Source organism: Lynx canadensis, chromosome C1 (genome assembly GCF_007474595.2).
Source record: "Lynx canadensis isolate LIC74 chromosome C1, mLynCan4.pri.v2, whole genome shotgun sequence".
Taxonomy (NCBI): domain Eukaryota; kingdom Metazoa; phylum Chordata; class Mammalia; order Carnivora; family Felidae; genus Lynx; species Lynx canadensis.
This window is the reverse complement of record NC_044310.1, coordinates 19,943,345-20,013,213: the sequence shown is the minus strand read 5'-3', so window position 1 is coordinate 20,013,213 and position 69,869 is coordinate 19,943,345. Positions and strand designations below refer to the sequence as shown.

Genomic DNA, 69,869 nt, shown 5'->3' with positions numbered 1-69,869 from the left:
TCTTCTAGGGAGAAAAATAAACACAGGAAGGGGAATAGGGACTGTGGGGGTGGTTGGCAATTTTAAATAGAATGGTGCCGGAGAGCCTCCAGAGAAGAGACCTTCAAATAGAGACCAGAAGGTGTGGTATGGGAGGAAGCCGTGAGGATATCTAAGGGAGGAGGGTCCGGGGCTGAGGAGAAAGCAAGTGCAAATGCCCTGGGGCAACATCGTGCCTGCTGTGGTTCAAGGAGCAGTAAAGAAACCAGAGAGGGGACTGGGGGGGCAGAGGTAGGGGCCGGATGGAGTAGGGCCGTCTAGACCACTGGGAAGCCCAAATGAGCGTCTAACATGTAGCGACAGAGGTACACGATAGGAGAAAAGCACAGACCCGCTCATTAGGCAACTCTAAACTTGTGTCTCATTACCCAGCCACACCTCCCGCAGTGCGCTATGAATTAATATTTTCTATAAATCCTGTAATTATCCTGTGAATAGCACAATTACATTGCATTGTATTTTGTGTGTTAAAAGCACTCATTTGTTAAATGTAAACATTTAAAGTATACCACGTATTATGCAGCTCTTCTTACTTTTTTATTTAATCAACTGGAAGCCTCAAATTGGAAACAGCAGGGGGGCTTTTCTTGACCCTCAAGAGTTCCCTGGAGGCAGGTCTGCTGCCTCACTCAGCCACACCCTCACCTACACGCGCTCATCATTCACCCGCAGTGCCCAGCCAGAACCCAGGGCTGGGAGACAGAGACCACCTCAGGGTGGCCTCAGACAGGTCCCTGCACTGGCTTCTACTACAGCTGCCCCAACTCGCCTAGCTCTTGACATTTTGCAGACAGCGTCCCTATCCTCATGGACCTTCACTACAAAATGGGCAGGGATTAGTGTGTCCATTTTACAGGCGGAAACACTGAGGCTCTGAGAAGTGCCTGCTCAAAGTGACTGAGGACAGAGCAGAGTCTGGAGGAGGCAAGGTGGGGATGGGGAAGGCTTGGAAGTTTAAAGGTGAGGAGAGGAGCAGAAGGGTGTCGCCGCTAACCCTCTGGTGGACCGGACCTCAGACAGACCTGGGTTTGAATCTTGAATCCCAGCCCCACCATTTATTTACCTTGGGTAAATTCCTTAAATTTCCCTGAGCCTCGGTTTCCAAATCTTTACAATGGGACTAATGATAGTACTCACCCCGAGACCTTGTTGTGCAGATTCAGTGAGGGAACATGGACGAAAAGGCTGTTATTACTGCTGTTTTCAATCATACCAAGTGCTGGGGTTTAGAGGCGGGGTGGGTGGGGAGTAGGGCTGCTCAGTCCATACCCCACCCAGCCGTAGCCACTTGCTGGTAGCCTCCTGCTGTGTTGCTTCCCCTGCCCGTGTGGACAACAGCCATTGTACAACAATCACAGTCCACCCTTTCCCATCACTCCTGCTTTGTAGTTTACAAAGTGCTTTCATCTGCTCATTCAACCTTTACTGAGTGCCTCCTGCATAAACCAGCCCAGGGCTGGCTCCTGGGTGTCTCCTGGTGAACGAGGCAGGCACGGTCCCAGAGAGCGGACATCAAGAAGCGGATCACACAAATGAACATATAGGTAGAAACTGGGTTAAGGGCTAGGTGAGAACAATATAGGCGGCCAGGAGAGAGAATTACAAGGGGCCCTGATTCAGTCTCAGCGAAGCTGCACAGCAGCGGCCAAGGATAGCGCTCGTCCCCGTTGCCTCAGGGGAGACCCTGAATTTCAGGACAGGGCAGGCACCTGCCCAAGGGCACCGGTGAGGTGGGGTGAAAGAATCAGCACATCCAGCTGACTCCTCCCACTCAAGCTGGCCCAGGGGAAGGAGAGCTCTGGAGTGAGGGCTGGGGGGGGGGGGGGGGGGGGAGGGGGTGGAGGGAGGGGGAGGGTCTGCCAGGACAGGGAGGAAACCTGTGTAGAGTCCTGTATTTTCTTCATACCTGCTTCACATCTCCTGAGGGGTGGGGGACTGACTCAGGCCCCTGGGGTCTGAAGGGCAGAGTATAATGTTCCCTGCCGTGGGCACCTGTGCCCACTCTTTGGGCAGAACTGTTCTGAGCTTGGGCTCCAGGGGCTGGGCTGTGAGGAGGGGGAGGGTCGCCCCCCAGGGTGGGGGGCTGTGCCAGGCCGGCTTAGCAGCACGCCCGCCTTGCCGGCAGAGCAGGCTTCGGGACTGTGCCTGCTCTGAGTTGAGTCCGTGGAGATACCAGTTGGTAATGACCCCAGAGCCACCAGCCTGGGGGCTCTGTTTCGCCACTTGCAAAGCCCTTGCACAGCTCCTATCTCCTTTGGTGCTCGCCAAAAACCTGGCGAGAGAGAAAAGGCACCGGGCACGGAGCCGAGAGACCAGGGTTCAAGTCCTAGCAAATGCCGTATCTTTATCATTAAGTCATTTAACAAACGTTCGCGAAGCATTTACACTGTATTGGATACAAGGCGAAGTGCAGTGCAAAACAGACCAGACAAGGTCCCTGTTCTCCTGGATTAAAAAAGATAGAAAGTAATCAAATAATCACATAAAAACCAGGGATTCGATGCACAGGCGTTGTCCTCTCTCCCTCATGTGAGGCAACCCACGGGCACTTCCTGTCAGCTCTCTAGGCCCAGCCCATGCCAGAACCATCTCTTATCAGGATTGCTGCCCTACCCTGCAAATGAGGCCTCCAGCTTCCAGACAGTGCCGGAAGCCTCCTGAATGCTCTCCTGAGCCTCCCATCAGCTTTTCACTTGAAATAAAATCCAAACTCCGTCCTGTCCCTTACAAGGCCCTGTGTGACCAGCATCCTGTTAACGTCTCCTGACTCGTCTCCTGTTGCTCTGGCCCTCGCTCTTTCCATTCTGGACATACTAGTCCCCTTGCTTCTCAAATCCATGGGCCTCAAGGCCCCTTGCCCTTGCTGTTCCCTCTGCCTGGAATGTTCCACACACAGACTTTTCTGTGGCTTCCTCTCTCACTTCATACAGCTCTCTGAACAGATAGCACATTCCTTCCTTCCATCCTTTGTCCTTCGCTTTCTTCCAGAATACAGATCAGCACCGCTTAAATGTTATGTATGTGTTATCACCAGTCTCTCCATCCAGAGCAGGCCTGGTACATGCGAGGCACCGAACAAAAGAGTGAACACAGAGGCACCCTGGTGACTCAGTCGGTTAAGCATCTGACTTCAGCTCAGGTCACGATCTCACAGTACGTGGGTTCGAGCCCTGCATCGGGCTCTATGCTGACAGCTCGGAGCCTGGAGCCTGCGTCGGATTCTGTGTCTCCCTCTCTCCGCCCCTCCCCCACTTGTGCTCTGTCTCTCTCTTGAAAATAAACATTAAAAAAAAAAAGTTTAAAAGAGTGAAGACAATTATGAAGTGGAGTAAGGGAATGAAAAATACAGGCAGTCTAACAGATGAGGGGACAGGAGGCCTCAACTCATTGCGGGCAGGGTATCAGAAATGGTTCCCTTAGGACCTGGGACAGCCCTTTAGAATTAATCCAAACTGAGGCAGGGTGGCCAAGCCTTTGAACCTCCCTGTTGACCAGTGGCAGGCTGTCCCTGGAGAAAGGGACCTTGTCCCTGACAGAAGGACATTTGGGCGGAAATCTGAAGTGTGGAACAGAGCACTCAGGCAGAGGGAACAGTCTATGTGAAAGCTGAGAGGCCACAGGGTCCCAACAATGGAGCAGCTGACCGGAGAGTGAGGGGGGGGGGATCAAGGGAGGTGAGTCAGGAGCTCAGTTTGTCCTAGAAATGACAAAGGGCAGCGGCAGGGAGGGAGCCCGAAGCCATGGAGTGGCTGGGTCAGCTTTGAGTCTCCTGGAGACCCTCTGACTGCCCTGTAGAGAGAAGCAGAGGCAAGAGAGGAGGGGGAACCACTTTGGACGCTTTGGTGATTCAGGCATGAGATGATGCTAGGCTTAGGTGGTGGCTCTGGGAATGGAGAGAAGAAGGACAGGAAGTCTGACCCCCCGGAGAATCTCCAGTGGGTCCCAGGCAGAGACCCACTTGCTCATGGCTGGATGGCTGTCTCAAGGTCACGTCTGGGCTCTGGTTCCTTGAAGCATTCTGGGGGAATGAGTGCCCAGGCCTGAAGGGGGTCTGGGTGGTGCCCCTGGCATCCATGAGCAGCAACCCCCCCAGAGGGGCTCTCCTGACCCCAGCTTAACTGTGCAAAGTCCAGACCTCTTACAAAGCTCTTTGCGATTTCCCATATTTGTTGGAACTTAAGGCAGGGGTTATGTACGTCCAGGAACCCACTTTGCTCAGCCCCAGCTCTGAGTGTTACTCAGCCTAGTACACAGAAAGCACTCACTAACAGCTAGATGGCCAGACTAGAATGTGAAGGGAGGAAAAAGGGGGCAAGTCTGGAGGGACTCCCAACTTTCTTTCTGGTTTGCGTCCTTGGCTTAGTTGGGGGCCAAACTGGGAAGGGAAGCTGTAGGATTGGGACATGCCGAGGCCATGGTGTGATTGAGATGCCCAAGCCCTGGGGTCTGGTGCCAACCCTTCGAGGAGCCCCACCATGATGGCATAAGAGGGAGAAGAGGCCACGGGGATTGCCGGGGGTGGGGGAGCCGGGACGGAATGGAGTCGCAGAATCGTGGGATCGGGCAATGCTGTCAGACACCAAGATCCTAGCAAAGGGGATAAGGACGGAGAAGGAGAGCCCCTCAGGAACATGGCAGGCCTGGGTGAAGCATGCATAAGCTTGGGAGGGGGGCTTGGTGAGGGACCTGAGGCTTGGTAAAAGCATGCAGTCTTGGAGGAAGAGGTGGAGAAAACAAGGCCGTATGGAGAGCAGCGAACGAGGAGGCCTGCCCCAGAGCTCTGCCCCCCTCAAGTGCCCAGAAGCTCCCAATTCCACTCTCAGAGCCCAGGGTCAAGACCCCTCCCTCCTCCACTGTGCCTCCTTGAGGTCCCCCTGACAAGTATCCCTTGGGTTGCTTCCTGGGAACTGTTGCCTCGGCCCAAATTCGGGTTGGACAACAGGAAGGACTTCCTGGCTGGGAGGGATGGGAGACCCTGGACAAGGTGAATGGGGGTATTTCTGTCCCCAAACGAGGCATCAGATGCAGTGACTTCTGGAGGTCCCTTTCTAATTGCTGGGCAAAAAAAAAAAAAAAAAAAAAAAAGGCAGAGTGTTTTACAACCTGGACGGGGCAGGAAAGGGAACTTTTTAGAACAGGGAAGAAGCACTTGCTGACAAAGAGCATCAGCATCAATAGCTCAGACTTAAGCTAGACTCCCTGCATTAAAATCCCAGCTCTGTCACTAACCAGCTGTGTAACCTTGGGTAACTACTTAACCTCTCTGTGCCTCAGTTTCATCTGTAAAATGGGAGCAAAAGTAGTACCCATCTCTTAGGGCTCTTATGAAGCTTGAATAAATCAACTGAAGGGGCACCTGGCTGGCTCAGTTGGTAGATCATGGGATCTCAGGGGTGTGAGTTCAAGCCCCACATTGGGCGTGGAACCTGCTTAAAAGAACAAAACAAATAAACTGAAATGTGTAAGGTGCTCAGAACAGTGCCCGGGACAAAATGAGCCTTATATCAACATTTTAAAAATGAAAGATACTGGTTACTTCCACTCGTGAGCCTCTTATAATTCCCATTTTCTAGATGAAGAAACGGAGCCCCAGAAAGGTGAAATCACTTGCCTAAGTTGATCTAGGCTGACTCTAGAGCACTCTTTTTTTTTTTTTAAAGATTTTAAGTATGCTCTACACCCAATATGGGGCTCGAACCCACCACCCCAAGATCAAGAGTTGCACACTCCAGTGATTAAGCCAGCCAGGTGCCTCTCTATCAGCCCTCTTAACTATTATACTGTGTTGCTTTTCTCTATGACAAAGGAAGGGGGGGTGGACGAGATGACCTCCTAGAGGCCTATCTTGGATGTTCACACCCATACTCACAGCCGCAGACCCCTCCTGTTTATAAACCAACCTCAGCCTCGTCAGAGCCTAGGAAGATTTTCCTAGTTACACAGGGTAACTAATAGCTCAGAGCTGCAACCATCTCATTAGGCAATTACCTCCCTGAGTGCCACGGCAAGGAAGTGACCTCACTGCTCCCTCGACACCACCCTGCCGCTGGGGATGGAGGTAATGAGGGTAATCACGGTAGTGGTGACAGTGACACTGATGGTGACGTGGTCAAGTGATGGAAAAGCTGATGGCTCAGATCCTGATGTTGGTGGAGGAGGCGACGGGGCTGGTAACTGACTTGATGGTGACTTGATGGATGGCTAAGGTGATGGCTAATGGTGGTGCTAGATCCCAGCATTGAGGGAGAGGTGACAGCAACAGTGGTGACTTATCAGGTAGACCTCAGGGCTGGGTTTCTCTCGGCCTTCATTTGACCCTCCGGATGGGGAGGTTGGAGAGCTTAACAACTGCATTTCCCTCCCTCCAGCATCTGCCTGTGGAACAAGCTCCACCAATTATTATCTTTTTGATATAATTTATTGTCAAGTTGGCTAACATACCGTGTGCACAGTGTGCCCTTGGTTTGGGGGGTAGATTCCCAGGACTCATCGCTTACACACAACACCCAGGGCTCATCCCAACAAGTGCCCTCCTCGGTGTCCATCACCCATTGCTCCCTCTCCCCCGCCTCCCCCGCCATCAACCCTCAGTTTACAAGCTCCACCAATTAGATTCAGTTGGGCAGGGTTTGGAAAGCTAAAGTGAGGCGCAGTCCTGTGTTTTCTCCTTTGTAAAATAGGACCAAAAATAAAACAGTGCCTGGCACATGATAAGCACCATGTGAGTGTTAGCTGTTATTGCTGGGGGGAGGGGAGGGTATTTGTATGTTGTTCTTGTTTCTTGCCACCTCTAGGCTGTTCCTGCCGGCCAGCAACGTCATGGGGTTCTTTTGCAGCAGCATTCCAGAATGGACACAAAGCCCAAGATCCAGGTCAGGTGAAGGGCGGGACCAAGGAAGTGCTAGCATTGGACAGACCAGGCCCCACTCCACGACACTCAGACCTGATTGTCACCATCAGACACCGCACTGACCACTGCTACCACTTTTCTGAGCGAGTTCTAAGCCCTCCTGTCTTTGTATCCCTCACTTGACATTCAAAGTCCTGGGCTGGAGCATCCACATGGCTGAGCCCAGGTTGTGTGTCCCCGTCCTACCTGCCAGGGGTGCGAGGAGGGGTCAGCAGTCCCCTTCAGCTTCAGTAGTGGGTGATGGGGCCTCCCCCAGTGGGGTCTTCCCCCGAATGGCAGGAGGGTTTGGAGGCAGGGAGGCCAAAAAAAACAAAGAAAGGCCACTCAAAGGAAGCCTAGTGCCTAGGCGGGAATAAAGAGGGAGGCGACTGGACCTTCAAACCTGACCAGACCCAAAGCCCCTGCGATCACCCACCAACTTCTGGCACCACCACAGGTTCCCCCTATGGGACACTGGCCCATCTTGTACACTCTGGTCAAATGCAGATGGAACGCTTTGCCCCTTCCCTTTACAGCCCAGCGCAGAGCAGAAGGCAGGCCTAGACATTCAAACAGGATATCAATGGCCTAGGGAGAATGAAAGGGAAAGGAACATGGACATCTATTCATTGATTCCATATCCATTTACTCGGCACCAACCAGGTACCAATATAGCAGAGGATGAGGTCCATGGCCCACGGGGCTTACAATCTAGCGGGGAAGAGAGTCAAACGGGTAACACATCCATAGATGAGGCAACTGCAGGGCCTGAAATGTGAGCGGGACGAAACAGAGAGAGGAGCTGGGGAGCCCTTCAGAGGGAGAGGTCAGGGGAGGCCTCTTCGAGCTGAGGCTGGAAGGATGAGCACCCAGATGCGCAGAGACGGGGGGCAGTTGTGGGCTCCAAGACGTAGGGGCGGGAGCAGGCTTCCAGAACAGAACGGGTGGCCGTGTAGCTGGAGTAAATGAGAAGCTGAGTGGGAGGCAGAAGTGAGGTAAAAGTCAGATAAAGAACTGGCCTTTCATTCCAGCCAATGGGAAGCCACTGGGGGCTGGTGTTTTGGTTTTTTGGGTTGGTGGGTTGTTTGTTTTCATATGAGGAGGGACTTGTCCTCAAGGATGAGTCAGGAAGAAAGAGGAGATGGGCACAGTCTAGGTAGGTGTACTGTAGAAGTAAGGTGAGGGCTTCCCCCATGCTGGGCTCCTGTTTCCTCAGTGACATGAGGCTTGGTCATCGCGGCACGAGGGGTGGGGGATAATGGCGGGACATGTGTCCATTAGGCCATGTCAGGCTTCCAGGGTCCAGGATGGAGCCATGATCTAGCCCTAAGGAAGCCAGGCTCTAACCAGCCCTCGTGCTCACCAACACCTAGCGGTTCCCTAGGGAGACGGAGGCACTTCCTTGACTGGCCCCTCCCCTGCCACCGAGAAGAGACCAATAGTAGCAACGGAAGCCTCAACCGTCACAATCAGATGTCACCTACAGCCACCATCATAACCACCGTCACCCTCACAATAGGGCACAAGGACAGGATAGGAAACCCTGCTCCTGGGAATGAACGGGACCCTGTAAGCTAGCTGCGGGGGACCTGGGGAAGACACGGTCCTGGGACAGAGCCAGTGGCGTGCGGGAGCTGGCTCCCCCTGGCTTGTGAGAGCTGAGTCTGTGAATCTCCTCCCAATTCTGCATGCAGTAACAGCAGGGGGAGGCTGAAATCAAGCACAGTGGGGGAGTTTTTGCAATTTTTCCCAGCTACCCAGTTCACCAACATACCTCTGGACAGAGCCCTGAAGACAGGGAGAGACCCCGACCCCACCACTTGCCCCTGTAAACTCCAGAGCCTGGAGCAGGGTCAGCAGAAGGAGGCAGCCAACCACGTCCACAGAGTCTGGAGGGTAGGCCGTCTGGTGGGGGGGGGGGGGGGATGTGGGTGGAGACAGGAGGTCATCTGCCCCCAAGATACATCTGATAGTGAACTGGGACCCTGCGTATTAGCTCAGGGACATCACCTTCACCGGAGCCTCTGCTCCAGCCCAGGAGCCCAGGAGTGGGCTCCCAGCCAGGCCGCCTGACTCACCATCTTGGAGTTGGAATCCTGGGCTGGGTCTGTCCTGGAAGGGCTGCTTCTCCCCGTCCCCTGATCTCAGGATGAGCCCTGACCCTGGTCACAAACTGGGCCTGAGCCCGGTGACAAAAGATCTCCACCCAGGCCCAGACAGAGCCCCACCCTGGTTCTGGGTTGGGCTCTGATAGGCCACAGAAAACACTCTCACCTCCATCTGCACACAGGCCCTGGCTCAGCCCTAGACTCACAGGCCCCTGCGCCCCAAGCGGAGCAGGCCTGGAGAGGGACTGGCTCAGCACCTCTGCAGTCCTCCTGCCTGGAAAAGCAAATGGTGGAAAACAAAACAAAATTAAAAGTCACCACCAGCTCCTCCTTGCTTTAGTGACACATCTCTGTCTTAGGAAATAAGGCCTAAAGGCAAAGTACATTTTCTAAGGCTAACCCCTCCCCACCTCTGCCAGGCTCCCTCTTCGATTTGGAGGATTCTTGCCCTAAACTGTTCCTCCCACTGTCCCCAGACACAGGCCTCCCTGTTGCCAGGAGGAGAGAGAGCTGTGAAAGTCCCAGGAACTTCATCTGAGAGCCTAGGGGATGGAGGCCAGGATCTTATCTGGCTTATGGACTTGGGCAAGACTCTTCTCTTCTCCACACCTCAGTTTTCCCATCTGTACAGTGGGAGATTTAGCCCTCCTGCTCTAATATCCAAAGTTAGGAAACCTGATGGAAATTCAGGGCCCCGTATTCAAGCATCGGAAAGGCTGTCTTTTCTGGGTAATTCAGATCCAGGGGACCCACGAGACCCAAGAAACTTTTCCTAAAACATGTATGGGCTACTGGGTCCAAGTACTGGCATATCCTCTTAGTTCTGGTACCCTGTACTAGTGACTTAGCTTCTCTGGCCATCTGTTTTCTCATCTGTCAAATGGCAATAACACCAAGTTTGTGAGGATCAAATGAGGTAGTGGCAAGAAAAGTGCTTTGTAAGCTGCAGGGTACAGTACTCCTGGGAGGGAGGGACAGTTATTATTGGTGTCGGTATGGGTTGATGTTTTGCCTTCCAGCAGAGCCCAGAAAGTGGACCAATCTGGCCTAGCTCTCAAGTGAGAGATCTCCTCAAAGTCTCTCCAGGACCCTCGACCCCAGCCCTGCCAAGAACCAGCTTGAGCCCAGCATAAGCCTGCTACCTGGCCTCCTTACCTCAGGACGGGACAAATCTTCCTCACTGGACCCCAAAGATTGCAGGCTTTAGAGCTGGACCAGCCTTGGGGATCCTCAGATCCCATCTCCTTATAGTGGCCCAGATAGGAAAGGGGCTTGCCCCAGGAGGCACACAGCATGTTAGTGGCAAAGCTGGGCCTCAGACGCAGCCCTCTCCTTCCTATGAGACTCTTTGCTCTAACTCTGGCCTCTAAAAACAGTGTCCCCCTGGAATCCTGACAGCACCAATGCCCCTGCAGCTGCCCCAAGTCAGCAGACCCTGGCCAGGCCGGAACTCTGGGAGAGAGGGGCTGTCCAAGGCATCCCTCCACAGGCTTCACGCTCTGATGGGCTCTCACCTCCTCCAGAAAGCCTTCCCTGACTGGCACCCAGAAAGGCTCAAAAGTGACTTTCCCCCCACACCTCCCCTTTGACAGAAAACCCCTTAAAGATGAAAGGCGTCTGCCTGCCCGTCTGCTAGCCCCTACATGGAGTTTCTTCAGGGTAGAAAACAGCTGAATTCTTCTGGGCTTCCCACCACAGGGGCCTAGCCCAAACTGAGGGCAAAGGGAATAAGAGGAGAAGAAAAGGGGAGGGGAAGGCAGGCTGGGCAAGTGATCACTGCCCTGGGAGTTTGAGACCCAAGCCATTGGCAGGGAAGAGGGTGAGGCTGCCAGGACTGGAGACCCGGAAGCCCCGCCTCCTTGGACTTCAATTCCCCGGGCCTCCCTCCCTCCCCCACGGTCCATTCCCCCAGGGCGGGCTCCTCCCGTGGGAACTGCTGTCTCGGCAGCGGCAGCGGCGCCCAGCCACGCGGCTGCCAGGAATGAGGCTGGGCAGCGGTCGGGGCGGGCCTGGACAGGGCTGCCCCTTGCTCGGGCCTGGGGACCGGGCAGCTCTGGGCCGAGGCGGGCAGGGAGGGCAGCTGCGTGGGCCCTGGGAGCTGGACGCGACCTTCTGCTGCCTGCAACAGTGGCCGGACAGCACCTGGGAGCTGGTTAGAGGTGTAGACTCCCAGGTCCTACCCCGGACCTGCTGATTCAGAATCTGCATTTTAACAAGAGCCCCAGGTGACTCCTAGGCACATCACAATTTGAGAAGTCCTGTTCTAACAAGAGTCCTCCTGCGTGCGTACAGGTTAAAGAAAAGGCGCCTACAAACTTCCAGTTATAAAATGAGTAAGTCACAGGGATGTAATGTACAGCATGGTGACTACAATTAATAACACCGATTGTATATTTAAGAGGTGCTGACAGAGTAGATCTTAAAAGTTCTCACCACAAAAAAACAAATTGTAACTATGTATGGTGACAGATGTTAACTTCTTGCGGTGATCACTTCACAGTATAAACAAATATCTAATCGTTATGTTGTACACCTGAAACGTATAATGTTATATCAGTTATATCTCAATTTCAAAAATTAAATCATGAAGAAAAGACATAGATTACCTTCCTTTTATTTCTTCTTTAAGTTTCAGATAGGATATTATCTTTTTCCCCCCAAATTAGGAATGTATAAGTAGGATTATATTACCTATGAATTGTATTCCATCACAGGAAAGAGGTATTGCAGAATATTTGTTATAAAATGGAGCGTGGGGGAGGGGAGTGCCTGGGTGGCTCAGTCAGTTAAGCATCCGACTTCGGCTTAGGTCATGATCTCATGGTTCGTGAGTTTGAGCCCCACGTCAGGCTCTGTGCTGGCAACTTAGAGCCTGGAGCCTACTTTGGATTCTGTGTCTCTGTCTCTCCCTGCCCTCCCCTGCTCGCTCGCTCTCTCTCTCTCTCTCTCTCTCAAAAATAAAGAAACGTTAAACATGTTTTTAAAAAAATGGAGCGTGGGGTCTGCTGGGGCTGGAAACCCACTGATGAGGACCCGCTCCTGTTTTCAGTCAGCAACCTCAGCCCTGAGGAGACAGAAATGGGGGTGAGCAGCCCTTGAACCTGAGAAGCTTCTACTCTAGCAGGGGTAGACTACTCTAGCAGACTCTAGCAGACTCATATCACCCACCACTTTCCTGAGCCTCAGTTTCCTCACTCATGGAATGGGCATAATTAATCATCAGTCATCACCACTTCTAACAGGCTCCACCAAGCTTGGGGACAGGGAGGAGCTTTGTGAGCAGCCTCAAACCTGAGGCAGTCGAGGTCCCAGAGTGCCCTGTTCACAGCTCAGCCTTCTGGTGCATCTTCCTGCCCTTCCAGTCCCCAGCCCTCCTGTTCTTCCCTCGAGCCTCGTCTTCATCTATGGTCTTACTCTTCTTCCTTCCTCCTTGATCCCCCCCCAAAAACACCTGTCTGAACCTTGCTCCCTTTAGCAAATTAGCACTGTTTCTGGAAGGAGCGAACATTCATTGAATGCCAAGTACACAGGCATCACTCGCACACGGGGTCTTTTATGCCAGCCCTGAGAGGTAGGTGATAATGCCCCCAATAAACAGATGAGGAAACTGAGGCTCAGAGAAGGGGAGTGATGTGCATCCAGAGCGTAGAGCCAAAAAGAGGCCCAGATGGAATAGGAACTCAAGCTTTGGGCTCCCACTACCGCAGGCTTCCTCAGCTGGAAAGCAGGAACCAATTTTCAGTGACCTTAGGGAGGACTAAATTTAAAGTCTCGCCTCAGGGATCTGGCTGTGGCCACACTGCACCACTCCCTGCAAGATCCGCTTCTAGAAGAGTGCTCCTTCCTCCTTTCTTCAAAGCATCCCTTCACTTATTCCATGAATATTTATTGAGCGCTGAATAACCGGCAACACGGTTCCAGGAGCTGGGGTACACAGAAAATAAAACTAGGCAAAATCTCTGCCCTCCTGGAGCTTCTGTTCTAACAGGGAAAAGGAAAACAAACAAACAAACAAACAAACAAACACATGCGCACACACATAGCCACCCACCTACCCCCCCTCCCCACACACACACAGCATGATGTGTAGATGGCGTTGGGTGCTATGGGAACCATAAAGAGGAGAGAAGAGGTCTCTGGGGTGGGAGATTGCCATGCTCATTGGTTAGTGAGCAAGGCCTCGGTGAGAAAAGAACCTGGAGGAATGAGGGAGAAGCCAGGTGGCTCTCAAGAATGAGTTGGGCAGGGGTGCCTGGGTGGCTCAGTCGGTTGAGCGTCCAACTTCGGCTCAGGTCATGATCTCGCAGTTCGTGGGTTCGGGCCCCACATCGGGCTCTGTCCTGAATGCTTGCTCAGAGCCTGGAGCCTGCTTCAGATTCTGTGTCTCCTTCTCTGTCTGCCCCTCCTCCGCTTGCACTCTGTCTCGCTGTGTCTCTCAAAAGTAAATACACGTAAAAAAATAAAAAAATAAAAAGAGTGAGTTGGGCAGATGGTAGAGCAATCGCAAAGGCCCTGGGGTGGGACAGGAGCATCCAGGAGGCCAGTGCACCTACAACAGAGGAGGGAGAGGAGAGGAGGAGACGAGGCGGTAGGTATCCTGGAGAGCCTTGTGATTCGAAGGACTTTGGCCTTCTTCCAAGTGAGATGGAGGTATTGCAATGGCGTGACCTGGCTTATGTTTTAAAAGGATCACCCAGGCTGCTGGATTGAAAATAGACTGTAAGAGACAAGTACAAAAGCAGGGGGCCAGTAGGGAGACTCCAATAATCCAGGAGAAGGGCGATGGTCACGAGGTGGCAGTAAGTGGCGGTTGGGGGTGGGATGGGGTCAGACTTTGTATTCAGAAGGCAAAGCCAACAGGACTTGCTGACACTTGATGTGGCACATGAGAGAAAAGGGAGCAAAAAAATCGCTTCGGATTTTCAGCCCAAGAACTAGAAGTTGCCATGTGCTGCGGGAGGAGCATTTCAGTTCGAGAATTCCGCTCTGGACGTGTGAAGTTTGAGAAGACAACAAACATACAAGAACAGACGGTTCCCAACTTAACGACGGGTTAAGTTACAATCTTTTGACTTTACAACGGTATGGAAGCGATATGCATTCTGTAGAAACGATACTTCAGATTTTGATTTTGGATCTCTCCCCAGGTTCGAGATATGGGGTTAGATCCTGGATCCTCTCGTGACGCTGGGCAGTGGCATTGGTGGCTCCCAGTCAGCCAACGATCACAAGGGTAAATAACTGATACATTGACAACCATCTCGCACCCGTACAACCATTCCGTCTGTCACTTCCAGTACAGCATTCAAAACGTTGCAGGAGATATTCAGCGCTTTATTACAAAATAGGCTTTGCGTGAGATGCTTTTGCCCAACTGTAGACCGATATAAGCATTCAAGTACGTTTAAGGTTGGCTCAGTTAAGCATCCGACTCTTGATTTCAGCTCAGGTCGTGAGGTCATGGTTCGTGACATGGAGCCCGGAGTCAGGCTCCTCACTGACAGTACGAAGCCTGCTTGGGATTCTCTCCCTCCCTCCCTTTCTGTGCCTCACCTGCTCATGCACTCTTTCTCAAAATAAATAAATAAACACTAGAAAAATAATTGCATAAGCCTGGAATTGGGAAGCGAGCTCAGGCCTGGAATACGTAAAGCTGGGGTTTGCCAGCACGTGGATAGCCTTTAAAGCTTGAAACTGACTGAAATCACCAAGGGAGTGAGTACAGACAGAGAAGACGCGAGGACTAGGGAGTGAGTCCTGGGCATGTCACTGCTTAGAGGTTGAGGGAATGAGGAGACAACAAACCAGCAGTCAATGAAATAAAAACGTCAGGGCGGTAGACTGTCTTAGATACCAAGTGAAGCAAGTATTTCAAGAAGGAAGGAGTGATCAGCCACAAGTAATTTGCAGGTCTAGTAACATACAAGGATTAAGAATTAACAATTAGAATGGGAGGAATTTTTCAAATCACATATATGCTAAGGGACTTATATCTAGAGAACTTTATATCTAGAGGACTTACATCTTTAGATATCAAGAACCCTTAAGAGTCAACAATGCTAAAAGTAATACAATTACAAAATGGGCAGAGGACTTGAGAGACGTTTCTCCGAAGACACAGACAGCCAATAAACACACGGAAAGATGTTCAGCACCATTAGAGATCAGAGAAATGAAAATCAAGACCATTCCAACACCACCTCATACCCACTAAGATGGAGATAGTAAACAAACAAAACAAGTGTTGGCGACGATGGGGAGAAATTGGAACCTTCGTACGCTGCTGGTGAGAACGTAAAATGGTGCAGCCACTGTGGGAAACAGTCTAGCATCTCCTCGAATGGTTAAACATCAACTTCCCTTATGACCAGCATTTCCACTCCCAGGAATATACCCAAGAGGAATGAAAACATATGTCCACACAAAACCTTGACAACACCAAGAATGAGCTCTAACTATAGACTTGGGATGATTGTGACATGTCAACATAAGCTCATCAACTGTCACAAATGTACTGCTATGGTGGGGGTGTTTATCATGGGGGAGATTGTGCGTGTGTGGGGGCAGAGAGCATATGGGAACTCTCTGTACCTTCCTCTTAATGTTGTTATGAATTGAAAGCTGCTCTAAAAAAAAAAATTTTTTTTTAAATAGGCTCCACGCTGGGCTTGGAGCCCAACAAGGGGCTTGAATTCAGAACTCTGCGATCAAGACCTGAGCTGAGATCAAGAGTTGGATGCTTAACTGACTGAGCCACCCAGGTGCCCCTAAAAATATTTTTAAAGAACTTGCACATGACTATTCATAACAGCCAAAAAGTGGAAACAACCCAAACATCTATCGACTGATGGACTGATAAATAAAATGTGGAATATCCATCTATCCACAGAATATCATTTGGCAATAAAGAAAAAGTGAAATACTAATGCTACAATATAGATGAACCTTGAAAACATTATGCTAAGTAAAAGAAACCAGTCACAAAAGACCACCATTTATCTGAATGTCCAGAAAGGGCCAATGTATACAGGGACACAAAGCCAGTCGGTGGTTGCCTATGGCTGTGAGCTGAGGGGGCTTGAGGGAAATGGGGGGTGACCTCTAGAGGGTACAGGGTTTCTTTCTGGAGTAATAAAAAAAGTTCTAAAATTGATCATGGTACTGGTTGAACAACTCTGAATGTACAAAAAACCACTACATTGTATGCTTTATATGGGTGAAGTGTATGCTATGCAAATTATACCTCAATAAAGCTATTACTTAAAGCAATTGATGATTGGACTCAGCAATGTGAAGGTCACAGGTGACCTTGACAAAACAGTTTCGGTGCCGTGGTGGGGACAAAGCCTGACTGAAGTGTGTTCAAGAAAGAACAGAATAACTGAAGACAGTGAGTACAGACATTTTCAAAGAGTTTGCTATATTGAGAAATGGAAGGGAGATGTGAGATCAAGAGAGGTGTGTTTTAATTTTGTTGGGTTTTTTTTTTAGATACAAGAAATTATGTTCTAACATTAATTGGAACGATGCAGTGGAGAAGGGGAAATGGCCAGAGTGAAGTCCTTGAGCAGGTGAGAGGCAGGGGTCCTGGGTATAAGTGGAGGGGTTGCCACAGAGAGGAGCAAGTGGGGTTCATCCGAAGCAGCAGGAGGGAGGCTAGAAATGAGGCACAGACCCAGTGATTGGGTAGGTGTTGAGAGTCTGCAGAAATTCTCCTTTGATTGCTTCTATTTTCTCAGTGATGTGGGAAGCAAGGTCTTCCGCCAAGAGGGGGCGGGGGAGGAGCTGTCCAGGACTGAGGGGAGGAAGAGAGTTAAGGAATTGTGTCTAGGACCGCAGGGGAGTGACAGCACCGGGCTCTCCTCTACGGGTAGGACAGCCACACAGTGCGCAGGGCCCCCTGGAGAGGCCCCCTGACGCTCAAGTGAGACCTGTCGGCAGAACTGTGTGTCTTTCTCCAGCTTCAGTCAACTGTGGGGTACAAACGTACAGCTGAATTAACCAGGGTGTGGTTTTGCCAGGTGAGCGCAGTTTAACAAGAGGGGAGCAAGGTGGGTGAGGGTGTGTGCAAGGAAGTAATTATAATGATGGTCTGTGGAATCAAAGCTGGTTAAGGAGGCTAGAAACAGTGGGGGAAAGGTGGGAGGATCAGTGGACTGAAGGGCCTGGTGAGTCAGGACCCAAGGCAAGGTACTGACAAGGTCCAGGAAAGTACTTTGGCCATGAGGGGCTGAGGCAGGATGGATGGCAAGAACCACAGAGGAGGGGAGGGGATTCTCCAGAGGCAAGGATTGTCCCTGTGTAATCGAACAAACCAAATCATCCTCAGAGGCAGGCCCAGGGTAGGGCCTGGGCGTGGGGTTCAGCCAGATCTGGGTGTGAAGCCTGTCCTTCCAACCATGGGGCCCTGCACAAATTAATTTGTTTCTCTGAGCCTCAGTTCCCTCTCATGCAAAGTGAGAGATCACTCCTTTGTCAAAAGATTATGTTCTGAAAATGGAATAAGAAACTGTATGGAAATTGCCTAGTGTGGTTCCAGGCACAGGGTGCTCAGTAATGTGGGCTGATCCCAGAATGCTCTTGTCTGGAGTTCCAGGGCAGAGGAGGGGCCAATGTGGAAGCCAACACTCTCCACAGGACCCCTTCTCCTTCCCACCACCTGAAATCGTAGGTGAATGGAAAGGCCTGACTCCATTTCACCGCCATTTTACAGAATAGGAAACTGAGGCCCAGAAAGGGAAAGTGACTTACCTATGTCACTACAACTCGACTATCATAGAGAGTAAATTTCCTTTTAAAATCAGAGTCAGGGGGCACCTGGATGGCTCAGTCAGTTGAGTGTCTGACTTCAGCTCAGGCCATGATCTCACGGTTCGTGGATTCGAGCCCCGTGTCGGGCTCTGTGCTGTCAGCTCAGAGCCTGGAGCCTGCTTCGGATTCTGTGTCTCCCTCTCTCTCTCTCTCTCTCTCTGCCCTTCCCCTGCTCACACTCTGTCTCTCTCTCAAAAATAAACATTAAAGAAAAAAAAAACTTAAATAAAAAGTAAAAATTAAAAAAATTTTAAATTTAAAAATTAAATCAGAGTCAGAAATTAAGATGGGAAATATGTACTGGAGGGAAAAGGTTCATATATAATATTTGAAAGCCAGATGGACTTGACTCTTCAGAGGGTACCCCAGCCATTGTTCCCCTCCATTCCCTGGGACAATAAAAAGTTGGCCGTGGTGAAGGTGAAAAACCCTCCTGAGATGCCCCTGCTCTCTCGTCTTCTCTCTTCTCTTCCTACATCCCCAAATCACACACACTCCCAGGGCAGTGATGCTCAGGTCCTGTCATTGGGCAAACATTGGTCCGATTAGCTTTGAAACAGAAGTGTCAACAGAAGGGTGATTCATAGCTCAAGCATTTGCTAATTGCTCTTCCTAGCCCAGACAGCAGGAGGGAGAGAGAGGGAAGGAGATCTCTAAGTTTCCTTTCTTAGAGAACTTGATTCTAGAGCATCGGGTGGCCCTATACCCGGCTGCCCTCACGGGGCCCTACCCCTGTGCAGTTCCAACCCCAACCAGTCTCCCTGGGCAAACCCCTCTGGCTCTCTGGACACCAGTTTCACCATACATAAAGTGAGAAGTGAATGAACAAAATGACTGTCACAGCCCCCTGCCCCCAGCTCGGGCCTTCGGAGTTGTAGGAATGTATGGTCTGGTACCTTCTCTGCTGCCCGGCCCGTCCAGGGACAAGCACAGGGAGATGGGACAGAAGTGGATCCAGAAGCTGTAATGGGAATGCAACCTCCTTAGGGAGGCTTTCTGCGATCACACCCCCAATGGACATCAATCTCTCCAGTTCTCTCTCTCTCTCACACATATACACATGGCTGCTTTCTCTCCTGTTCCCTGTTTTATCTTCTTAGCACTATCTTAAATGTCTTATTTATTTGTCTCCTTGGCCATTGTCTTTCTACACTAGAATGCCAGTTCTAGGGCAGGGACCTTGCCTATCATATCTCGGGGCCTAGCCCAGCCCCTGGCACACAGTAGGTGCTTAGTATATATGTGTTGGTTGGTGGATGAATGAACGAAGGAATAGATACATCTGGAGGGTGGTACCAGGGCTGTGCCAAGTATGACTCTGTGATCTGTGCCAAGTCTTCCACGAGGAGCAGTTGAAAAATAGGGCTCTGGAGTCAGGAGACCTGGATTCAAGTCCCACCCTGCCAATTAGTGGTTGTATGACCATGTCACTTGACCTCTCTAAACCCCCGGTTTCTTCATCTGTAAACTGAGTATAATGATCCCACATCTTGAGGCGTATTTTTAGAAATTAGAGGTCATGTATGTAAAGCGACCTGATACATAGTAAGTACTAAGTAGATGTTAGTTTCCTTTCTTTTCCTTCCTCTGCAGGGGCATGGAGGTGGTAGATCAGGGGTTTGGAGACTCTGGGCTCAGCAAAGGAAGTTTCTCATCTATTTCTTCTCTTCCAAAAGAAGGGAAAACAAAATAGCAAGGAACTTTACTGAGAACGGTGCAAGGGACTTACCCATAGTCACACGACCTAGCAGTGGAGCAAGGTCCCCTTCCGTGGGGAAAGAGGAAGCTCCTGATCCCAGACAAGATGGAGAGAAGGGCAAGGGTAGGATCTTGCTTGTGGGGGCCTCCAGGAAGAGGAAGTGACTGCTCTAGTCAGAGAGTCAGGCTCCTGACAAGCTGGTGATCCTGGAATGTAGTTTATCATTTGCAGGTCTCGGTTTCTCCTTCCATACATTGGGAATATCACTCCTTGCCCAGCCTGCCTTATAGAATGGGAGAGTGTTAGGAGAGTGATATTTAATCTAAGAGAAAATATTGTAGTGATACATCAAGCAGACTCAATTGCTGAAATTTTGCCACAGGTACATATTTTAAAATCAGAAGAAAAGATGAATTTAAAAATAACAATGAGGGGGTGCCTGGGTGGCTCAGTCGGTTAAGCATCTGACTTCGGCTCAGGTCATGATCTCACAGTCTATGAGTTCCAGCCCTGCATCAGGCTCTGTACTGACAGCTCAGAGCCTGGAACCCCCGCTCGCTCGCTCGCTCGCTCTCTCAAAAATAAATAAACATTTTTTAAAAATCTAAAAAAAAAAAAAAAAAGAAAAGAAAGAAAGGAATAAGCCTCATCCCTCTAGGCTCTGTAAAGTGGGAAAGAAAAACATGTAAATATATTATTTCAGTAGAATATACGAAAATGTTTTGGCAACCATAAATAAATCAAAATTTAAAAAATATTTATTTAACATCTTCTGTGGGACAGATAAAGAAACGGGCTCAGAGTGGGTAGTGACTTGCCTGGGGGCACACAGGACCTGATAAGGCTGAGAAGAGGCTGGCACGAAAGACTTCCACCAGCTGCTCAGGAAGCCCCTACCAGAAGACGGTGCAGAGGAGCCCAAGACCCTGGGTCAGGAAAGCCAACTCCCCATTTGCAGCTGCTGTTCATCCTCTAGCCCCGTAAAGGCCCTGCCTGGGTCTGCACAAGTGTAATGGAAAGAGCATGCGCCACAGATTCTATAGCCCCGGTTCAGCTCCAGGGCTCCAACTCATTTGCTGTGTAACTTTGAGGGAGTCACGCCCCCTCTCTGAGCCGGTTTCCCCTCCCTTCAAGGGGAGTGTTAACGCTAGCCAGGCTGTGGTTGGCAAGGGCCAATCAAGAGTGCATTAAGTAATATCTACCTTAGTATACACAGAGTTCGTTACCTTTCTTCAACTCTGGAAGAGCAGGAGGAGCGCTGTGTGGAGTCGAACAAGTGGCGCAATCTCTCTGGGCTTCTGAAAATAGCAGATGACCAGGACCAGGCCAGGGGCCTTCTAAATTCCTTCCAGCGCCAAAAAGAACCCTGGAATTTTTTAGTGGTCCAACTCCGCTACAAACTCCACAGGTCACTTCCCTCCCGCCTGCCCCTGGAGGGCGCAGTCCCTTTAAGTCTAGGCCTGCCCCGGCCCGGGCCAATCACGGAAAACAGAAGGTCTTTAAAGACCAAAGGAGGGAATTCAGCCCGTGCAGGTGGGCGGGGCAGGGGCATGCCACCCAGCCAATCGGAATCTCCCTAGCGACGAGTGACCGAGGTGCAAAGCGCTGCTGACCAATGGCAGAGGCGCAGGGAGGCGGGGCGCTCCCACTGTGTGACAGCTGTCTGGACCAATAGACATGTCGCCCGCGGCCTATAAGAGTCCGCTGGGCGCTAGGCTACGGGCTCTAGGGTCGGTTGGTCGTCGCCGTCGGAGGTGTGCCCTGGGTTTGCCTCGCCGTCGCTGCCTCCCAGTCCCTGCAGCCGCGCCCCTCGCCTTGGCCCCGGCCCGGCCGCTCTCCCTGCCCTTCTCCCCTTAGCCACCCCCCGGTTTCTGCCGTCGGGGCCCGGGGCCGGGCTAATGATGCCGTCGGAGAGTGGAGCTGAGAGCCCGGACCAGGCAGCTGCGCAGGCGGGGACGGCTGCGGCCTCGGAGGTGGCCACGGCCGCCCCGGCAGGCGGCGGCCCCGACCCGAAGGCCTCATCGGCCTCCCTCGGACGGCACCTAAGTGGGCTAGGCTGGCCACAGGTGAAGCGACTGGATGCGCTCCTGAGCGAACCGATTCCCATTCACGGGCGCGGCAACTTCCCTACTCTGAGCGTGCAGCCCCGGCAGATTGTGCAGGTGAGAGGGCACTGGGAGGGATTATGGGGTCTCCAGCCTGAGGTTCTTGTGCTGGAAGGCACCCAGAGTCTGTTCGATTCGCTAGACAGCTAGGGAACCTGAGGCTTAAAGAGGCACAGGGACTGTAACAAAATCGCACAGCGTATGGATAGTAGACCATGCGCCCTCCCCACTTGGCTCTCCCTTCCCCCGCCTCTGGAGAGCCCGATCGAACCGTTCACCCTTGCCTTAGCTAGGAAATGGGAGGAGAATGGGGAGGGACTTGGCTGCGGGAAGGGGGGGTTGGGAGAGTGGCGGGTGAACAGATCTGCCTCCTCAGACAAGAGATACCAGGCAGCCCTGAATGGGTAGGTGTTCAAAATCGGGGTTTTTTCACCCCCAAATCGTCATGGCTGGGCCTCACCACCCCCACACCCCTTCCCTCTCTCAAGGTTCTAGGGTCAGATTTTGTCCTGTGCTCCCACAGCTCTTGGCTCAAGAGCCCCGTGGCTAAGTGGAAAAGCCAAGAAATCCCAATAAGGACTCCCTCGCTCTCGACTGGGGTTGTGGCAGGAGGAGATTAAGCACCACGCTGGACCTGGTGGCTGCATGCCGAAAGGCAACGTCGGGTGTCCAGTTTAGGTGTCTCTCCTCTTCCCCAAAGTTGGAAATGAAGGCTGACCCTGCCTCCTGAAGAACAGGAAAAGAGAATTCTGGCAACCCCTCTCCCCATCCTCAGACTCCTTTTTCCCTTTACCTAACTTTTCAGCACCCCTAAACTTACTCTTCCATTTGCGTAACCTAGGTGCTGTCATACTCTGAAATGCCAGAATATGGTAATTACTGTGCCCATTTTGTGGCTGGGGAAGCTGGGGTTCCAAAAGGGGCAGTGAGCTGCCTAAGACTACCTAAAGAAGTGAAAATCAACCCAAGAGAATCATAAGTCTTCCTGGGAGCCGCCTGCTGCAGGTTCAAGGTTTCCCACCCCTTCCCCAGCTCCTAAGACTCAACTTCTGAGTCTTGGGGAAGTCTTCTGATAGAAACCAGAAAATCCAGCCACAATTCCTGGGTATTCCTGCCAGTAGACAGACTTTCCTTCGCTGGAGTTATCCATAGAAGCTAGTGAAGCAGGCCACTCCCCTGCCTCCAATTGCTTCCACTGAGGAGGAGGGTTGTAGGCTAGGGGATTACCTCGCCCTCCCTCCCAGGGAATGGGAGGGGGTGGGGGCAGATTCCCCAGGGCTGACTCACCCAAAGCCCCAGTGGTGCTCACTGAGGCATTCCTCTGCTGCCGGCTGTCATGGGGTAATTAGGAAAAACCAATTGAGGGTTTTTTTTTTTTTCCTTAGGACTCTCAGGTCAACCTTGGGGCCCCAACTACTGTATCTCCAGGACTGTTGTCCCAGACATGGGGGAAGGCAGAGCCCAGTGCAGAAACACCGCTCTGCAGGGATGAGATGTGCTCTGGAGGGGAAGTCCCTGCCAAACTGCCTTAACTGGTGCCTGCTCTGTGTCAAGCCCTATTCAGGACACTAGGGCCATGGATATGACTGGGACCTCTGGGAGCACTTCTCTGCCTTTGAGATGCTCCCTGCCAGGTGGGGGGACTGCAGGCCAAAAGGAGCTGACTTTACAGGGCAATAATAGTACAGTGTCCTCCTAGACTAGGGTCAGAGATGTCACAGAACAGGGAGCTGCTAGCTGGCGTGGGGAGAGGCAGGGGAGACTTCAGAGCTGCACCAGGAGGCTGGACATCTGGCTTCAGGGCCTGGACTGTTATCAGTTTTGCTGGGCCCAGCGTCCCCATCTGTTCAATGGGATGGGTTGGACTACTCTCCCAACACCCTTTCAGGTTTCAGAATCCAAAACGAACAGGGACCTTCACCTGCCTGCACAATCGCATCCACAGGGAAGGACGTCCATCTCCTGGTGGGAATCAGCAGCTGGCAGCTTCACAAACTATTGGAATATATATGTGTGGTGGGAGGTGCTGCATGTGTATGAGGGGGTGGTAATGGGCTTGGTGTGTGTGGGGATGGGGGCCATCCATGCTGGCTGTGAATGGAAGTGGGAGGTGCTCCAGGTGGGGGGAGTAGAGGAGGGGTGTTGGGTGTGTGTAATGGGGGATGCTGGCTGTCCATGGTTCAAGAACCAGAACCTTTCTCCCTCTGTACCCCCCCTCCCAAGACGTTGCCTACGGCAGCGATCTGAGCAGTTAGAGATGCTATTCCTGCTTGTACCTGAGCTAGAGGGACCCATTCTCCTGTAGGAGGCCCCCCTGCCCACAGCTCTGGGAGGCCCGGTTCTAATTAAGCTCAGCCACTTATTGGCTGTGTGACCTTGGATAAGTCCTTTGCCCTCTCTGGGCCCAGGGAATTGAAGGAGGCAATCTGATCTCTCCAGCTGCAGCCAGAGGGCCTGCATCAGGCAGCTCCAGAGTCAAGTGTGGCAAGCCCGCTGGCTGACAGCACCTATAGTCCCCCTGTAGGTCTTGGCAGCGGCCCAGGAGCAGAGTGGTTCTGGAGAGGCCCTTGGCACAGGAGAAAGGAGGGTGCAGCCGCTGCCCCCTTCGTGGCTGGAAAGTCTGATTCAGGAGGTTCCAAGCTGCCCTGCAGTCTTTGGGTGTGGCGGTATCTGGGGTCCGCCTGCCAAGCTGGCTGTAGTCACACCTGGGAGAGAGAGACAACAGCTGCTGGCTGGCTGACACAGGAGATTTAACAAGGGTATTGCTGCCTCCTCACCAGGCCAGATGCCATGCCCTGGGGTGAGTATCAGCCTGGGAGCAGGAGCTGGCACTGAGTAAGGCGCAGTCAGCTCTGTTAGGACCTGGGGAGGGGGCTGGTCTGCTCTGCAAGTCTGGCAGGGTCCTTGGGACAAGGTCTTGCCTGCTTCCCTCCTTGGCCCTGCAGGGGCACGGCTGTCAGGCTGTGGGTTGCAAGTCCCACAGGCTAGACTGTAGCAACTGGCCCCTTACTTCCAGCTTCCCCGGTCTGTCTGGCCAAGACATCTCCCAAACCCCACCTTCCTGTTCCTAACTACCCTGGCTCTGAGCTTCAGTGACTGGACGGTCACCCTCACTCTGAAATTTTGAAAGACAGGGAGGATTAGAACCCTGGGTTATGGTCTCTGCTCCTTCTAAACCCTGGGATCGCAATGTGATAGAATGAGAGTCAGCCACACCTGGATTTGAAGGTGCCTCTAAATGATCTTGGGCAGATGACTACACTCCTGTGAGCCTTGGTTTCCCCATCCATAACTTGGAGAGCATAAAGATCTATCCCCTGTAGATTCTGCTGAGAAGGTCCAGGCATTCAACAGGTGCCTGATATTCCCCACCCCACCCCAAGCTCCTCCCGTCCGTGTTCCTGATGGCCAGTTGCTTATCCCCATAGCCATTACAGTACCTTCCCCCAGTCAGGGTCCTCCTCCCGGAAGCCTTCCTGGAGGGAGCCGCCCGCCTCAGATTGCCCCACTGCAGCTTGCCTCCTCAGCACTTAAGTGCATTCTTTGCGGTAATTCCCTGAGAAGGTAATTCCCTGAGAAGCGAGGAGGGCAGCCCAGCCCAGTGCTGGGCGCTGACTTGGCAGCAAGGCGGGGTTGCAGAATCACTCAGGACAGGAATGCTGCCTGGTCACTTTCAGGATGGTGTGTGAGTCCTCTGGGTTGCTAAGAAAACCAAATGTCTGGGCCCAGCTTCTTTCTTCTCCCCACACTGTCCTAGGCCCAGAGAGATGCCTCTGGCCAAAGGAAAAGACCCGAGATTGCCTGTGGTGGTCCTGTGTCAGCAGATGGGGTCTGCTACCTCTCTTCCTACTTGGGCTGGGTGCCGAGCGCTTCCCGAGATGATCACCCACCTCCTGTCTCAAGAGCAGAAAGTGCCTGAGTTTTAACTTCCAGCCCTGCCACTTCTGAATGACGCCCTCTCTGAACCTTAGCCCCTTCTCGCCCCCGTAAGCCTCAGTTTCCTCATCTCTAAAACAGGTGTAACATGTGCTTCACAGGGTCCTTGTAAAGATGAGTTAAGATGAGCGTGTGCGTCATAGCCAAAAGAGCATGCATGGACTGGAGACTCCAACTGACCTGGGCTCTACTCTCTGACCTTGACACGATTCTTAACCTCTCTGTGCCTCAGCTCCCCCATCTGTGAATTGGGATACTAATGCCCAAATACAGGATCATTGTCAGGGTTAATGTAGTAATGTGGCTGAATGGGAATTACGTTCCCAACACATTTGAACAGTTAGCATCATGCCTGGCACAAAACAAAGTGTTTCGCTTGCAGTTTTAGAGAGGTAGAATCGCACAGAGGTTAAGACCTGCACTGAGTTTGATTCACCAGCTGCGTGACCCTGGGCAAATTACTTGGCCCCTCTGTGCTTCTACTTCTCCATCTGCAAAATGGCATTCATCGTATCTACCTCATAGGGCAGGTAATTGAGAATTATGCAAGTTTATAGCCTAACGAATAAAGTGCTTAGACCGGGACCTGGTATTTAGTAAATTCTATGCATCTGCTATCATCGGTGCTATTCCTTCTGAGTCTTTCCTCTAAACAAGTCATACTCCAGATTAGGAAATCAAAGTTGAGAGGGTTCAATGGCTTTCCAAAGGCACGACAGCTGGTGCGGGGTCAACATGGTTGATGTTGGCGTGATTATCACAGGGAAGCCGGTGGCGGACCCCCGGGGGGGCCCAGACTCCCGCCACCTCTCCCTCCCGCCGTCTCCCCCGCAGGTGGTCCGCAGCAGCCTAGAGGAACGGGGACTGCGCGTGCACGGTGTGCGATTGCACGGCTCGGCTGCCAGCCATGTGCTGCACCCTGAGAGTGGCCTGGGCTACAAGGACCTAGACCTGGTGTTCCGCGTGGACCTGCGCAGCGAGGCGTCCTTCCAGCTGACCAAGGAGGTGGTGCTGGCCTGCCTGCTGGACTTCCTGCCGGCCGGGGTGAGCCGGGCCAAGATCACGCCACTGACGCTCAAGGAGGCGTACGTGCAGAAGCTGGTGAAAGTGTGCACGGACACGGACCGCTGGAGCCTCATCTCGTTGTCCAACAAGAGCGGCAAGAACGTGGAGCTCAAGTTCGTGGACTCGGTCCGGCGCCAGTTTGAGTTCAGTGTGGACTCCTTCCAGATCATCCTGGACTCCCTGCTTCTCTTTGGCCAGTGCTCGTCTACGCCCATGTCTGAGGCCTTCCACCCAACGGTGACAGGTGAGAGCTTGTACGGGGACTTTGCCGAGGCGCTGGACCACCTGCGGCACCGCGTCATCGCCACGCGCAGCCCCGAGGAGATCCGCGGTGGCGGCCTCCTCAAGTACTGCCACCTCCTGGTGCGGGGCTTCAGGCCGCGGCCCAGCACCGATGTGCGCGCCCTGCAACGCTACATGTGCTCCCGCTTCTTCATCGACTTCCCAGACCTGGCGGAGCAGCAGCGCACGCTGGAGCGCTACCTGGAGGCTCATTTCAGCGGGGCCGACTCAGCCCGCCGCTACGCCTGCCTGGTGACGCTGCACCGGGTGGTCAACGAGAGCACCGTGTGCCTCATGAGCCACGAGCGTCGCCAGACGCTGGACCTCATCGCCACGCTGGCGCTCCAGGCGCTGGCTGAGCAGGGCCCCGCCGCTGCGGCCGCCCTGGCCTGGCGCCCCCCGGGCCCCGACGGGGTTGTGCCTGCCACTGTCAGTTACTACGTGACTCCTGTGCAGCCTCTGCTGGCTCGGGCCCACTCCTATCCCACCTGGCTGCCTTGTAACTGACTCAGACCCTCACCACGAGGGACTGGGCCTTCCCTGAGGGAGTGGGGCCTCCCGGAGCGTGGAGAGGAGGTGACCAGAGACAGGCGGCCGCTGCCAAGTGGCCCCGCACCGCTGCAGGGTTGGGCCTCCTACTAAACAGAAGAGACCCCCACTCATCCCCGAGTGAGGCCCCCGTGGGCTTAAGGCCAAGCTGGGGTTCTTGGTAGACAGAACCACACTTTTGAACCAGCATGGTTGTGGGGTGCAGGGGCTGTTTTGTCTTGGGGGCCAATTGCCCTCAGGACACGAAGCATGTTTGGGGCGATAGCCTCCATGCTCATCGTCTTAGGTAGATTTCTGCGGCCTAGGAAGGTCTTGGGTTGGTTTCCGTGGCCTAAAAAGGGTCTTTTCGGCTACGGCCAGCCCACAGTGATCCCTGCAGCCCACACAATGACCAAAATATGGTATGGTATGTGAACTACTCGCTTCGGGTTGGGCCGGACCCCTAACAAGGCCTGGCCATCCAACCTGGCTAATCACCGGGAGGAGGAAAACTGAGGCACGACGCAGATACCAGGGTTTGCAGAGGGATAGGTTTAGCCCAGTCCCCAAACACCCCCACCCCAAGCTGTCAAGGTGTGCAGTGGGCAGGAGCTAGGCCGCTGGGGGGGGGGGGAGGGGGCGGGACACACTCCAGGTCCCCTCTGGGGTGTTGTTCCCTTCCCGTGTGTTGTGAGGATCCCTCCTGCCTGGGAGCTTGTTCTCCGAAGGGTGCTGGACCCAAAGTGGCCACAGCCAAGTGCTCTCCCCCACTGGCCTGGTTGTGGGTCCCCACTTGGAGGAAGGGAAACCATGCCCCACCCCCTTTCCGATCCCTCTGGATTTGTCACCATTTTGCACTCTGAACACCTGCCAATAAAGATTGTCTACACTAAGCCTAGCACCATGCTTTCTCTTGAGAGAATGACCTTCCACGGCTGTGGGGGCATGGCTGCCTCTTCCAGCCGGCATCTGGCTTGCATTGAGGGCAGGGACATTTGGGCACCCTGGTGTCTGAGTCCTGGCTGTAGCTGGGGGGTTTCACCTCCTTCTCTCCATACCAGCCCCAGCTGGAAAACTGTGCTAGGGGCTCGTGTCTCACGTGTGACTTGTACCTGCAAATTGCCACAGCAGGTCTCTTGTGAAAGAGTAAACATTGCAGTGTTTTCCTACCTGGAGTCCTGATGACCCTGGACCTGGCCTTACGCTCCAGTGCTCCGGGCTGCTTGACCCCAGCTCTGCCCACCCACTCGGGAAGCAGGTGGAGGACAAGCGGGATGAATCTGAATTGGAGACCCGTTCAGTAGTGGCAGCTAAGCCTGGGGGACTTCTAGCATCGCCCAGAGCCAGAGCCCAGGTTTGGCCTCCCTACCTGGCCGAGGTTCTATCCTCCGGGGGGGGGGGGGGGTTCTATCTTCTAGGGGGAGGTTCTATCCTCTGGCACCCTCTCTTATTCCCAAGGGCTGATGGGCACACTCTGGTCTGCTCTAAATAGGTCCCCTAAGAGGGGCAGGGTCTCTTCTTCCCAAACCCAGCTGGGGCCATGCCAGGCTGTCCAGCATGAGTGGCAGCTGCACGCTCTCAGGGAGCTATTCCCTCGGGGCATCAGCCAGTCACTGGCCTGGACGCTGCCCACTGTTTACCCAGCCTCTTTGATCCAAGGATTGCAAAGCCCTTAACACAGACAACCTCATTAGTGGTTTCTGAAGTGATGGCTTGAGGTTCTAGTCAGGGTGAAAAAAACAAGGCCTCAGAGGAGGCCCCAGGTGACCTGGGTGAGCCCAGCCAACTCACCGGCTCAGTGAGTCTCTGCGGGGCTCAAAAAGGCCGGAAGGGTGAGTGGAAACACTTTCTTGGCTTGGTGACTAAAAATAGCGCCCCCCTTCCACCTTGGCTGTGCCCACCCAACTAGGGGCCTAGGAGAGATTAAGTTTATCCCAGCTCCTGAGTTGGGCACGTGTAAGCACACAGGCTTAGCTTGTTGGGGTGGGCACTGGGGTTCACCCAGATGTGCTTGTTTCAGAGAGTGAGAAAGCTAGAGACCCACAGTAAGTGTCCACACGGCATTCAGCCCATCGTGTGCCAGCGGCCCCTACAGGAGTAGGAATACATCAGCACCCAAAAGACCAAGCAAGATTCCCCACTCTCATGAAGATTATACTCGAATAGGGTGGACAGAAAATAAACTAGAGTATATCTTCTTAGAAGGTCAATAATGCTTAAAGTAAACAGCAGGGTAAGGGATTGGGAGTGCTGGGGTATGTGGTTTTAAAAAGTCAGGATGGACCTCATCGAAAGGGTGACATTTGATTGAACACTTAAAGGCAATGGATAGCAAGCTTATGCAGATGTCTGGGGAAAGAGCTTCCAGGCCGAGGGAATTTGTCAATGTGCACATGTTCCCAGCAGACGTGTCTGGGGGAGGGCACGTGTGCCTGAGGGCGTCTGGCTGGCCTTGCACAGGCATGTGCTCGCCGCTGCTGGTCTGCAACATGCATGGGCGTGAGATGTGGGAGAATGTGAGCCAGGAGTTCCCAGTAACAGCTTCCACTGCTAGAGTCTTTACTCCAGGCCGGGCACTGTGCTACAGCCTTCGCGGTCACTACCTCTCGTTTCATTCTCGAGGGAAGAGCAATCATTATCTCCACGTTTACAGGCAAGGAAGCTGGTGCCAGAGAGGTCAAAGAGGTGTGGCTGACTCCAGAGCCATTGCTGTTAACCCCCACACTCTCCCGCCCCTCCGCTCTGATTTCACGTGGATGAGCGTGACAGTATGTCTCCTGTACATCTTTGTGATGGGGCATCGTTGGCATGTGACAGTTTGCATTACTGTGCACTTGCCATTTTATGTAGGACCATGGCAGGGCAGCAGTGTGCCAAGATGTACGTTTTCTTGATGTACATGACACCAGCCATGACTTGCGGTGACTATGTCAGAGGCCCATGGTGGCAGCAGGTGCGCCTGTGGGTGTGTTTGGGGGTGGTGCCGTGTTTCTGGGTGTGAGAAAAACAGTGACTCAGTGGTTGGCATTGTTCTCTCCGGGACAGTTCCTGGAACCATCTAAGATGCCAGGGTAGGCAGGAGTCAAGAACTGGGGATCACAGCCAGAGAGGGGAAGGTGGAGGGAGGAAAGCCCCACCCCCCAGCCCCACAGTGCTCACCAAGAAGCAGTCCACCCACCCCTTATGACCCATGGTGGGTGGGGGAGCTCCAGAGCCGGGAGACGCATTGCTGTGAACTTTGGGGAACGGAAGACATGCCCCCAGGCAGTGACATGATGTGTTGGCCCCTCCAGTCCCACTCTCCACCCTTCGTGCTTGGTGCCCTGGGAGGCTGACCTCTATGGACTGTGGGTCAATGGCTCCCTTGTTCTCAGCCTTCCTGTTGGTTCAGCCAATGAGAGACCCCAGCACTGAAAGGAGGAGGAGAATGGGATGTTTATTCCGCCTCTTCCCTCCCCCACCAGGTTGCCATGGTTGGCTACATTTCTCAACCAAAGGCCACTGTTTCTGTCAGGGGCCTTCTCCACACACCTGCACCCTCCCTTTCCTGTTCCCTTGTAAAGGCTCCCTACTGTTGCTAGCCTGAGAGAGCTGCACTGTCGTTGGTTAGTTTCTTAAGCCCGGCCCACATTTCTGGAAATAACCCCTTTTAAAGTCTCATTCCGGTTTGAGTGTGCCCTGTCTCCTGCTGGGGCCCTGACAAACGGGTCCCTGTTGTCGCTAGCACAGTCACACGCGATCCTCCATGGATCGTCATGCTGCCATGTTATCACAAATGTGCACGACCTCCTCGGTGTCACGCACAGTCTCACACGTGCACGCCCAGCCCCGAGCTTCCTTGTCACATCCTTAATCAGGGGAGACATCCTGGAGAGGGTCAGCTCTGAGCCAGATCAAGGGGGAAAGCAGTCTGCAAATCAGTCACCAGGGCCAGGTTGCCAACAGAAACTAAGCAGAAGGTGTTATGTGACAGACACACCAAAGGAAAGGCGGCAAGGACACCTGCAAAGTGAACCTCAAAACCACATGCCTCTGTCTCACGTTATTGAAATTTATTCTTCCTGAATGTATAAATCAGGGGATTGATTCAATATACATTCATTTTGCCGAATTCTACAAGTTCTTGGTCGTAAGTATGCTCCCCCCCCCCCTTCCTTTTATTATCAGGATACTTGAATAAATATGCTCCCATTTTTCATTTAAAACTTTGCTTAGGATTTTTATGTTAACACCGCCTCTTCCTGAGAAAGAGGTGCCCCCCCGCCCAAGCCAGCAACTTATCATCTTTCTGAGAGGCCACAGGCACACCCCTAGTCGGAGAGGGCAAGGACAGCGGGTGAGGGAACAAGGGATTTCTCAGAACGTTTCCCATCACACAGGCCTCCCAGCTTTGTCAGACTGAGAAGCGATGGCATCGACCAAAACGGGGACCCCAGCTGCACTGCGACTTAGGAACGGTGACTATTTCTTAAAAGAAATCCTTCTCATTTTCACAGTGGAAACGTTTGCTCCTTTCTTAAATAATCTGATTGCACCTCAGAGGACCTGTTGTAACATTTCCAATCATACGGTGTCGGCCAAAGTCAAATGCAGATTATATAAGGAAACTCTAGAGAACAGGCACCTTCCCCAGAATTGAGCACCTTGCCACTGTCAAGTGCAAGGCTCCTGTAAAGTAAGGACGGTGCCAAGGTCGTGTGGGATCAATTCGGTTGTGTGAGGTTGTGAGACGTCTTCCTGAAGGAAGTGCCCAGGGAAGGAACAGAATCCAGGAGTCCAGATGCAGACAGTAGAGGCTCTGAGGAACTGGGAGGAGCTGGAAAGAATAATGTCAAGAGCTTTAATTACCTCCTTCCCAAAGCCACCCAGCCCCACCCAAACCCTTCAACATTTGCCTCGAGAGAGGCCATTGTGGAGAGAAGGTACGGGACATTATTCCGGGACAGGGCTCCACTGGCTCCTGCCCAGGAAGAGATGGGGGCTCCTGGGGTAAGGAGAGGTTCCCTTGGGCCTTTGTCCTTGGCTGGGATCCCCACTGGTCTGAGCAGCTGGAATGGAATGTTCCTGGGAAGAAAAGCCTTCCCTGCCTCCACCTCTCCCCTTATGGAGTTCCCTAGGACCAACAGTGGGGGGAGAAGGGGGGATCGTTCCAGGGATTCCTGATATGGCGATGCTCTGGAGAAGCAAAGGCCCACACTGCCTGGGGGCTCTGTCCTAGCAGCCTCTCCTGGGCTAGGTAGATTGGCCCACTCAAACATTTACAAATCTCCACTTTGTGCTTAGTGTGACCTCTCATTTAATAGTCTGGGGTTATCTCCTCCCCAGCTCCCCAGTAACACAGACGCGCACAAGAAACCAGCTGGGAGAAGGGGAGTCATTTGCCCAAGGTCTTCCGGCGGAAAAGTTACAGGCAAGCACTGAATCCCACATCTGTCTTGTTCCAAGCTTGGGGCACTTTCTGCCCCACCATGGAGACTGTTGTCCTCTTCCTCTGCCATCCCAGGCCCTTTGCTCTCCTTGGCACCAAACATCCCAGGTGTGCAGGGAGAGGAGGTAGCCCTCCAAGGCAAGCCCAGGCCCTGAGCATCGCTGGCCTGCCCTTGCCTGAAGCCAGGTATGCTGACTCAGCCTGACTCACCCCCGGAGCCCAGACAACCAGGGTGGGGAGCCAGCTTCTAGGGGTGTGCCCCAGAACTTGCTGGAGATGATTGGGGAGGGGGGGGTGCATCTTCTGCCACATTTCCAGCATCTCATCACACCCCTCCCAGATCCAAGGACCAGAGGCCAATGTACCCAGACTTAAAGGGTAAGAGCCCAGATCCCCCACCGTCAAATGGAGCCCTCATTAGCCTGGTAAATGAAAAGCCGGGTAGCCTAGTGTTTAAAGGACCCCTCGTTTGCAGGTTCTAGTCCTTGGGTAAGTCATCTGCCCTACCTCGTCCTCAGTTTCCTCAACCACGGAAATGGTTGTGCTTTTCCCAGCTACTCCCTTTTGCGGAGTGGTTGGGAGGACTGAAATGGATAGAAGGTAAAGTGCCTAGCACGGAGGAGGTCGTTAAAATATTCAGGAACCAAGGATTCTCTTCCCCTATCACTCCTGGCCAGGGTTCGTCAGGTACTGATGGGGGAAGAAATAGTCTGGGGATCTCCCAGCTTTCCCAAATGCCTCCTCCCCCAGGCTGTAAAGCAGGGAGCCTCTCTTTTATCTCTGAGAAGACTGGGCGGCTGAATTTTCTCTGGGGACCTGGCAGGTGAGGGGAACTGCAGGCTTGGAGGCACCTCGGCTGTGACCTGTTGTTTATGCCGAATCTCTAGGAAGCCACCCTGGTCCCCAGACGGCCCCAGGGTGTACCAAATCTGTGAGGAGCGAAATGACTCCAGCCTTTCACTCAGACGGTGACCACCAACAGGGGCAACCTCTTTTTCCAGGACAGTCTCTCTTGATGAACCTTCCCCTGAGGTCCGGGGCTGGGCCCAACCAGAGGCCCAACCCTACGCCCCTTCTCTAAATGACCGCCACGACCCGCTCGGTCTGCCAGACCCTTAAAACTCAAGGCCGAAGAAGGCCCCCTTGCACCCTGCAAGGCCGAAAAGGGGCTAGTCGGGGGCGGCGACCGTGGGGGATAGAGCCTGCTTCAGGCCACGCCCCCACGCCCCGGGAAGCAGCCCCACACTGCCCTCTGGTGGCGCCTCCCAGAAACGCCCTCACTTGGCTACGGATCCCTAGAGAGGGAAGGGGGCTTATCCAGGGAAAGGGCAAATTCTGAATTCGAAACTTGAACTCATCTCCCAGCCGAAACACTGGCCCAAAGAAAGATTCCTGTTCTCATTTCCCTTTGCTGAGATTCCAGATTCACGGCTAGCCATCGATGTTCTCAATGCACGAGTCTCTCAAGATCCTCAGGGCTGGAGCCATCAACAAAAGTGTTCAAAAAGTTGGGGCAGAGCGGGGTCAGTCATCCGACCAGGAGCTATAGTTATTTGTGAAGGTATAAATATAGCCCTCCAACAACACAAATTGCCCAGCCCCAGAGGGTTCCCTGGGATGGTGACTGCCAGGGAAGGCTGCCTAGACAAGGGCTGGGAAACACAAGCCCTTAAAAGCAGAGACCCTCTGATTCACTGCTCCTTCTTGAGCTCCTGGACTGAGTAGATATTAATGTTTGTTGACTGAGGAGAAAATGGAGGCTCCTAGAGGGGGTTGGGTGGGCCAGACAGGGGTGGGAAAGTGATTTTTATTAGTTGGCTGAGGAACCCTGGGTGGAGTCCTGAACCAAGAGCTGGGGTTCAAGTCACTGAGTACTGTGTGCCCAGGGCCAAGGCCTTTGGTGAGCAGTGGGACATCTGGAAGCGGGGAGGGGGGAGGGGACCAGAGCTGCCAGTGACACTAGGACCAATCTCTATCTCCCACACACACACATCACTTTCTCCAGCAAGAACCATCTCTAATGCCTCACCCCCCACCGCCTCCAAATCAGACAAAGCTGATTACCAATAAATCCCAGAGACGGCAACGCTGTGATGGCACAGAGCACTTTACACAATTAGCTAAAAGCTTCTCTGGACCAAGTGCCCCTTTCCTGTGCAACCCAGAAAACAAACAGTCCTGGCTGTAGCCCAGTGCTGCAGCCTGAGCTCCTGTGTCACCTCCAGGAAGTCCTTGTTTTCTCTGGGCCTCTAGACCCTGAATGAACTGAATAACTTCAGAAGGTTCTCCCTCTCTCCGGGGAAGCCAGAGGACACCAGGGCCCCTCACTGCTCTCCTGGTCCCCAAGCTCACTCAGACTCCCTGAGACCTCCTCCTGGACTTCCCTCCCCTAGTCAAGAATGGGTTTGGGAAAAGCCTGGCTGTTAGAAACCAGCCCCAACGTTTAGTACCTGAGGAGAGGGAGAGGAAGGGCTGAGAGTCAGGTGAGGGCCCCTGGGGCTCTGCCTTTCAGAGAGCGGTTTACCTGACCCTCAAAACTCTAGGATTAAGCCAGACTCCGGTGACTCTGACATTCTCATCCTACCCTTTCTTCCCTATTCCCAAGCCCTGACATGAGGAAGGACAGCTATGTTCAGAGAGGGACTAAGCAAACCAGTCCAAAGAGGAGGCAGAGTTGTTCTAGGTCACATAATAGATAGGCTGGACACCAGCTCTCTAGACCCTGCCCCCGGGCAGGGAGGAGACACTATGGAAAGGACACACAGGCTTGGGACCTAGTTCTGTCCAGTGCTGGGACTGACCTTGCTGTAAAATGAGGGCTTTAAATTGGCTCCTAGATCCACCAGCAAAAGCAGTGCTTGTTTCTAGGTGTGATTTAAAAGGATAAAACCTTCCTCTGACTGATGGGGGAAGAATGACCTCTGCCCTGTGTTAACCTCACTACAGCCCTTCTCAGAGGTGAAGATAACCACTTCACAGACCAACAAGGGAGGCTGCAGTCCAATCAGTCCAAGCAGCAAAACGGCAGCCAGGCCATTCACAGCGGGGGGGGGGGGGGGCAGGGGGGGGCAGGGTGCTGATAGGCATGTGGACAGGAAGAATAGTAGCCAATCTCATTTCAGGTCTGGCCCTTTAAGGCCCCCCCCCTTCTAGAAGTAGATGACATACCTACCCCCTTGGGGCCTGTTAAAGGATGTCACCTGGCTCCATGACTGGCAGAACCGTCTTAGAGACAGGTTGGGGGTGGGGGACGGTGGAGAAACCTTAGGAGAGCAGGTAAGGCCTTAAGCAGTTACCAAATACCCCACCCAGGTTATCGAAGTCAAGATGTACTTGACTTGGCAAAATTGCTTGAGAGCATGAGAAAAGATCTGTCTCCTAGAAGTGGAAGGGCCTAAGTGTGATGGGAACAAATCCTCAATCTCTCTGGGATTCTGTCCCCCCAAATGGGAAACGGACTTAGGAGAGAACTTAGTGGTACATTGCTGGCCCAGCCCCCACCGCATCCTGGGACCTCATTATTCTGTCCTCCCCGAAGGTCTAGAGCTGGGCGGCGCCAGAAATCAGCAGTCTCAAGGGCAAGACTCTTCTTACAGCCACAAAGGACCCAGGAAAGGCAACGCGGGTGTAGGGAGGGAGGGGTGGATGGCCTGCGTCAGCGCAGCAGGCTCCCAGTGGTGAAAGTTTGCCGGCAAACCCCTCCTGGAATCTGAGCATCTTCAGTTTTTCCAACTCTATAATGGGGACTTGGTGCTACCACCTTACTCCCCAGAACCCAGGAGGTCTGGGAGAGGCAGTAACAAAATGGACAGCTTTATTAGGGACCCAGCGGAGGTCCAGAAGCCCCACGGAAGGGAAATCGGGGCCCTGCACCACCCCGCCCCGCCCCCTCAGATGCGCCAGCCGCTAAGACCGCACCTCAGCCTCCTTTACTGGGCCCCTGGCCCCCCGACTGTCTCTTCCTGGGGTCCGTCAGTCTGTCCATCCGCGTCGGTGACGCCGTCCATCCAGCCGACGTCCCGATCCGTCGGTCGACACCTCGGCGATGGCCTGTCGGGGGTGGCCAGGGGTCCCCGCGCTGAGGTCAGCGCTGGGGGGAGGCGGGGCCGCGGGGCGGACTTCGGCGGAAGGGCGAGTCGGGCTCGGGGCCGTGGCCCCGCCGCAGGCGCCCGGCGCCCCAGGGCACGCAGCCACCCAGGCCCAGCGCCGAGGCCAGCAGCGCGGGCGGGCGGCCGCGGCGGCCGCGGCGCGGGCCCTTCTTGAGGCGCGACCCGTGCGCCGCCAGGTAGAGCTCGGCCTGCGCCACGCCGCCGCCCAGGCGGCCCAGGCTCTCGGCGCGGTGCGCTAGGCGCAGCTCGGCCGCCAGGAAGACGCGGTGCAGCTGCAGCACACGGCTCTCCAGCTCCGACACCAGGCGCCGGCGGCCCTCCACCTCCAGCAGTCGCCGCCGCGCTTCGGCCAGCTCCAGCGCGCGGCCCCCCGCTCCCGCCGCCGCCGCCGCCGCCGCGCCCCCTGCCGGCCCCGTGCCCCCCGCACCCACGTTAGCGCCCTGGCGCCAGCGCTGTAGCTCCTGCCCCTCCGCAGAGCCCGCCCACGCCCGGGCCGCTTCGGGCGGTGAAGAGACCTGAGCCGGGGTCGGAGTCAAGGTCGGAGTTGGGGGCGGGGGCTGAGGGGACGACAGGAGCTCCCGGGGCGGCGGCGGCGGGGACCCCGGTTCCGCCGTCCCTTCCTGGGCCCCCGGGCCGCAGGCGCTGATGCGGCAGCCCGGCATCCCCCGCCCCCCGGCGGTCTGCGGCCGTCGATCCGCTGGTCTGGCCAGCTGCCCCCGCGAGGGGGAGGACGGACGCCGCGCACGCGAGAGAGATGCGGCGGCAGCTCCCACGCCAGGCGCCCGTGCATCTTATAGCACACGGGGCGGAGCGATGGACAGCACAGCCAATCAGAGACTGGCATGCCTGAACCCGCCTCCCTGGCCCCGCCGGCTCGGGACTTTGCCCAAACCCCTCGGGGCCCTGGCCCTCGGCCGGCTCTGCCCTGCTGGGGCGTCCGGTGCCCATCCACTTCCCCCCAAATTTGGGGTGTAAAGAGGACCTCATCTTCTCTGGTCTGGTCCCTAAGTCATAAACTCTGATAGTTGGTGCTTAGAAATCATGGACTCCAGTCCCCGGCGCGTGATGGTGGGGAGGGATGCCTGAGGCCACACTGTGTGTGCCAGTGGGAGTCTGGACTAGAACTCAGGAGACGTGGCTCCTTGCTCAGTGCTCCCTCCAGTAACTGTTGGCCGTGCGCCCCTTCACCGAACTGGTTCTGCCTGGTCTGGGCCACAAGTCTCACCAGGACCCCTTCTCCAACTCCCTGGGTCGGTAGAGAGGTTAATGCAGAGGGGTGACTGGCCTCCCGGTGGAGATCTGGCCGGGTTGTCCCCCCACCAAGGAAGCCCTTCGCTTGCGAAACCACAGCGCAGCCCCTGAGCCTGGCGTGGCTTTCTCAAGGGAGCCCTGACCCCACGGTGTTTAAAATTCTTTCTGTGCCCTTGCTCCTGTTTGCTCCTTCCAGTAGTAGGTATCCCCACATCTAGAGACAGAGGGGGAAACAGACCCAGAAGGTGCAGCAGTGCCTTGCTCAAGGTCACACTGCAGGTCAGTCGCTGAATCTGGACCGCTGAAGGGGACCAACTTGACCGTTCGTGCCATCTGGGAGCTCAGATACCTGGGTCTCCTGGCATTGAAGGATCCTCCTTAAATGGGACTTTAGTCAGCCTGGTAATATGATAGGACTGAGCCCTGCCCATTTTCCCTGAACTAGAAGTGCCCCTGCCCTACTGCCTCCAAACACTTGCCCAGACACCTAGACCATGCCCCAGTTTCCACCCACTTGAAGGTGCCATAAGCGATGGGAGATCTCTGTGGTGGGTGGGAGCAAGGGCTGGGGGGCCAAAAACCAGTTCTGAGACTGATTAAGAAGAACCCCAGCAAACCTCAGTCTCGGGAGGACTTGCCAAAAAGGTGTAGCCAGCGTGACTACTGCCCCAGCTGAACAGAGGCTGATGGGGGAGCTGCACTCACTTGATGTTGAGGAGGAGGGCTTCACGTGGAGGAGGACGATGGATGCCCTGACCCTCCATGTTCTCTAAGTGTTTTCAGGTGCCTTAAACTGAGTGATGGGGACTCGAGGGTGAGAAAGCTCTGCTCCTGAGGGGCAGCTCAGAAGGGGCTCAGAGAGAGGAGAGTGGTCCCTGAGGGCACACCAGACTCATGAGGAAGAGGAAGGGAGGAGGACTTGGCAGGATTGAGGGGGGGATGCTCGGTGACCAGGCTCAGTGGAGGAGGAGGGAGGGGCCCATTGAGGGCAAGAAGAACGGTTCAGGGAACATGATGGGCTCAGGGAGAGAGGGGAGGGGAGAGGGCTAGTGGATGCCCTGGTGTTGAAAGAGGAAGAGGCTCACAGAAGAAGGGAGGATCAGTGAGGGGGGATGGGGGGACTCAGGGAGTCAGAAGGGCTCCATGGAGATGACGGAGGCTCAGGAGTTTCCAGATTGCCCCCAGCAAGGAGGAATGCCCTGCTAAATGGTGTCCTTTCATTGAGTGGTCCCCTTTGTGTCATCAAACCTTGTGTCTTTCTCCGTGCAGAAGTCCCCCACCCCCATGACTGTGGGGAGATTGACAGGTATGTTGCCTACATCAGGCAAATCTCCGCTCTCAACTTCTGGGGAACAAATCAAGGGGAACAAGATCAGGACTTGCCCCCCACCCCCACTCCCCGCCAGATCCAGAGACCCAGCCAGACCTGAGTCTGACACATTGTCCATTTGGGCAAGTCGTTTCTCAGAATAGGAGATACTGAACGCATATTAACTGAAAGGATGAATGTTTATATCCTCCCAGCATCCTCAGGAGACAGGTATCATCAGCCTTTTCTTCCTGATAAGAAACCAAAGCCCAGGGGCGCCTGGGTGGCGCAGTCGGTTAAGCGTCCGACTTCAGCCAGGTCACGATCTCGCGGTCCGTGAGTTCGAGCCCCGCGTCAGGCTCTGGGCTGATGGCTCGGAGCCTGGAGCCTGTTTCCGATTCTGTGTCTCCCTCTCTCTCTGCCCCTCCCCCGTTCATGCTCTGTCTCTCTCTGTCCCAAAAATAAATAAATGTTGAAAAAAAATTAAAAAAAAAAAAAGAAACCAAAGCCCAGAGAAGTGAAGAGGCTTGCCCAAGGCCACACAACAGATAAGTGACTGAGAGGATTCAAACATGGATCTGACCCACCCCAAAGTCATCCTTCATCTCCCTGTTGTTCTGATATGTCCCCTGTTCCTATTCTCTATGGCACTTCCCACAAGTTATAGATAGATACATATTTGTTTCTTCATATTTGTTTCTTGCTTAGTTATTTTTTTTTTCAACGTTTATTTTTTATTTATTTTTATTTTTTATTTTTGGGACAGAGAGAGACAGAGCATGAACGGGGGAGGGGCAGAGAGAGAGGGAGACACAGAATCGGAAACAGGCTCCAGGCTCCGAGCCATCAGCCCAGAGCCCGACGCGGGGCTCGAACTCCCGGACCGCGAGATCGTGACCTGGCTGAAGTCGGACGCTTAACCGACTGCGCCACCCAGGCGCCCCATCTTGCTTAGTTATTTAATCGTCTCTCTCCCTAGGTCGGTTTTGCTCACCATGAGAACCATCTCAAGTTGAGTGTCTGACCTCATAACATAGTCAATAAATGTTTATTTGAATTGAAAAATAATGCAAGGGTAGAGCTTATTGAGAATGTAGAAGCCCTTTCTTTCTTTCTTTCTTTCTTTCTTTCTTTCCTTCCTTCCTTCCTTCCTTCCTTCCTTCCTTCCTTCCTTCTTTCTTCTTTCACCCATTCAACAAATTTGATCAATAGCTCCTCTGTTGGTCTGGCTGCTGGAAGCACAGCAATGACCATATGGGGCTCTGCCCTCAGGGAGTACACAGTTTTGGGCGGTGGCGGGGGGGGGGGCGGCGGAGACAGAGCCAGGTGATGGCATTTCAATGAGATATCTACTGGGATGGAGGGAACACTGAGGCTATGGGGGCATAGAACAGACACTGAGCCCAGCTGCATGGGGAGGGGTTCAGGAGAGTTGCCCGTGGGAGACGATATTTAAACTGAGACCTGAAGGCTGACTCAAATGGAGTGATGCACAGGTGGTGGGGGGACAAGAAGGGAAGAAGGTTCAGGATGGGAACACGGCGTGCACAGGGCCAGAGGTGAGAGGCATTTGGCGTCTATCTGCCCACTTCCTTCCCGGCTTCCTTAATTGGCCTGCCCCGCCCTCACCCCTGCCCGGCTCCTGGGAGTGGACAGGGGCCACAGCAACGACCCCCACGGACACAGCCAGCCTGGCAAACACATTTGGAATTAGGGAATACCTTTTTAAACTATAAAGAGTGTCGGGTTTTTTCTGATCTTTACAGAAGTGAGACATCCCTTTTGTAGAAGAGATGAGAAATAAAGAACATATTAAAATATTTTAAAACACTAAGGAGGGGAAAGTCATCCGGAATTAGAGGGACTTCAGTCTGCACTGAAGCTCAGCTCACCCCTAGCTGTGCAACCCTGAGAAAGGAACTCTTTCCCCGTGAACTTCAGGCTCTAAGGAATGGAATTGCCAATACCCATGGCACTGACAAGGACATAGGTGCAGGGGTGTCCAGGGTCTCAAAAGCTGGTCATATCTGTCTGGGGTCTGAGTCAGAGACCTGAAAGAGACGAGGCAGCCCAGGGGGGGCCTGGCTCCAGAGTTCTGTCCATTATATGCATGTTCCTGTGACACAGAAGCCAGTGGAGAGAGACAGGGCCTGACAGAGGCTGTGGCCCAACTCACGATCCCCCTCCACCAGCTGAGAGTGGGATGGGGCAGGAGGTCAAGGCCTGAGGAGTCTGCTTCCATCCAGCCTAGAAGATTCGAGGCCTCACCAGGAGATCCGACCCCTCTTTTTCAGTCTCTTCCTGGCAACCTGGCCTGGCACCCTCCAGGATGTGATATCAGTTTAATAATTTAGCAGATGCAGACAAAGATAGCAGCTCTGAAAATAACCTAGCTAGGCCCCGGCCTCCTTCTCCTCTTCCCTCAGCAGACTCCCCTGCCCTCCCTGCAAGGTTTCTGATGGCTCCACACCTGTCAGTGCCCCTGCCTGCCAGTGAGCTCATAAGCTGACGCCTCCTCCTCCCTCTCCGCCCTCCTCCTCTCCTCCCCTTTCTCTCCATTCTCAGGTTAGGAGCTTTCATATGAATTAAAGCTTAAAGGGATCTTACACTAGAAGCAACACGACTTGGGTTTAAGTCATTATGTGGCCTTGAGCAAGTCTCCTCTTTCTTTCTTTTTAAAGATTTTTTTTTTGATGTTTGTTTTTGAGAGAGAGAGAGAGAGAGAGCAAGGGAGGGGCAGAGAGAGAAGGAGACAGAAGATCCGAAGCAGGCTCTGTGCTGAGAGTGCAGATCCCCATGTGGGGCTCAAACCCACGAACCCATGAGGGTGCCTGGGTGGCTCAGTCAGTTAGGTGTCTGATTTCGGCTCAGGTCATGATCTCATGGTTTGTGGGTTCGAGCCCTGCATCAGGCTCTGTGCTGACAGCTCAGAACCTGGAGCCTGCTTTGGATTCTGTGTCTCCCTCTCTCTCTGTCCCTCCCCTGCTGCTTGTGCTCTATCTCTCCCTCTCAAAAAGGAATAAACGTTTAAAAAAACAAAACAAAACAAAAAAACATGAACCATGAGATCATGACCTGAACCGAAGTCAGATGCTTATCCAACTGAGACTCCCAGGCGCCCCAAGCCTCGTCTTTCTAAGCCTCTGTTCCCACAATTATAAAAGGAGGTCTCTGGATTCCTAGATGCAGAATGGACAACATGTTTGGAGGGTGGCAATTATTTGGACAGAGGACTGGACATCTTTCTCAGGAAGACACAACTCCAGTGTTGGTGCCATTTCAGTCAACAGCACTACAACCCCCCTCCCCCGCCCCTGTCACTCCATCTGGAGAACTCGCAGGTTTTCTTTGTGTTTCATTTCTCCTGTGATGAAAATTTTGCCCTGGTAGTATATTCCTAGAACAAAAGGCTATGACTCCTGTCCACAGTGGATGCAGCAGGTTCCACATGTGTTTGGTGCTTCATCGTATTTCTGACGAGTAGAAATGTTACGTCTCTCTGGGAAGTTGGGAAGAGCAATACCTATCCCTCCTCGAAGTTTTGCTCAAATCCCTCCACCTTTGTGGGTCTCAGTTTCCACATCTCTAAAGTGGCCATGTGTCAAAGCCTAAGTAGAGCAAGGTAAGACTCCATGATCTCTAGATTGTTAGCTCCAAGGGGCACCTGGGTGATTCAGTCAGCTGAGTGTCTGACTCTTGATTTTGGCTCAGGTCATGATCTCACGGTCGTGAGTTCAAGCCCTATGTCGGGCTCAACCCTCAGAGTGCAGAGCCTGCTTGGGATTCTCTCTCTCCCTCTCCCTCTGCCCCTCCTTCACTTGCTCTCTCTCTCTCTAAAAATAAATAAACTTAAAAAAATAGATCGTAAGCTCCAAAAGGGGTGAGATTGAATCTGTTTTCATGCATTCATTCAACAACGTCACTAAGCACTTGCTAAATATCAGCCACCGTGCAAAGTGCACAGCAGTAAATAGAAGAAGCACAATCCTGTTCCCTCAAAGCTTATATTTCAGAAATCCAAATAATTAACCCCAAGAAATGTGCCATGAAGAAAATACCTGCCAATATTTACTTGGTGGTTATTCTGTGCCAGGTACTGATCTCATCAGGTTATTATTAGTACACCCCATTTTACAGATAAAGAAACTGAAGAACAGAATGGTTAAGTAAATGTGACCAAGGTCACATGGCCAAGGAGTGGCCAAGCTGGTATTCAACCCAGGCAGTCTGCCTGCCGAATCTATTTTCAACCACAATGCTATCTTTAGTGCTTCCCTAGAAATCATGAACAAGGAATAAACCAGAGACATAATAGAAAGAAGAGTTGGGGGTGGGGAGCTTCTCCTTAGGAAGTGACATTTAATGTTTTTTTGATGTTTATTTATTTATTTGAGGGGGTGGATAACAAGCGGAGGAGGGGCAGAGAGCAAGAGGGAGAGAGAGAATCCCAAACAGGCCTGGTGCTGACAGAACGGAGCATGATATGGGGCTCAATATCACAAACTAAACCATGAGATCATGACCTGAGCCAAGGTCAAGAGTCGACACCTAACCAACTCAGCCACCCAGGCCCCCCTAGGCGGTACATTTAAACCGAGACTTGAGGGGCGCCTGGGTAGCTCAGTAGGTTAAGTGTACAACTTCAGCTCAGGTCGTGATTTCGCGGTCCAGGAGTTCGAGCCTCGCGTCAGGCTCTGTGCTGACAGCTCAGAGCCTGGAGCCTGCTTCCGATTCTGTGTCTCCCTCTCTCTCTGCCCCTCTCCTGCTCACAGTCTGTCTCTTTCTCTCAAAAATAAATAAACATTTAAAAAAACAAATAAAAATAAACTGAGACTTGAGAGATGAGCAGGAGTCAGTCATGTGAAATTAGGGAGAGATTTCCCAGAAGAAAAAATAGTATGTGCAAAGGTCCTGAGACAGAAACATCCGTGTGTTCTGTGCCTGGTAAGCCAATAAGAGAATGGGGAGAGCTGAGGTCAGAGGAGCAGGCTCTGGGCTTGGAGGTCAGGGTGAGGATTAGGATTTTACTCTAAGTGCATGCGGAGCTTTTGAAAGGCTTAAGTGGGGATCAACATGATCTGATTTGTTTTTAAAAGATTGTGCTGTCTGCCCTGTTGAGAGTGAACTGCATGGGAGCAAGAGAATGAGGGAGACCAGTTAGGAGATTACTGCGGTAATCCAGCTGAGAGGATGTGGCTAGGCCAGGAGTAACGGCAAGAGGTTGGAAGGGGGTGGATTGCAGCTTTATTTGGAGGTGAACTGAGCGGACTTGTGGGTGGACCCGTGGGCGGGGTTGGGGGAGAATGCCCTCTGGGTTTGCGGATGGAGCCGAGGAACGGATTGTGGTGCCCTTGACTGAGATGGAAAAGACCAAGGGAGGCACAGGTTTCACGGAGAAATCAAAGTCCAGAGGTGTTTGGGTTTTTTTCCCCCTGAATGTTAATTGCTTCGTTACAAAAATAAGAACAAAAGGGGTCTATGGCAATAGCCCACGATATCTTCCCGTTTTTTAGTCCAGTTAAGAAATATATTTTACAAGGGGTATATACTCAGTTTCAAAGGCGAAGAGATTATGTGAAATAAGGGGCATTAACATAGCATTCAGAGGGGTGCCTGGGTGGCTCGGTCGGTTAAGCGGCCCACTTCAGCTCAGGTCACGATCTCACAGTATGTGGGTTCGAGCCCCGTGTCAGGCTCGGTGCTGACAGCTTGGGACCTGGAGCCTGCTTCAGATTCTGTGTCTCCCTCTCTCTGTGCCCCTCCCCTGCTTCCTCCTTTCCCCGCCTCCCCCTCTCAAATAAACAAACAAACAAACAAATAAATAAATAAATAAATAAAACATAGCACTCAGAGGACATGGTTTGAGTTCCTGCGCACTGGAAAATGGACGTGTAACTTGTAAAATCATGTTCATTAAGCACCAGTCTAATGTGGAAAGGCAAAACTCAAAACAAACAAACAAACAAACAAACCAAAAAAACCCAGAGAGGAAAAACTATTTTTCTAGTAAAGATCTACATACATAAGGGACGGGTGAACTTTCGGTTTGGACACATTTTGGAAACTATTTTCTGTTTTTCCTCTCTACCCTCAATACTGTAGTCACACAATACTTCACTTCTGACACTTCTGGTCACCAGATGTAAATGCGTGGTTTTCTTCCCCGCACCGACCGATTCTCCAAGGCCATGGCCGGGTGTCCCGCGACTCCATTCAATTCCGACACCAGCTGGAGTTCGTGCAGACTGCGCGGACAAGGCTCATTCCCACAAGACTGCTCTCCACTTCAGATCCCAATCGCAAGCAGGAGGTCCTCGGGTCACCCACAACTTCTGCCCGACTTGGCAAATCAGAGGTTCCCATGAGCCCCTCCTTGGATTCAGTCATTTTCTAGAATAGCTCACAGAACAGAGGGCAACATTTATCTTTACCAGCTGGCTTATTGTATAATAAAAGATGTGACAAAAGATACAAACGAGAGCGAGGTCCGGAGGGACCCCGAACACAGGAGCTTCTGTCTCCACGGAACTGGGGTGCGCCACCCTCCAAGCACGTAGATGTGTCGACCACCCCGAGAGCTCTCCAAGACCCATACTTTGGGAATTTTAATGGGAGCTTCACCACGTAAGCATGATCAATTATTAACTCAATCTCTAGCTTCTCTCCCCCTTCCCAAAGGATGGGGCTGAAAGTTCCAAGCTTCTCATCATGGCTTGGTCTTTCTGGTGACCAGCCCCCATTCTGAAGCTATTCAGGAACCCACCAAGAGTCACCTCATTATAGCAAAAGATACTGCTATGACCCAGGAAACTCCAAGGGATCTAGGAGCTCTGTGTCAGGAACTGGGGTCAAAGACTGAACAGTAAAGCGACAGCATGCTCCTTATGCTTTTATCACTTGGGAAATTACAAGGGTTTTAGGAGTCCTGTGCCAGGAGCTGAGGGCAGAGTTCTATATATATACTTTTTAAATCTATTATTTCATAACACCCAAATTGGATATCCATGACAAGGAGGCGGGTATATAGATGTATCTGGAAGTCAGCACTGGAGAGTCAGGGCTGGAGATTTCATCAACATACAGATGGCACTTAAAGCCACAGGGCAGGATGAATGGACTTGGGAGAAAGCACTGATAGAGAAGAGAAGCCAAGTCCTGAAGCACCATATTTAGAAGTCATGGTGATGGCGAGGAACCAGCAAAGGAGCCTGAGCAGGAAGGGTTGGTGATAAGAAGGGAAAACAAGAGAGTGGCTGAGTAAATTGAGAGTGAGGAAGCACCCACAGCAACTCTAGACCACTCTTCTGTGACGTTTTGTTTTAAAAAGAAACAGAGAGGGGCACCTGGGTGGCTCAGTGGATTGAGCATCTGACTTCAGCTCAGGTCATAATCTCCCAGTTCGTGAGTTCGTGAGTTCGAGCCCACATTGGGATGAGGTTGATCCAGTGGAGAAGGGAATCTGGCTGGCCTGGCATGAACCCCACACGGGAGATGCTTGGGAAAGCAGGAGGGGATGGCTTTCCAGCAAGGTCATTCCTGCCTGAAGGCTTTATCAAGCACTTACTCTGTGCTCTAGGTGCTGAAGATGTAACAGTGATCAGCGGGGGCAAGGTCCCTGCTCTCTGAGCACTCTCAATCCGGGGGGAAGGGGGGAAGATGAAGGCCACAAGGAATCAACACAAATAGCATTTCAGATCGGGTTGCCTGCGTGCTCTGAAGGAAGTAAATGGGGTGATGTGACAGGGAGTAACCAAAAGGACATATGTTAGATCAAGAAGTCAAGGATGATGGAGCGGGAAGATGTGGGATTTGCCTTCTCGTCATACACTGACCCTACTTTTATGTTTGAGGGGGCACCACTTTTCTGAGAAGCTCAGTGCATGTGTTCTGTGGGACTGACACGCAGCCCATCTCCAGAATGGACTTGGGATCCTGGCCTGGCCAATGAAACTCAATCCTAGGGTGCTCGCTAGAACTCCTGGGGAAGAGACACTTTCTTGGCCCAGGAATTGTGAAGCAAGTAGATTGTGAGTGTGGAGCTGCAGGTAGTCGTCTTGCTACCAGAAAGGAAGTGCCTGCCTGGTGCCTGGCGGGAGAGCCCAGAAACAGAGAGACCCCATGAGTAGAGAAATCACGTGAGCGCCTGATTCCAGCCGTACCTGAAGGTGGTACTCCTCTTGGACCTTTTCAGTTAAGCCAGTTATCAGTTTTCTTCTTAAGCTGTTTTGAGTTGGGTTTTCTGTCACCTATAACTGAACAAATCCTAATTGATGAAGAAGGCCTGAAGGATGCAAAGGAGCCAGGCTTAGAAGTGCCAGGGAGAAACAATCCAGGTGGAAGGAGCAGGAAGTGTAAGATTCTTTGCAGAAGAGCGTTCGGCACATTTGGGGAACACAGAGGAGGCAAGTGAAGCTGGAATATAATGAGCGGTGGTGGTAGGATGAAAAGGGATAGAACCACAGGAAGAAAGTTCCATTTCTTTTTTTATTTTATTTTATTTATTTTTGAGAGAAAGAGCATAACCAGGGGAGGTGCAGAGAGAGGGGGGGACAGAGGATCTGAAGTAGGCTCCCCGCTGACAGCAGAGAGCCCCGCGTGGGGCTCAAATTCACGAACTGTGAGATCATGACCTGAGCCAAAGTTGGACGATCAACTAACTGAGCCACCCAGGAGCCCCAGAAAGTTCCATTTGTAACAAAAAGGCAGAGAGGGGAGCAGAGAAAACACTTCTCCGTGTAAAGTACTTTAAAAAACAAAGGATAAATTTAAAAAATTATCCTTTGCCAAGATGACTATCTTTTGATGAGCCAACTACACAGTAAGGAAAATAAGGCCAGAAATGACAAGAAAGGACAATCCCACAGGAATAAAAGAGCCTTGTAGCTGGTGCTTGCTCTAAAGGAAACTGTTGAACCCCAAGGCCTAGTCAAAATGTTTTACTTCAACCCATAATAAGACATTTTACAATAGGACTCAGTACACAGACAAGAGTTCCATAAGCAATGCTCACCCTGATCACATGTGAGCCACGCTTATATTTCCAGGTCTAATTTCTTCTATGTTATTCGATTTCATTTTTCAAAAAGTGCTGGTGGGGTGTCTCGATGGCTCAGTCAGTTAAGTGTCCGACTTTGGCTCAGGTCATGATCTCATACTTCGTGAGTTCAAGCCCAGCATCGGGCTCTGTACTGACAGTTTGGAGCCTGTTTGGGATTCTCTCTCTCTCTCTCTCTCTCTCTCTCTCTCTCTCTCTGCCCCTCCATGCTCTCTCTCTCCCTCTCTCTCTCAAAATAATAAATAAATAATAAACTTTAAAAAGAGGCACTGGTTGGAGCATAAGCCTGGCTCAGTCAGGGGAGCATGCGACTCTGGATTACAAGGTTGTGAGTTCAAGCCCCACAGTGGGTGTAGAGATGACTTAAAAATAAAATATGTATTTTTTAAAGTTCTGGTTGAGATCCATTAAACGCTGCAGTGCCAGGAGTTACAGACTGTTCTGTTTGGGAAGGGGAAGCCAAGTTGCAATCAGATTCCAAGCTGCAATCAGGAAGCTTTCAGAAGAAAGGGACCATTTGAGGCTCCAGCATTTTGTCGGATTTTTCTTTTCTAGGGAGTTAAATTTGGCCACGTGGGATTTTAAATGCCTATTAGATAGATATTCAAGTGGAAATTTTGAGTGGGCAATTGAATTTGTATGTCTAGAGCTCAAGAGAGAGGAGTAGCCTGCAGATGTGAATTCGGAATTCTCAGGACATAGGCAGTACGCAGTGGGTCCATGGGAGGAAGAAGGCAGAGAAGGCAGAGAGGCCCATGGATTCACCCTGAGCACTCAGAGGTTAAGCAACCCTTCCTCGTCTTCTCCATCCTGCTGCCCGAAATGAGGATGTGACAGGTGTCATTGAGGACCTTAAGACAAGGGCCTCACTCTGGGGATGGTGGAACAGGGAGTCTGTTACTTCCAGCTAAATCTAATTCTGAACTAATGCAGGAACAAAACTGAGACATTCCTGGCAAGACTGATCAAGAAAGAAAAGGAAGGTGGCACAAATAAGGAGTGATGGATTTGAAAAACAGACCACAGAACCGCAGCGATAGGGGAGATGTAAAAGACAACGGGGGAATATGACAATTTGAGGACAACAAACTTCAAGGTAAAATGGACAAATTCCTGGAGACGTACAAATTCATATCAAAACCAGTCAAGGACAGTATGAGAAAGGAAAAGTACAGAACCATGTTACTTAAGAATATAGACGTAAATGCCCTAAACCAAATACCAGCAAGCTCAGTCTAGCAATGTACTCACAAGATAATAAATACGTCATGACCAAGTTGAGCTTATCCTAGGAGGGCTGATTCAACATTAGAAAATCTACTAGTGTAATTAATCATATTAGCATGCTGGCAGGGAAAAAACGAGTAAACATTTCAACTTATACAGAAAATGCATTTGATAATTCAACAATTACTATGTTAACAATTCTTAGCAAACTAAGTATAAAGGGCTGTTAACCCATTCATTCGATCATCTATGATTTTAAAAGAAATTAAACCATTTTTATGGGCTTCTGGAAATGGTGGGTCCCACGTGCTGTGCCCAATGGGTAAGTCAGCCCAGATGATTAACGCCATTAAGGGAACGACTGACACCATTTTCAGGATGGTATTTTTCTTTGGGAAGATGCGAAAGGAAAGGCAACAGAGGAGGGCCATACATGGGTTTCAGAGGTACTGAAATGTCTCATCAAACTAGGAGTGGGTGCCTGGATGTTCATTTTAATCTTTACTCTTCCAACAGGAGATATATATATATATATATATATATATATATATATACACACATATATACATATGTATATGTATATATACATATACATATATGTGTATATATATACATATATACATATGTATATATATACATATACATATATGTGTATATATATATCTTTACTCTTAAGTGTATGTATGTGTGTATATACATATATGTCTTTACTCTTCAAACAGTGTATGTTATGTGTATACACACACACACACACATATGTATATATATATATATATATACACATTGTCAAAAATCCATGTATAACTTTGACTCTCCAAAAACTTAACTACTAATAGCCTACTGTTCACTGGAATCCTTCCCAATAACATAAACAATGAACACATACTTTGTATCACTGTATTTTCACGATAAAGTAAGCTAGAAAATATAAAATATTAAGAAAATCATGAGGAGGAAGGGAAAATACACTTACAGTACCGGGCTGTATTTATCAAGAAGGATCTGCATGTAAGCAGATCTGCACAGTTGAAACCTGTACTATTTTATGTGTTATGTATACATACACACATGTTATTCTACATATTACTCACAGTAACGTTTTTACAATAAAATGTGTAAGAACCAGATCGTGGGGGGCCTTGTGGACCAGTGTAGGGCCTGGCCCACCGCAGGCACTTCATAAATGTGTGTCGAATAAGGCGATGCCCATCTGGCTCAGGATCAGTTCCCTCCTGCTCATTCAGGATGAGGCTCCAGCTCTGGCTGTCTGCCATCCCCCCATCACAACAGGGGTGGCTGGCGGGCGTTCTGGGGATCCTCTCCTGGGCTCTCTGGCTGGATCTGAAGCTCTAGGCACTAGAGGGTTTGCTGGGCTGGTCCTGGCTGTTCAGCTGTAGGATGCTGAGGAACGGGGACTCTGCTAAGGGACAGATCCCCAGACTCATGGGCCAGAGGGACAGACAATTGGGCTTTTAAGGACCAGAGTGGGAGGGTCTTCCCCAACCTGCTAGATGGGGGGTGGGAATGGCAGTTCAGGCTCCCCAGTCCCAGGGAATGGATGGATCTAGGCTCTGGGTCAAGGGGACCGGTGGCATTCAGAAAACTGGATCCCACAATGACTGGAGCCACTTGAGCGGGCTCCCAGATCACCAAAGCTTTCAGGCCTGGCACTGGATGGCACCCGGTACCTGACCTAATGGGGTCATGCCAGCCAGATGACCAGACAGAAGACGAGGTACAAAACATGCCTATTTCTAGGGGCCATCATGGGTTGACCGAGTCCAACGATAAGGGAGACTGGATTTCCCTCCAGCCAGATGGAATGAGGGCTCTGAGCAAAATTTTTACAACAGCCTGTTTTCTTGCCTACCTAAATGCGGGCAGCCATGTTCACAACCACCGCACCTGCTTTTACTTTTTTTTCTCCTTTCTCTTTCGGACTCTCTAGATCTGTCTCCACCTCCCTCTCCAGGCCTTTCTCTGGTTCTGCCTTCTCCTCCCCCCAGCCTCCCTCCCCACTCCTCCTGGGTCTTGCCCCTGTCTCTCTCTCACCCCAGCCCCACTGCAGAGCACTCTGGGTCCAAGAAAAAAGAGGCTTTTGCTGTGAGTGTATCAGATGCCAGGACCTGCCCTCCCCCTCCCCCATCTTCATCTACCCCTACCCCCTTGGGTGTCTGAGCCTGGACTTAGCAGCCGCCCCAAGTGCCACCTCCAGACAAGCTGGGAGGAAGAAACGACACAGCAGCAGCTGGGGTCAGACGTGGGGCCACCAGAGCTCAGCTGGCTCTTGTGTTGTTGAGCTCCAGAGCTCTGACGACTCTGGGCACCAGCCTAGAAGAGTGGGACAAACTCCAGATCACTCAGGCTGAGGCTGAGCTATACCAGGCTCTAAGCTCCCAGCCTCCCTCTGTCCCTGCACCTGAGCCCCAAGGGCTAACCCTGGCAGGCCCCCACCCTTCCCCACTTGATAGGGAGCTGGCTAGTCAGAGATACCCCATGCTCTCCCCTGGCCATGACCTCTGACCCCTAACTTCCACATAGTTCCTCTCCCTCCTTCAGCCTTCAGACTACGTTCTCCCACCCCCTCCAACAGGGGGTCCTGAGGGCTGGACTCCACAGGAGGGTCCTGAGGCCAACAGTGGGGTTCTCTGCTCGGACTGGGGACTCCAAGCCTGGGTTTGCCCATGTCCAGTCCGTGTCACCACCTCCCTTTATGTCTCCTCACGGGGCTCTGCCTGCCTTAGGGGAGGTGGCACAACTCTAGGACATGGGGGGAGGGGCATCCCACAGCAGCTCCCACAGCAGCCTCTAGGGGGCATTCCTACAGGCTCAGGAGAAAGCCCTCCCTTTCCCCCAACATCCCTACGATTTTGGCAAGAATTGAATAAAATTGAAAAAAGCACAGGATGTGAGGAGCCAGAGCTGGGTAGAACGAATTCCCTACTCTGAGCCTCAGTTTGCTCATCCACAAAATGGGAAGAATAAATATCTGCAGACGGTCTTCCCAGTTCGCACTTGTGGGTCCGCTTTCACCCCTTCGCTCTCAGAACTGGAAGGCAGTTGGTCCAGCCTGCGGCCCAGGCTGGACTCTACCCGCTCCAGCTCCCAACCCTTGTCTGACCAAGTATTTATTCTCCTAGTATTCCTCCACGGGGAGCCACACTGGAATCCCTCCCTTGGAACCCTGGACAAGCTTCCGTTGCAGCACGCTAAGCTGTCACTTGTCACGCTGTGTTGACACCTGTGGGTATGGTCTGTCTCCTCCACACGCAGTGTGCATTCCCCAAGGTCACATGCCAAGTCTCATTCCTCTCTGTGTCCGCAGCACTCAGACCAGGGCCAGGCACAGAGGAGGTGATCGGAGATGCCTGTTGAGTGAGGGAATGGCCTGGAGACTTTTCAGTTTCTCTACCTTAATTACCACGCCCTCCCTATCCCCACCCGTGCCTCACGACACCTGCCCGGGGCTTTGTGTCTCCACTGCTGCTGGTCTCCCGAGCCCACTGTCCTCCTCGGTGTCTCATTTGGGAGGTTCTGGGGACAGGACATTGCACCACCACCCCACGACCTCTGGCAAACCCTGTCCTTTCCCCTCTACCCTTGAATTTCACCCACTTTCTCAGGCCACAAACCCAGCGGGGTATGCTAAACAGTTGCATTGGTGGCCTCCGGGAACCAAGCCTCCAGGTATCCTTGCCCCTGTGTGTTGGAGAAGTGAGGTCATTTCTCAAGTTCACACACTTAGGAACAGCCTGGGCTGATATGCCATCCTGGTCTGTATGATCCCCCACTGCAGGGCTCTTTCTGCCATGCCCGCGGTTTGGGAGGAGGACAGTGGTGGTCGTGGGCTCCTGAGAAAGGGGAGGGCTCGGAGGGGCTCCCTTCACTTACTCCTTCTCCAAACATTCCCAGCTGTAGCCTTTGGACCCTGCCCTGGGCTGAGTGTTGGGGACTCAGAGATGAATCAGACCAGACTTTGCCCTCTGGGAGCTCCCATCTGGGGACACGGAAAGCAGCAGAGGAGGTGAAGGGCATCGGAGGGGCTCAGGCAGGCTTTGGGGTTAGCTCAGGAAGGCGGCCTTCAAGCTGGGAGCTCTGCAGGAAGGCTTAACAGGGGATATGAGATTGGCTTGGGGGAGAGCCAAAAAATGGGGGTGGGGTTCAGTGGCCAAGCTGACTATTGTTCCCTGTGAATAACTGGAAGACTCAGCATCGGCCATTGTGTGTCCATGCCTGTGTGTGTGTGCGTGTGTGTGTGTGTGTGTGTGTGTGTGTGTGTATAAGAGACCGAGGGAGCAGTACCACTGGGTGATGTGGAGGATAGATAAGAAAAAGGCCGAATGAAAATAAATGGATTTTACTGATGTGGAAACTAAAGCTCAGAGAGGCTGAGTCACTTGCCCCAACTCACAGAGCCACTAGGTGATAAAGGCAGGACGGGAACCAGGCCTATCTTGCCGCCACACAGAGCACGGCGTAGGAGCAGATGTCCATCTCCTCCAGGGCCTGTTGTTTATTCACTGTGTGACCTCAGCTAAGGCCACTCCCCTCATGGGCCTCGTGTCCTCATCAGCAAATTGAGGGAATTGGATACAGTTTCTTTCAGCACAAGGAAATACTTGTGCAGAAAATACTTCTCCCAGGACCAAATAAACAGCCTTTGCCTCAATCTGGTACAGGATGGCTCCTGAGCCGGCAGCTCCCTCCAGGCCCAGCAACTGCTGTGCTAGCTGAAGCCAGGGAGCCCCAGGAATCCTCCAGTGTCGAATGGATCTGGGATTTCTCGCCCAACAGTCCAACCTAGAGTTCCACAAGCCCCTACAGCCCAGCTCCTTAGAAACCCAGGGCTCCAGCTGCACCTCTATGTACATCATCCTCCCAGCCCAGACCCCAGCTCACTGCCCCTCACTCCCCGAAGCAACTTCCAGACTTCCTGGGTTCTCTCCAGCCTCCGTGACACACTATCCTTTGGCCAAGGAGGGAAAGGGGAGAGACAACTCACTGGCCCCTTGTCTGACCTGTCCAGACAGATCTGACCAATCAGAAGGGCCGAGACAGCCTCAACTCCCATATTCCAATCCTGCTCATCCTCCACCATTCTGTTCCCTTCCACACTGATGGGTGCCCTTCTCGTTGGTTCCATTCCATTTATTCCATTCAGAATTCGCCCTGGGAAGGAGGGACATGGTAAGCAGAACTGGAGCTGATTACAGAAGGGAACTCTTGAGGGGAGATTCCCCCATTCTGCTGGAGTCTGGAACGACCTCCAGGACCCAGGTTCTGGGGTACCCAGAGGAGCCACTGGAACAGCTCAGGCTCTGTACAGAATGAACTCCGGCTCTATCACTCATTAGTTGTGTGACCTTGAGCAAGCGTCTTCAATCTCTGAGGCTCTGTTCTCTTAGCTACAAAAATGGGGATTGGGGATCTATTCACTGAGATATTGTGAGTATCATATGGAATAAGGCACCGAATATACCTAGCACACAACAGGTGGTCACGGTTAGCAGAAGTAATTTGTTTTCCTACTTATTCTCAGAGGCAGTGGCCTTGCCTCAGAGAGTCCTGGCCTCAGAATGCCTGAAGAGGCAGAGAGGGAAGAAGGGGTTAAAGTAATATAGCTATCATCTATTTAGCACGTAACTGTGTTGTAAGCGCCCTGTTGTAATCACCGCATGAAGTTATTGCTACTTTCACCTTATAGATAAGTTGTCTGAGACACATAGAAGTTCAATAACTTGGCCAAAGTCACACAGCTAGTAAGCGGCAGAATTGGGGCACAAATTCAGGCCCTCTGGCGCCAGAATTCACGTTCTGAATCACCATACTATCCTACCTCACATGAAACCCATTTTCAGATGAGAAATGCTGATGTTCACAGAGCTTGAATTCACACTGCGGCTGAACAGGTCTAGGACTCCGACTCAGATCCGGTCTCCGAAGTTCTGGCAATTTCCTCTGTTGCATGCTGCCCCCCAGTGGCCCCTATGGGAGAAACACACCAGAGGCAAGCTGCAGACTCGCCTGGAGCCTGATCCACAGGCCCCTGACCCCACTGCTCCTCCCATGCCCAAAGCTGCACATCTTACAGCTTCTAAGTACCACTCTGAATGTCATCTACATCATGTAAAACTGTGATATTCCTCAGCCATCTCGCAAATCCTCCAATTCAACAAGTCTAACTCCAAGCTTATACTGTTACACCCCAAACTTGCCCTCCTCAGTCATCACCAGCCAGCCAGCAGCACAAGCCAGAACCCCAACCGTCTTGACACCTCCCTCTTCTTCCTAGTCTGTCACCAACCCAGGAACCTGAATGGTGGCTGAGGAAGGACATCAGAAAAGTAGACATCAAGTAGAGTAAAGCAACAGTGGTGGGAGTGGAAGGTCAGGACAATGGCCCCTGGTCATGGCCAAGAGCAAAACTGAGTTCTGGTTAGAAAGGCAGGCCTTTCTGCTTAGAAAGAAGCCCAAACACAGCTTTAAGGGCTGGGAGGAGATCACAGTAAGGAGCACGATACTGGGAGCCAGAAGGACTCAGTACTGCTCATAGTATGGCCTTGGGACTTTGATGAGCCTCAGTTTCCCCATCTGTAAAATGAATATGACAATGCCTACCTAGGGCTGTTGTAAGGATCAAATTTAAAAGTGTTTGCTTTGTAAACTGTAAAGGCAAGCAGTTGGGAGAGGTTGGTTGTTAATTGGAAAATTCATTCCAGTAGACTTCTCTCCTTTGTTATACTGAATGCTGGACCCATAAGGTATATTGTTTTGTTTTCTTTTTTTTTTTAATTTTTTTAATGTTTATTTATTTTTGAGACAGAGAGAGACAGAGCATGAATGGGGGAGGGTCAGAGAGAGGGAGACACAGAATCCGAAACAGGCTCCAGGCTCTGAGCTGTCAGCACAGAGCCCGACGCGGGGCTCGAACTCACGGACTGCGAGATCATGACCTGAGCCGAAGTCGGCCGCCCAACCGACTGAGCCACCCAGGCGCCCTTATTGTTTTGTTTTCAAAGAGGGTCATCAATTTTTGCTTTTTTTAAATTATGGTAAAAGAAAATATATAAAAACCTAAAACTTACCATTTTAACCACTTTTAAGTGTACAATTCAGTGGCATTAATTACATTCACACTGTTGTGCAACCATCACCATTATCTATTTCCAAAATTTTTCATCATCCCAAATAGAAACTCTGTACCCATTAAGCAATAACTTCCCATGCCCCCTCCCTCCAGCCCCTGGTAACCTCTAATCTCTGTTTTTATACATTAATCTGTTCTAAATATTTAATGTAAGTGGAATCACAATATTTGTCCCTCTGTGTCTGGCTTATTTCACTTCGCATAATGTCTTCAAGATTCATCTATGCTGTAGCATGTATCAGGACTTCATTCTTTTAAGATTTAATTTTAAGTAATCTCTACACCCAATGTGGGGCTCAAACTTACAGCTCCTAGATCAAGTCACATGCTGTACTTACTGAGCCATCCAGGTGCCCCCAGAACTTCATTCCTTAGAGCTGAATAATATTCTATGGTATGTATATGCCATAATTCGTTTATTCATTCATCTCTTGATGGACGCTTGAATTGTTTCCACCTTCTGGCTATTGTGACTAATGCTCCAATGAACATTGGTCTATAAGTATTTTGAGTCTCTATTTTCAATCCTTGCGGGTATATACCTCATGTGTCATCAGGGTTTTTTTTTATGTTTATTTATTTATTTTGAGAGAGAGAGACAGAGAACAAGTGGGGAAGGGGCAGAGAGAGAGAGAGAGAGAGAGAGAATCCCAAGCGCTGTCAGCGTAGAGCCCAATGCAGGGCTGGATCCCACGAACTGTGAGATCATGACCTGAGCCCAAATCAAGAGTCGGACGCCTAACCAACTGAGACACCCAGGCAACCAAAGTGTCATCAGTTTTCGATGGAGTTTTCCAATATGTACTGTAGCAGGAGGAAGGGCCCTTGGGGACAAGGCCCAGTGTGTTAAAGTGTGGCAGAAAGAGGTTCAGAGAAGAGAGGTTTCTGTGTGACTATGATTAGAATAACAGCTAACTTGTGCCTTTTGCAAAACACTCCACAAAACTCTAGAGGGGGAAATACTATCATTGCCATTTCACAGAGGAGAAGGAAGCCAGTGGCTTCTCCAAGGCCACGTAGCTGGTGAGGGCTCTGGGGGAAAGATCATATCTTCCTTCCTTCCTTTTCTTTTTCTTTCTAAGTAAAGAAAGTAGTTCTGAGATGCTTCGGTCATCATGTTCTTACATATTAACCTATAGCATTTTAGGTAGCACAGATTTAGAATCTTGTAGTGCGGTTCTGCACTTTTACAACTAAACATGTTCTGGAAAAAACCAAAACTATGGAGACAGAAAAAAGATCAACGGGTGCCGAGGCCTGGGATTAAACCAAGACACTCACTACTGAGAGGTTTAGGGAAACTGGGGGGGGGGGGATGGAACTGATCTGTATCTTGATTGTGGTGGTAGTTACGCAACTGTGTGTCTTTTTACTTATTTTATTTTTTTATCTTTTAAAATTTACACCCAAATTAGTTAGCATATAGTGCAACAATGATTTCAGGAGTAGACTCCTTCGTGCCCCTTCCCCATTTAGCCCATTCCCCCTCCCACAACCCCTCCAGTAACCCTCTGTTTGTTCTCCATATTTAAGAGTCTCTTATGTTTTGTCCCCCTCCCTGTTTTTATATTATTTTTGTTTCCCTTCCCTTATGTCAATCTGTTTTGTCTCTTAAAGTCCTCATATGAGTGAAGTCATATGATTTTTGTCTTTCTCTTACTAATTTCACTTAGCGTAATACCCTCCAGTTCCATCCACGTAGTTGCAAATGGCAAGATTTCATTCTTTTTGACTGCCGAGTAATACTCCATTGTATATATATCCCACATCTTCTTTATCCATTCATCCATCGATGGACGTTTGGGCTCTTTCCATACTTTAGCTATTGTTGATAGTGCTGCTATAAACATGGGGGTGCATGTGTCCCTTTGAAACAGCACACCCGTGTCCCTTGGATAAATGCCTAGTAGTGCAATTGCTGGGTCGTAGGGTAGTTCTATTTTTAGTTTTTTGAGGAACCTCCATACTGTTTTCCAGAGTGGCTGCACCAGCTTGCATTCCCACCGTATGTCTTTTTTTTTTTTTTTAATTTTTTTTTTCAACGTTTATTTATTTTTGGGACAGAGAGAGACAGAGCATGAACGGGGGAGGGGCAGAGAGAGAGGGAGACACAGAATCAGAAACAGGCTCCAGGCTCCGAGCCATCAGCCCAGAGCCCGACGCGGGGCTCGAACTCACGGACCGCGAGATCGTGACCTGGCTGAAGTCGGACGCTTAACCGACTGCGCCACCCAGGCGCCCCCCACCGTATGTCTTTTTAAAGACTCACCAAACTGTACCCTAAAAAGGCAAATTTTACTGTATGTAAATTATACCATAACCTTTAAAAAAATTTTTAATGTTTATTTATTTTTGAGAGAGAGAGAGACAGAGCGTGAGCAGGGGAGGAGCAGAGAGAGGGAGACACAGAATCCGAAGCAGGCTCCAGGCTCTGAGCTGTCAGCACAGAGCCTGACAAGGGGCTCAAACTCACAAACCGTGAGATCATGACCTGAGCCGAACTCGGTCACTTAACCAACTGAGCCACCCAGGTGCCCCAAATTATACCATAACCTTTGAAAAAAAGAATGAAAAAGTGAATGGAGGAAAAACTAAGATTCTAGTCTCACATTTCTGTTACCTTGAGAACCTTGCAAGGGACAACACCCTTGATTATTTAGAGCATAAATTTCTATTTTTTCATTCATTCATGATAAAGCGAAAGTACTTAAACCTATCATCCAACCCGAGAACTAGAACATCACTAAAAATTAAACCTACTTATGGGTTCACCCCATCCCACCCTCAGGTAATCACTATTCTGAATTTTATGTTCTTCATTCTCTTGCTCTTTGTTTTGTTTTGTTTTTAAATAGTTTTTTCACACATAAATTAGGCCGGGCCTTACGAATTTGCCATTTCTATAGGTCAAAACAGGTCACAACCCTGCAATTTCATAGGGGTTCAAGCCAATATTATACCTAACCATAGTAGTTCTAGTTGTATTTGAATTTTATAAAAAAGATACCTTTCCATCTCTACTCTTCTGGGACTCGCATTTTTTAAAGTTTATTTTATTTTTTTTAAGTTTACTTATTTATTTTGAAAGAAAAAAGCACAAGCAGGGTAGGGACAGAGAGAGAGAGAGAGAGAGAGAGAGAGAGAGAGAGAGAGAGAGAATTACAAGCAGGCTCTGCACAGTCAGCACAGAGCCCCATGTGGGGCTCCGAGATCATGACCTGAGCCAAAGTCAGATGCTTAACTGACTTAGTCACCCAGGCACCCCTATTTTGTTTTTCAGTAATTTCTACAACCAATGTGAGGCTGGAACTCACAACTCCAAGATCAAGAGTCACATGCTCTTCTGACTGAGCCAGACCCCAAGGAACCTGCATTTTTGCACTCAATATCATCTCAGCGTGATCCGGCCACCTTGTTGTCTTTCATTCATTTGCTACTGTTGTGTAATTATTCCACATTTCTTTCTCTCCCGTCAATGGCATTTGAGCATTTTCGGTTTGGCAATGCTGTGAACAGCATTTCTACCACCATTCGTATACATGCCTCCTGGCATATGTGTGCAATTCTTGTGGTTGCATCCCAGGAATGGACTTGCTGGGTCTTAGGAGACACAGATGTTCAGCTGTACACAACGTGACTCACTTTCTGGGCTCCAAATGAGGCTACAACGTGCCACCTGCCCCCAGGTGAGAATGTGGACAAGATGTGGTGGGGAAGAGTTATTCTGGAAGGTTTCTGGAATTGAATTCTTCCGGAATTGAGCGCCTACTGTGTGCACGTGTGTGAGGGTGCCCTGAGAGGTGATAGGGAAGGGAACCCCCCAGTTGCTGTGGGAATCATCTTCCAAGGAGTATTCCATCCTGGCTGGACAAGGGGAGGGCTTGGAACCCAAGCAGGGCAGACAAAGGGCTCTCTCCTAGTTGGCAGTATCTCCATCCGGGGTTGGGAGGTTGTGTATCTGGTACCTCTGGAGCGGAAGAGGCCTAGGCCGTGCTGAATTCCTCCCATTTACCAATCCTTACCCTAAAGATCTCTCCCCATATCCTTTATCTCACTTTGCATCCATTATCTTTTTTAATTCTCCCAGTGAGAGAGAGATACTATTAACTCCACAGATGAGGCTCAGAGGAGGGAAGTGCCTTGCCCAAAGTCACATGGTTTTCCCAACTGCCTGAACAAATCATTCTCCCTTCCTCAGCCTCAGTTTCCTCATCCGTAGAATGAGAATGAGAACACCTGACCCGCCTCACAGACTAGGGGGAGGATTAAATACTACTATGCAAGCCTGAGTCCCGGAGATGCTTCGTGAAAGTCACTTGTTTATTCGTGCTATTGTTATTATTAGGTTGTTATTAAGGGGAGCAGGAACCCAGCATAGTCTGAGCCCTGACTTCTCGGCACCCAATGATGTTGCCTCTTGCAGGGACTCCATGAGATGTGGTAATCATGGCCCATTTTGGTGACCTCGGCCGCTCTGCCGTGTGTCCTTCAGGACTGCACAGCCCAGCCCCCTCCTCCACACTGCTCGGAGGCCCCAGGGTAGAGGTAGTCGTCCTCCCCTACAGATTCCCCCAAATAGAGGTGAACTGACCAGCGAGCAGATGATGCACACCCCCTATTCTACCTCAGGGCAAAGGAAGACACCGGAGCCCAGCGGTTCACTGGTTTGAGAATATCTCTTGCGCACCTAGTATGTGCCAGGTCCTGCTCTGGGCACCAGGGGCATTGGGAAACAAGACCAGCCTCTGTCCTCAAGTCAGAAAAGGAGGAGACAGAGGACAAAACTGTGCTGAGTACTCTGCTAACGAAGTACTGAGACCTGTTCTATGTAACAGAAAACCAGACAGGCCAAGGCCCCCCCCCCGCGGAAGACATCCCAGGGGATATGACCTTCGAGCTGGGCCTTTAAGGACCGGCCAGCGCTCCCCAGGTGCTCAGAGCCTCCTGGGACACCTGCCCGTTTAACAGGAGAGGAGAGTGAGCCTCGGCGTCGGTCCACCCTACCCGCCTCCTTTAACCAGACCAGGCCGAGCACCGGCTCGGAGTCCGTAGGCCTCGCGCCCAAGCCGGGCCGCCGGTGCCCGCCCCGCACCCAGGGCGGGGCCTCGGCCCAGGTGCGCGGCGGCGGCGCTTCGCGGAGGCAGGAAGTGTGTCCCCAGCGGCGGCCCGTGCAGCGCTCCCGCGAGACGCTCACCTGCGCCCCAGGTGAGCGGCGAGGGGGGCGGGGGGAGGGGCCGGCCGGAGGCGGCTCACCTGGCGGGACAGGTAAGCCCCGCGCGGGCCCGTGGGGGCGCGGGCCGGGGTGGCGCCGGTGTGGAGAGACCCCCCCCCCGCCCGAGGCTACACCTGGGCGGGGGAGGGTCCCGGGGCCGCTTCCTCGGGCACCACCCTCCCACTTCCGGGGTGCGCGGGCCGGGGAGCGGCCTGAGCGGGCGTCTGGGCTGGGCGGCCAGAATGGGGGTGGGGGGGCCGCGGTCGCCCTCAGGGCTGAGCTGGCTGGGGTCGGGGGTCTCTGCTCGCCCCGGGAGGGGTGGCAGTGTCGGGAGGGGGGAGGGGGGCGTGCACACCCGGAGGAACGGTGTCAGGGCGGGAGAGGGGCTGCGTCTGCCCGCGGGCGGAGGGCCCCTGCAGCTGGAGAGCGTGGAGCTCGCCCCGAGGGCCCCGGCTGGTGCAGAGGCTGTGCTAATCGGAGGGCCAGTGCCCGGGTCTGGTTCTCCCTTGCCCCGGGACTGGGTGCCCCCGGATGCCGGATTCGTGGGCTGAGCCTTTGGGGCAGGAAATAGAAGGTGCGGGGACGCCGGGGGCGAGAGCCGAAGGCTGTTTCCCGAGCAGGGTTGGGGTGCCCGTCTCCGCTGGGTGTGCAAGACTAGGCTGGGTACGGGGGTGGGGCCTGTCCTGGGGACCTTGGGCGGAGGGGGGTGGTACAGAGACCGACCCCTGTGTGTGTATGTGTGATCTCAGGGACTAGGGGAGGAGAGAGCATCAATGAGAAGTTTGGGGAGGGCGGGCCTCTGCAGTGACTTGGGGCGCCCGGCGACCGAGCCCCTCCCACGTGCCAGGCACCACACTAAGAAACCCGCACGAAATAACTCATTTAAACCTCACAGTGGCCCAGGAAGATACTCCTCTCTCCCTAATTAAAGATGAGAAAACTGAGGCCAAGAGGCTTGTCCCAGGCCACAACAGGAGCAGGGGCCCTCCCCTCACTAAACCAAATGACCAGTGTTCTTAGGGTTTCGGATGTGAGGGCAGTAGCAGCCAGCGGAAGATAGAGCCTGGAGGAAATGGGCTAAGTTGGACTTCAGAAGGGTTCTGGACCTAGAGGGGTGGGGAAAACTGAAACAAGCCACTGCCCTTAGTACCCCCAACCACTGCCGCCACCCCCCCCCCCGACCTCCATCTCACCCACATTCCAGGTATGTGGCACAAAACAAAGTACATGGGCTCCAGAGTCTGGTAGAGCACAAGACAAATCCTGTGCCATCCCTTTCCAGCTGGGTGTCTCTGGGCAAGTCACTTCTGAGCTTGAGCTTCCTGATCTGTAAATATAACATTTACAGAACAATTGTTGAGTGTTAGGTAGAGTGAAAGCCCTCTTGGGCTGGAGACTATTTCTGGCCCATTCACTGCTGTTTCTCCAGCATTTAGCACAGTGCTGGGCACATGGTAGGTGCTCAATAAATATTTGGTGGGATGAATTTATTTTTTTTTAATTTTTATTTTTTAATGTTTATTTTTGAAAGAGTATGAGAGTGTGAGCAGGGAAGAGGCAGAGAGAGGGGCGGACAGAGGATCTGAAGCAGGCTCCGTGCTGACAGCAGAGAGCCCGATGCTGGGCTTGAAATCGAACCATGAGATCATGACCTGAGCCAAAGTCGGAAGCTTAACTGACTGAGCCACCCAGGTGCCCCTGGTGGGTGAATTTAATGAATAGTAGCAAATCCTAAAGCCGTGGAGGTAGAGAAGGAGTGATCCAGACCCTCATCAGTAACCCCTTGAAGGTTTTACATACCCCAGAGCTCAGTGTGGTTGAAACAGTGTAGACGCACCCATCCTCCTCATCCAAGGCCTGAGCCTGGAAGGCTGAGGGCTCCCTATGTGGTCCCTCCGTGGGTAGAGGCTTGTCCATGGAGCTGGCAGCTGGCCACTTTGCCCCTTTCCCTCCCAAGTAACAGATAGGATGAGGTATTGAGTAAGACTCTGGGCCAGGCTGCTTGGGTAAAAGTAGATGTGTGGTTTGGATAACTTATTTAACCTATCTGGACCTCTAGGTATATAGTATATAATAATAATAATAATAATAATAATAATAATAATAATAATACCACCAACAAATAGGATTGTGAAAATTGGTTTAATACATTTACAGTACATAGAACAATGTGGGCCATCAATAACTAACTCATTCACTAGAATGCAGACTCCTGACTGAGGTTAGGGAATTTTTGCCTGTTTTATCCACCAAAATTTAGAACAGTGTCTGGCATTCAGTAGGCCTTCACTAAATATTTGTTAATTGAGTGACTGAATGAATCCATACCCCCAGCCCCACATTGCTCAAACCAAGGCAAAGGTTTTTAACCACTTGCCTGTCTGGGTTGTGAGGGACTTTCAAGTCATCTATTAGTCTCTGTCTGTACCCCCTTCCCTGAGACTGCTGCTACCCCTATTCTGGTCAGCCTAGAGCTTGAAGTCCTTTTTCTTTCTACCCCATGGTCCTGATTCTACTCTAAGGCCACACAGAATGTGTCAGTCCCCTGAAGCACTTACTGTATCTGACCCTGTTCTGACACTGAGGCAGAAAGGAGACAGACACAGTCCCTGCCCCTTGGGATCATACAGGCTTATCCTCAAACAATGGGTTCAAGGCTGACCCAGCTGACAGAGCCCAGCAGAAAGCTGTAGGAAGACAGGTTCCCATCCCACTTGGGGATATGGAGGCTCCTTAGAGAAGGAGTGCAGAATGGGGCCGGGGAAGTGGATTGAATAATTACAAGAATAAAGAATTCCTGTACCCTCTTACCTAGCCACCATGGCTGACGTTCCCTCCCTCCCTTTCTCTCTCGAGACACATGAACCTTCAGATTTTCTTGGGAACCTTTTGAGACTAGGTTACCGACATCATGCTCCTTTACCCCTTAGTGCTTCAGTGTATGTTTCTTAAGAGCATGATCTTATATAACCATAGTAATCAACTCTAGGAAATTTAACATTGGCATAATACTATTCAATAATATACAGTCTATTTGTAAATTTTACCACTTATCCACATTACCCAGTTTCCAATTTTTCCTCTTGATCAATCCAGGATCACACATTGCATTTAGTTGTCATGCCCTTAAGTTGGGCTTGTCTGATGTTTCCTCCTGATTATATTCCGGTTATGTTTTTTTGGCAGAAATACTTAAGTAATGTCATATCCTTCTTAGTGCAGAGTATCAGGAGGCACATGATGTCAGTTCACCCCATTATCGGTGATGTTAATTTTGATCACTTGATTAAAGTGGTGTCTGCCAGGTTTCTCCAGATTGCTAAAATTCTCCCTGGCTGCAGTAAGTGGCCAGAATGGGAGTCTCAACAGTACCTGGGTGACAGATGACCGTGGCCCTGATTAGAGAGGTGGCATTTATTTGTCCAAAGCACATTGTCTGTTAGAGCCAGAACTGGGACTAGAATACAGATATCCTGATGTTCAGTCCCAAATTCCTCACATACCACCAGTTCTACGACCTCGGTGCCATTAAATCAGGGAGAAAAAGATAAAGGATCAATGTCACAGAAAATCCAGTTTATTACTTGGAAACCCCTACATGTAATCAAGAACCTTCCCAAACATATCACTACATAATGTTCCCTAACTCCCTGAGGCATAGTTATTCGCTCCAATAATGCCTCATATATCCTACATGTTCCATCTTAGGATCTTTTAAGCATCTGTTTTCCCTACAAAACCATGTGTGAATCACAAGAACAGGGTCTGTAGTTTATTCATCCTTGGTTTTACAGTGCCATAACATAGGGCCAGCCTCAGTGTTTGTGGAATGAGTGAAGTTTTTGCTCTGAGTTTGCTAGCAACCAAGTCAGAAAGGGAAAGAAGGTGTGTTTTGTGGCTTTCTTGTCTAATCAAAGGAAGCAAAAGAGGGCTTGGTGTTAAATATTGCTAGGAGAGCAAATCTGAGCCAGATTGAAATATTGACGTGGGGACTGTTAGAGCCCCATGTCTGATTGAAGGAAGAGGGGAAAGGGAAGGTAGTAATGCTCAGGTTCTGTAGCAGGTCACATGGAAAGGCATTTGTTGAGTAGCCTCAGAGACTCTGTGCTGCGTAGGCTTACCAACAGTGGGAATAAACTGGGGGAGACCATTCCCTAGAAAGTGATATCTCAGGGGATTTTTCTTTTTATGTGGTAAAATATACATAATATAAAATTTACCTTTTTAAAAAAAATGTTTATTTTTGAGAGAGAGAGCACACGCATGCATGGACGAGGGGGGAGAGGGAGAGGGGGACAAAGGATCCAAAGTTGGCTCCACACTGACAGCAGAGAGCCCAACACAGGGCTCGAACTCACAAGCTGTGAGATCATGACCTGAGCTGAAGTCAGACAACCACTTAACCGACTGAGCCACCCAGGCACCCCTAAAATTTGCCATTTAATCATACAATTCTGTGACATCAAACACATTGACATTGTTGTGTGACCATCACTGCCATCCATCTCCAGAACTTTTTCATCTTCCCAAAGTGGAACTCTACCCATTAAACACTAACTTCCCCTTTTCCCCTGCCTCCAGCCCCTGGCAACCACCATTTTACTTTCTGTCTCTAAGAATTTGACTATTCTAGATATTTCGTGTAAGTGGGACCATACGATATCTGTCCTTTGGGTCAGGTTTATTTCACTTGTCTCAAAGCTTATCTTTGTTGTAGCCTGTATCAATTTCATTCCTTTTTAGGGCTGAATAACATTCCATTGTATGTATACATCATGTTTTGCTTATTTATCCATCTATCAATGGCCATTTGGATTGTTTCCACTTTTTGCCTATTGCAAATAATGCTGTATGTACATTGGAATACAAATACCTGTTTAAGTCCCTGTTTTCAGTCCTTTTGGGTGTATACCTAGAACTGGAATTGCTAGATCATAGGGCAGTTCTGTGTTTGATTTTTGGAGGAGCTGCCACAGTTTTCCACAGCAGCTGCACCATTCTACAAACATTCCCACTTCACATCTTCAATGCCTGTCATCCTCTGGTTTTTCAATAGTAGCCATCCCAATGGGCATGATGTCCCAGGAGATTTTGACGTGTAGGTGAGACCAGAGACAGAACTTCCTCTTGGGGAGGGAGGGATACTAGGTGAGGGTTCATGGGCATAACCGCACCCTTGATCCTGACTCCTTTCTGGCCTCTCCTCTACAGGTGCCTGGCTGCAACAAATCATGCAATGAGCCATGCCCCGCCCCGGACACCCCCGCCCATCATCTGGGCCCCCACGCCTGGGACCCTGGGAGCGGCCAACAGAGCTATGCCTGGAGACTTTTGATGAGCCATCCCAACCCCCACCAAGCCGCCGCACCCGCAGGCCAGACCCCAAGGACCCTGGCCACCATGGGCCTGAGAGCCTTACCTTCATTTCCGGCTCTGCTGAGGCTGCTGCTGAGCCCCCGGCCTGTTGCCTGCTCTGGCGACCCTGGGTGTGGGACTGGTGCCGGGCTGCCTTCTGCTTCCGCCGATGCCGGAATTGCCTCCAGCGTTGCGGGGCTTGCGTGCGGGGTGGCAGCCCCTGCTTGTCTGCTGGGGACTCCCCTGAGAGGGCTACTGACACCAACTGGTCCAAAGAACACAATGGAGTGCCCCCCAGTCCCGACCGCGCACCTCCTGGTCAGCGGGATGGCCAACGGCTCAAGTCAACCATGGGTAGCAGTTTCAGCTACCCTGACGTCAAGCTCAAAGGCATCCCTGTATATCCCTACCGCAGTGCCACCTCCCCAGCCCCTGATGCGGACTCCTGCTGCAAGGAGCCACTGGCCGAGCCCCCACCCATGCGGCACAGCCTGCCTAGCACCCTTGCCAGCAGCCCCCGTGGCTCTGAAGAGTACTACTCCTTCCACGAGTCAGACCTGGATCTGCCCGAGATAGGAAGCGGCTCCATGTCCAGCCGAGAGATCGATGTGCTCATCTTCAAGAAGCTGACAGAGCTGTTCAGTGTGCACCAGATCGACGAGCTGGCCAAGTGCACATCAGACACTGTGTTCCTGGAGAAGACCAGTAAAATCTCGGACCTTATCAGCAGCATCACCCAAGACTACCACCTGGATGAGCAGGATGCCGAGGGCCGCCTGGTTCGTGGTATCATTCGCATCAGTACCCGCAAAAGCCGCACCCGCCCGCAGACCACAGAGGGGCGCTCCACACGGGGTGCTGCCCCTGCTGCCGCCCCTGACAGTGGCCATGAGACCATGGTGGGCTCAGGGCTCAGCCAGGATGGTAGGTGGAGCTCCACATGGCTGAGGGGCAGAGCAGAGGAGGTGCTGACCAAGGGAGGGCTGCGCTGGGGTCTGGGGCCACTGTGGGTCCACCCTTCAGCCAGTCGCTGCTCTTCCTCCTTTTCCTTCTTTTTCTGAACTCCTCTGCATCCCCTAAGAGGCTCCTTCTGTCCCCTGCTACCACCTGCCAGAGTAACTTGCAGGCCTAACCTGGTGAAGAGGACCCAGGAGCCCATTATGAATTTGGACCTTTGCCCTAACCAAAACCCCTACCCACCCACCACCGCACAGATGCGTGTGTACACGCACACACACTGCCTGTGTCTTTGTTTTAAACACTGTTTCTCTGACCCAGCCAAGGGGTAGGTGACCCCTCCTTCATCGGGCTGGGAGCTGGTGGGGGCTAGGGTTAAAAGGATGTGATAATGACTACTGCCCCCTCCTGTTCCCTCCCTAGAACTCACAGTGCAGATCTCCCAGGAGACCACTGCAGATGCCATCGCCAGGAAGCTGAGGCCTTATGGAGCCCCAGGTTTGGTCCTGACCTGACTAGTACAGAGGACAACTGCCCTACAGTCCCCTCTGGCAAACCCCCTCCATTCTCCCCTCTCAGCTTCCTCCTGGGGTGGGTGGGCATGGGATCAGAAAGGGACCAGAAGCCCGAGCAGCCAGACCCCATCCCAATCCTGCAGGCTGGCTTAAAGGGTTCACTTGGGAGACATTCAGGGGGCTGTCCCTGAACGCAGGGTTCAGAAGCTGCATCTAAGCCCATATTACTGGGGAGGACAGTGAAGGGGTGGGGGGGGGGAGGGGGTGCTATCCACTGGTGCTGAAAAGGCACTCTACCCTGTGTGCTACTACTGTTTTGTTGGTCTTCACCAGCCCCCGGGAGTGAGGTCATTACCCATTTACAGACAGCAAGTCTGGGGCTCAGGGAGGTCAAGAAGCCGAGTGGGTCACCCAGCCAGGATCAGACTGACCCAAGCTCAAGTCCTACTCTGCTCCTTCTCAGCAGGCTTTTCCCTGTCCCTGGGACCTAGATGAGCTCCTTCCCCTCTCTGAGCCTGTTTCCTCTTCCCTTCTCAGGTTACCCAGCCAGCCACGACTCGTCCTTCCAGGGCACAGACACAGATTCATCAGGAGCACCACTGCTCCAGGTGTACTGCTAACCCCAACCAGGCCCAGTGGTGGCAACCCCTTCTGGGAGTATAGCCCACAGCATGAAGAGGGGAAGCAGGACCCCCTTTGGAGGAAGCTGGACCATGAGATCAGAAGCAGTGGCCACCGTGGCTCCTCCTGCCTCAGCTGACTGGTTCCTGGACCATGTGCATTTCACTGGGCCACTGTGCCCATATCCCCCTGGATCCCCTGCTGGCCTGACCCCTGCCTGG

General features: G+C 51.9%; 3 protein-coding genes across 4 annotated transcripts in view; 2 read left to right on the top strand and 1 right to left on the bottom strand.

Moving 5' to 3' along the window:
* Positions 1-21,289: 21,289 nt before the first annotated feature.
* TENT5B (terminal nucleotidyltransferase 5B) lies at positions 21,290-28,351 on the top strand. Its single transcript, XM_030327277.1, has 2 exons — positions 21,290-21,708; positions 26,422-28,351. The coding sequence occupies exons 1-2, from the start codon at positions 21,445-21,447 to the stop codon at positions 27,439-27,441; spliced, it is 1,284 nt and encodes a 427-aa protein (XP_030183137.1). The 5' UTR covers positions 21,290-21,444; the 3' UTR covers positions 27,442-28,351.
* A 3,141-nt stretch (positions 28,352-31,492) lies between these two features.
* On the bottom strand, positions 31,493-37,753 carry TRNP1 (TMF1 regulated nuclear protein 1). Of its 2 annotated transcripts, XR_003971228.1 has the most exons (3): positions 37,515-37,529; positions 36,809-36,940; positions 31,493-32,278 (listed from the first exon to the last, which is right to left on the bottom strand). XR_003971228.1 is itself a non-coding variant. In XM_030327577.1 (2 exons), exon 1 carries the CDS (start codon positions 37,659-37,661, stop codon positions 36,975-36,977), a length of 687 nt encoding a protein of 228 aa, XP_030183437.1. In that variant the 5' UTR covers positions 37,662-37,753; the 3' UTR covers positions 31,493-32,278; positions 36,809-36,974. The 2 variants fall into 2 exon arrangements, 1 of the variants encoding a protein (XP_030183437.1); XM_030327577.1 differs by having other exon boundaries at positions 36,809-37,753.
* Positions 37,754-62,204: 24,451 nt separating this feature from the next.
* The window catches only part of KDF1 (keratinocyte differentiation factor 1), an 8,167-nt gene continuing 502 nt past the window's right edge, over positions 62,205-69,869 (top strand). The window contains exons 1-4 of the mRNA XM_030327526.2: positions 62,205-62,253; positions 67,412-68,479; positions 68,936-69,010; positions 69,565-69,869. The exon at positions 69,565-69,869 is cut by the window's right edge and continues 502 nt beyond it. Coding sequence (XP_030183386.1) covers positions 67,444-68,479; positions 68,936-69,010; positions 69,565-69,647 — 1,194 coding nt within the window. The 5' untranslated portion in view covers positions 62,205-62,253; positions 67,412-67,443 and the 3' untranslated portion in view covers positions 69,648-69,869. The remainder of the gene's footprint in view (positions 62,254-67,411; positions 68,480-68,935; positions 69,011-69,564) is intronic.

Coding starts and splice junctions, on each gene's coding strand:
- TENT5B (XM_030327277.1), top strand. CDS start 21,445: ATGATGCCGTCGGAGAGTGGAGCTGAGAGCCCGGACCAGGCAGCTGCG. Junction 21,709..26,421: donor AGCCCCGGCAGATTGTGCAG/GTGAGAGGGCAC, acceptor TCTCCCCCGCAG/GTGGTCCGCAGCAGCCTAGA.
- TRNP1 (XM_030327577.1), bottom strand. CDS start 37,661: ATGCCGGGCTGCCGCATCAGCGCCTGCGGCCCGGGGGCCCAGGAAGGG.